Raw genomic sequence first — 72,089 nt, forward strand, 5'->3', positions numbered from 1 at the left:
GATAGTGTTGGTCCTATGGTGGTTTCAGGGTGCCTGTTTTGCATTTCCTGTTTGTGTGTTTAATTCCGTAGAAAGGGAGATGTGTAGTATCTGAAGTATCTGTCTGCACTGAGTGCACACTGTGCAGGCAGTAGTCTGTAGTGATGTCATCTAGAACCTGAAGGGACATCAAGGTTCCAATTGTTACAGTTGGGATCGTCAGGATGGGAGAGCTTACTGAGAGGATGCTTTATACTTAGCTCCTGCCTCCCTTAACCCAGCTTACCCTGAAACTTACAATAAAGCTTATTCCTTTTATATATACAAGTCTCCAGTGTCCTACCTGCTTTCTGATGATGCTCCAGAGCTTTTGAATATTACAAGAGCCAATGATATATTGTGTTTCTAATCCCTGTCAAAGATGACTTGTACTAAGGGAGGGCATGAGTTGCCCACCTGACTATAGAGACCCAATCATAACCCAATCCCTTATAGAAAGTATACTTTGATATTCCTCTTGGTCCAATCACAATCCCTTGTAGGTTTTTGTAGTTTGCCACATAGTACGACATCACGTATGATGAGTTTTTGCTATGAAAGTAATATTTTTTATGAAATGCATGGAGACCATGCTGTGCGACGTACATTGATGTGCTTTGTACTTACTGTTGACAATTGAGAATAAAACAGACAACACTTTGCCAACTTCCTGAGTCAGTCTTCTTATTTGATGTGAGAGTTATTCACCATCCCATCCATCCTACAATGTGTTACCTTAATTGAAAGGACCATGAGGATTCACAAACTTTAATTTAAGATGAATATTTTAAGTTTTTATGAGTTGCTACTTGCACAGAACTATGGATTACAAAAAAGATATATGTTTCAGAATTAAAATATATATTTTGTTGCCTTACTATTACCCCATGGGACTGGAAATTATATTTTGACTGAATAAAATCTGATTTGACACCCAACTTCACAAAATAGTGAGTAAAATACGGCCACTTCAAAATGTTACCTGGAGCCCAGAGCCCTGCTTGCAGCTCTTACTCCAGAAAACGTTACTTTCCTGAGCCTCCCATCCCCTGATTCGTCAATGAGGGCGGATAACTACCTGCTGTGGAAATTCAAGATGGATGGTGTTTCCTGTTGTTAAAGTGGCCGCCGTTACTTTTCCTGTATTGCCCAGATATGGGTAGTGTAATAACCGCTTGTGCTAACTGTACCACATGCTGCCTTTGCTGCTTTTCTGCACGCAGGCTGCTACCTTACCTGCTTTTGCAGCAGTAATCTTGTAATCGAGAACTGCTCCCCAGACTGCCCTGTGTGATAATTGTAATTACTACACGCTGTAAATACCGTCGGAATACTGCTAAACTCGCAACGAAGGCCAGGTTGTTTTAGGCTCTAAAGATGCTGTGGTTCATTTTCTCTTCTAATCCAAAATCTGTCTGTTCTTTGTGCATCTCTGGCAGCAGCCAAGCCCTTGCCAAGAAGATGTGTCACCGCTATTAGCAGCTTGCTTGAGTGACTCAGAGATGCGCAACAGGCCTCAGCGTACAGGCTACATATTGACTTCACATTACATATATTTACAGTTTGAGGCACAGAAAGATAGAGTGATTAGCCCACAATCACACGTTGTTTTTGAAGACAGAGTTAGTCTCTTGTTTCTGTGTGCTCACACAGCTGGTGAGCTTCTTGGCTGGGAGAGTGCAATGGTGTGCCCACTGCTTTGTATACAAGTTTGGGTGGCAGCGTTGCACTCATTTGATTAGCCTTTGATGTCCTTTGACCTGCGTATTGCCTGTGCGCCCCTGCATGGCTATGTGTGTGATTGTGCATATACACCCGTGTGTTGGCTAGTGTGTGAACGGATATTAGTGATAGAATCCTGCCGATGCTTTTTGGTATTTGCCGGTGTGTTGTGTGTTAAATTAACTTGCAGCGTCAGCATTCAGTCAGTGTCCTTTTTTGTTTCATGTGTTTATGTGGATTGCACAGGGCTTCATTCCACCTTGTGGCAGCCTCAAAGCCCCGAACAGATAAGGGGGTTGGGTGCAAAGGAAAGGAATTTGTCTAAGTAGGGACAGAGTAAGTAGTAAGTAGCCACTGAGTTTTGTGGGTGTCCCATTTTCCACAAAGTTTAGAGTTTGTAGTGTGCTGGCATAGGGCGTTCTTTGGTGGACATCAGAATGACCATGAGGCCCAACAATGCCAAAAGAGGAGTTGGAGCCAGTAGTACATTGACTGTGAGGACCAGCCCTAGAGCGTTTGCGGACCTTGATGAACATTTCCAACTGCACCGCTACAAACATCCAGTCACCTTATCACACAGTCGTAGGTGGGGAGGAGCACAGAGCCTGCACCGTAGACCAGCCCACAGCATGGGCTATACTTCATCTTTCTTTATTCCTTTCATCCCATCTTCCCTTTGCCTTTCCTTCCTTCACTTCCATTTTTCACATATCCTATCCAAACATCCATCCATCAATCAAGCCAGCCGTTTATCTATCCAAGTATCCAGTTCTAATCCATCCATTCATCCATGCAATCTCGCTATCTATCCAATCTCCTTATCCATCCATGTAATCGTTTTATCCATACAATCTCCTTATCCATCCAAGCAATCTCCTTATCCATCCAATCTCCTTGTCCATCCATCCATGCAATCTCCCTATCCATCCAATTTCCTTATCCATTCATCCATCCATCCATGTAATTTCTTTATCCATCCAATCTCTGTATCCATCCATCCATCCATGTAATCTCCTTATCCATCCAATCTCCTTACCCATCTATCCATTCATGCAATCTCCTTAGCCATCCAAACATCCCATCCACCATCCATCCATCCATGCATTCTCCTTATCCATCCAATCTCTGTATACATCCGTCCATTCATCCATGCAATCTCCTTAGCCATTCCATCGTTCCATCCATCCATCCATCCATCCATCCATCCATCCATCCATCCATCCATCCATCCATCCATCCACCCATCCATCCGTCTGTCCGTTCGTCCGTCCATCTAATCCATCCATCCATCCATCCATCCATCCATCCATCCATCCATCCATCCATCCATCCATCCATCCATCCATCCATCCATCCATCCATCCATCCATCCATCCATCCATCCATCCATCCATCCATCCATCCATCCATCCATCCATCCATCCATCCATCCATCCATCCAATCTCGTTATCTGTCCGTCTATCCAACCCTCCACCATCTGATACCCACTGTCATGGCCGGGGGTTCAACAAACAACTCAAGTTTTGGAAAGGTAAAGTTCAAAGGGTCACGTAGGAATCTCAAAGAGCCATCCATGTTTTCCCATGGCGTCTTCATTGTGGAAGTCAAATGAAAGTAACTCAATCCCTCTTTACCTCCCCCTTTAGATTCCAGTTCTCGTCTTCTCCTTCTTCTTTCTCTTTTACTCTCCTCCTCCCCACACTCTTGAACTCTTCTCCCAACTTGGTCCTTCCATGTTATCATTTGTGTTTAATCCATCCTGGTTCCTGCTGACTAGCCCGGTCCACCTATTTCCTTACAAGGGATTCCTTCTCTTCTAACCTCCTTTTCAGATGCTCCTTGCCTTTCCCTCTCCACCCATTTCTCTCCTTTCTCTGCTCTTAGTCTTATTCTCCTTTTGTCTCCCTCCTCCTCCATTTGATATATCTCATTGGGTCTTTCACTTTCCTCCTCCTCCTATTGCTTTCTCTCCTTGCAGGTCTTTCCACTCTCATTTGTATCCTTTCATTTACTCTCATCCCCTTTCTCTCTCCACTCCTGCTTATCTACCCCATCCTGTCTTTCCTGCTCTTTTCTGTCCTTCTCACACTATGAAACATCCCTGCTTTCCTCCTGCAAACACCTTCGTTCAGCATAAAGCATTATTGACTTCCTTTACACCAACGGGAGTCATGCACCAAGGCCTGTGAACACCGAACTGCACTCTTCTGCTGAGCCCGTCAAGATGAACAAGGCAAATGGCTCCCAAATTCAAATGTTGATTTGCAGCTGCATGCAGTTGGTCCATGTGTCTCTACCTGGATCAGTGGCCTGAACCCTTAATATGGTTGTCAGCTTTTTTGTTTTTCTGTTCACCTAGCCAATGCTCCACCCTTCTCCATGCCTGCAAGCTATCTTCTCTCTCACCCACGGACCTGCACAGGAAATTTCAAAAATATATTTTGTACTTGCCGTGCATCAAGTCATTTGTGTATGATCAACTGTTCAGTCTACGAGAAGAACCAATGGTTCACATAATATCTTAACCCAAGCATTGAGCGGGGCTTTCGTAATGGAATTTGAAGAATTTAAATCTACCAATAGTGCGAATTGCCTGTCTCATCCACTCTCACCTCTATAGAAAGCTATAATTAGAGGAGAAGTGGCCAACTTCTAGTCATGCATCTTTGAGCCCACTAATCCCTCCAATATATGTTCTGGATCTTTCACAAACAGGCAGCACCACAAGGCTTGATCCCACCCTGGGCCTGGGTGGTAGAGCCAGCAAGGATCAAGGACCTGTATTTGTCAAACAATGCTTTTCCGGAGCTTCGGCTCCCCCAAAAGATTGCAGATTCCTCACTGCAGCAAGGAATGGGCTGATGATGCTGCCCTCGTCCGGCTTCCAGGTGCCTCTGGTAGGCTGTGCCCGGCATAAGATCCAGGATTGATGGGGAGCCAGCAGTCGAGGGCGGCCACCGCTGAGGATGCCGGATGAGGATGCAGTCCTTTCTGGGCCTGTCCGGGACTTCCGGCGGCTCAGCGTGACATTCTGCTCTTCCTCTACCCAGATGTTCCCATCCAACTCGCAGGATTGCCGGCATGCCCCCTATTGTGGCGCCGCGCTACTGCTTCTCATTACACTCAAGATAAGGATGGCTTGATGCCCTCCCGCCGACTCTCACCCCCTTTCTCATCTGCTACTGGTGTTTCCTCACTCTCCGGTAATTCCTTCTCTGGCTCTGTTGCAGCGTTTCTAATCCTGATCCCTCTACTGCCTGTGGTGTGATCTGAAACAGCATTGACATTATCTCTAATGTGTGGCTACTACAGTTCGTCTGACTTTCACTTCCGGGACACTAATTGGCAACCTGCTCCTTTGTGACTTGGCCAAAAAATTAAATAAATAATGTTCTCCTAACTTCTTGCTCCTTCATAATATGCATACCTTCCTGTTGCCTCCTGCATTGTTTACCTTGCATACCTCATGTAGCCCCCTTTCTTGCAGGTGAGGCCTTCCCTTTGCTCCTTTCATATTGTGCTTGGTTGCCCCTGTATCCTGACCTTCTGCAATTTCCTGACTCTTCTACCTCTCTACCTGTGCCGCATTACTTACTTGTGCCTGCAGCTTGCTCTCTAGTCTCTACTTTCTACCCTCTGTTTCTATTTTATTTACCTTCACCCTCCTGTTTTGTTTTTCACTTTCAAACGTGTGCCTGTTTTATCCCCTCCTGCCTTTGATGAGGTTGCTCCAATGCCAGCCAATTACCTGCTTGTCTAATTTGCTATCTGCATGTCTGATGTAGCCCCTCATTCCATGAGTCAAGAGTTTCCATTCTGAACTCACCTACCTGCTTGTCTAAAGTGCATTTCTGGGTTCTTTAATGCAGCCTACCTATTGTTCCTGCACTTACCTTTACTTGTGTTGTTTTTTGTAACTCTCTCCTCTTCCCTCTTGCACTCCCCTTCCTCCCCTCTCCCTCCTCTATGTCCCCGCACGTGCACATTCCAAATCGACTCACGCCCTAGTCAGAATGTTTTCTCTGTTCCTCCCTCCTTCCCCTCCTCCTGCACTTCCCCTCTCCCCCCTCTCCCTGCTCTCATGCTATAGCATTTGCACGTTCTGAATGTTTCTAGACCTTTTAAGAACATTTTTGTTTTTATTTTTTTCCCTTCGTTGTTTCCTTCCATCCTCCCCCGGTCTTGATGCGTCTCGAAACACAGTTTTGCTGTATAGTGCGCATTACAAATAACCAATAACATGTTTTTTTAAATCTAATATAAAAATTGGAGAGTTTCACAAAGGAAATGCCAAAGTGAGGAAAGGAAATAACAAGGGAAAGAATACTGTAAAAATAAGGCAGAAAAGATGGAAAAAGAAAAATAAATATGGAAAAAGTAGAAAGAAAAAGAAAAGGTGAAAAAATTAAAAAGCAAACAAAGCTGGCATTTTGTACATTACGTATGAGTGGTGGGAGCTAGCTGGGGTAGCACCACAGGTATCAGAGCTGCTACCACCCACTCCCACACCCTTATGCTGGCAGAATAGCAGCACCACACACCTACTGTATTTCTGCTGCCCAGCCTTCTTGCCCAGCTGCAAAGATAGAGGAGTCTGGGAATAACATTATACCATTGAAAATCGTGAACATCTATAGTTAACATTAACACAACTACTCCGGGACCACTCTGTGGTCCTTCGTAGCATCTCAAACCCAATCACCAAGAACCCTTGCAGAAGAAGAGGGCCAGGTTTCATAAAATTGTGCTACAACAAAAAGGCTTAAATAAAAATAAATAAATAAAAACATGTTAGCAACCTCTCTTCCCGTTTTGCTAAATGCGGAGGACTGTTTCCTTTACAATTTCTAGAATGTTCAGATGGAAAACCTCACAAGGCCCTTCTATCAATTACATCTAAAATGAAATCGCTTTTAACCAAAAAGAACAAATATAGAACTATCCAGGATATCCCGTTCCTTTTGTCCATGACACTCACAAAGGTTTACTGCCTTCTCTCTTACCCACTACTTTTTTAAAAATATCTATCCTTGATCTGATCTTCACTTATACAACAGACATTCATCACTCTGCCTTAAGTTGTCTCCTTACCTTGCATTGTTGGAGGGAACTTTAGATTTCTTCTTGCAGCCTAAACCCCAGGGCTTCTCATCAATACCCATTTTTCCTATCTGTTTGTTTTTCATTTGATTGAACCATGAGGCCACATTGTGCATTTGGTGTCATTCCTATGGTATTTCCCACAGAGCCCAACTGATTTACTGCTTGAGTATGAATGGTGGCATGTTGGCGTTAATCCACAGTTTTAGAGTCCATGGGAATCCATTGGGTATTTGGTGTATTTACTGTGGATGGCAATTCTTCCTGGAGTAAACCGGCCCCTTTTGTAATTGAAGTAGAGGATTTACCTCTAGCACATTGCTGGTGGTAAGTCCACCACTTCAAGGTCAAACTCAGAGTTCACTGGTTCAGTAAAACTGGTGGTAATTCTGTAAGGTAGGCCCTAATTACAGGCGTACCCCTTAATTATATGGGTACCACTAATCATGCTCACACCAGATTAAAGTTCATCCCTCTAGGTCTAGGGAATTAAGGCAGAGAGTCTATCTTGCAAGGATAATGTAGTATATGGATACATACAAATAGCCGTATATATATTAGTAACTTGTTTATTTGACACAGACTTAGTGAAAGTGAACAGGCCCCACTGACTGCGGGCAGCAACTGACAAATGCAGGTTTGAACCTCGCATTCTACGCGTTAGTCACCACATTCCATTCATCCTTCCATCACGAGGAAAACTCACGCGGAGCCTCGTGATGAAAGAATAATGAATACTACACATCTCCCCTCCTTAGTCTCTTGTTGTTTATGTGACACAGACTGGTGTGTATACTTCTTCCGTGTCTTCTGCATCCTTAGACAAAATCCTTCATGTGGTCTGGTTTGGTATTATTCTTCCTGTTCTTGTCACACGCGAGGAATCTGGTTTAGGTTTTGGCAAGGAAATCTTCGACATCATATTCTTTTTTAACATTGGTTTCCCACACTCACCACTTCTCTCTATATTTCCATTACTGCTCCTACTCAGTTGTTTTTTACATTCTGTTTCATCAGTTCTCACATTCCTACACGACTTCATCACACAGACTCTCTCCATATTCCAGACTCTACCATCTTGTACTCTCACTGCATGTCTAAAGACTTCAATCACACCCACTGGTTTGGACCATTTGCAGGGTCCATCTCTTAGTGCAGGGGGCAGTTTAATTCTCACTAGACTTCCCACTCTAGGAACCTCCTTCCCTTTCTCATTACTTATTTGACTGTCGTGAGCTGCTTTATTCTTTAGTTGAATGTCCCTGATACTCTCTACTGCCTCTCCAAAATCCTCGTCGCCACTTGTAGTATATGGATACATACAAATAGCCGTATTTATATTAGTAACTTGTCTATTTGACACAGACTTAGTGAAGGTGAACAGGCCCCACTGACTGCGGGCAGCAACTGACAAATGCAGGTTTGAACCTCGCATTCTACGTGCTAGTCACCACATTCCATTCATCCTTCCATCACGAGGAAAACTCACGCGGAGCCTCGTGATGAAAGAATAATGAATACTACACATAACAAGTTTATTCTATACAGACATGAGGATAGGAGCAAAGCACTCTGCTTCTTGAACGGGGTCACTCAATCGTCCCATTCTCCTGCAGACTGGTGCGAGACAGGAGCTTATATACTCTTATCTTGGTCACTGGATATGGGCATGGCCCCATCCAAAACGGTCCTTCTTCCCTACAAGGGGTGCTGCAAAGTCTTCCTTTCTTCATCATCAGCACTTTATGGCAGCCATGCTACTTAACATACTCCTAGCATATGCAAGAATACACTGTAGCTCCTGTTTTTCATCATTTTGCTACATTATGAGCATTTATATATATTTTTAAAAAATCCTGTCATGCTCGCCTCATCTCATTCATTCTCCTCATAATTTTATCTTATCCAGTAATTCCCCTTAAACCTTTGTTTTCCATAATTCTTCATGAGCATGTTAAAATCCCTATTTAGCATACATGGGCTTTTGACAGACAGCAGACAGCTGCTGAGTTACTTCATGTGTTCTGCCAGAGCTACTCAGTGACGCAACACTGCATGAGCTCTGTGATCTATTTTTAGCGCAGGCCATATTCCTTTTGGCAGAGAGCCTGCTTATGTTGTGTGTTGAGCTTTTAAAACTAAATAGAATTTAACATTTACAAATGTATTCAGAAAATAGTTATTTACACCTTATATTTAAATAAGAAATGCCTTCTTTTTAGTACCCCTACCCCCCTGGTCTCTTGTAGTGCCTAGAAACAGTCAACAGAAGTATTACCTCATTTTAAAGTGCTTTGGAATGGAGGAAGGCACTAGATCCTTCCCAACAATTCCGTTACTGCTCAAAAAAGAGTTGGTAATGGAATTACCAGCAAACGCTTATCACATATCTAAGCTCGTAATGAGGCTGATTGTTCTTTAAATCAGGCCCATTCTGCATTTTTGCATTCATCGAAAATCTGGGATTAGGGTAAGACCAAAATCATGTATTGATGCTCGTGAACTGCTCAATGATAGCTGAACATATAGAGAACATACAGAGAAGCACTGCCATGGGCCAAGTGGATTCATACTTTCAAGGAGCTCGAGGTCAACTTGGACCTCCTTAAATTTTTTCATGCCATTTGTCATATGCTTGGGAAGGTGGCTTAAGCAGCTAGATTTGAGAGCACTCATGCTCTGCCCCCAAACTCCCGTACCTCCTCCCCTGTGCAACACATGCAGACAGCACATCATTGATGTTCTCTCCCCCTTACCATGAGGTAAATTGTCTGCTATGTAAGTAATGTTACTAAGGTACTTTTCTCCATTGACCCTTGGCTAGCGGAAAGGACTTTTTCGATTTCAGGACATTGTTCTTTCATCTGATTGAGGTACCTCAGCAATGCTCCTTGCATGGTTTGACCCCCCGCCTCCAGTTCATTAGTTGGGTTCTCATCAGGTCACTACATGTAAGCTCCATTTTTTAGTTCCTTTCCTCTATTGAATTTTCATTTCAACACCTTGACTGTACCTTTCAGTTGGAATTTCATTCAAGCTTTATTTAAACAATGTCTTCAGTCGGCTGGTAATAACCCAATAGGCTGTCAAGACTTAACATCCTGTATGGCACTGCGCTGAAGGTATTATTTCCATTAGCGCCCTGGGTTAACATTGGGGTGCTAATATGTTTTTGCTTTTAGAGCATGAAAAGGTTGCGTGGGGGTGGGAAGACTTTTCTTCTCTAAAAAAAAAGCTTCACCCAAGATGGCCACCATTAAAATGGCAAGTGGAACTCTCAGGGAATACACTTTTCTATTTCCATGGCCAACCCTCAGGCTGTTTCATGGATGCAGACTCAGCAAAGGAGCTTCAAAGGAGACAGGAAAGTGTGAACATTGAATTTAGGGTGGGCGATGCTGAGCAGCCATGGTGGGGTGGCAGGAGTGGCAGAGTCGTCAATAGTTTGTGCAGAATGCAGGTCTGTTCTATAGGATTCAATCCAATTTGCTTCACACAAGCCTGGGGTGCTAAAATAATATGACAATATATGTAAATATGCATTTCTATTGTAGAGTGCGCTTACACCCACAAGTGGATTTCTTGATGCTAAGGAAACTCAAGAAAAAAAATCACACAGTGGTTCAGCTCAGAGCGGAAAACGGCCACGTTTTTAATTGTTGACTAAAAGAAAGTAAATGCATGCTTAATTGAAGAGATATAAGGGAGTTCCACGTAGATGGGGCCAAGCAAGACAACGTTCTTCCACCAATGCCATAATGCTTGCACTGAGGACTACTTAGTAACAAAACAAATGGAGAAACGAGAGACCTGAGGAACTAACCGGGATCAACGGAAAGAAGAAATATGGTTATATAGACAAAGATGGACCATGCGATGATCTTCTTCTTGTTTGGTAGCCAAGGAAGTTGGCACAGAAGATGAGAGAAATATGGCTGTGACGTGAGGATGTGGAAATTGCCTTGCAAGGTCATTTTGCAGTATCTGCAAATATGAGGCTAAAAAAGTAGGCAGTCCAAAATATACATTATTGTAATATTCTAGTCGCGATTGAACCCTATCTGTGACCAATGAGGTATTGGCAACAATGCTTTCAATATGGAAAGATTTATTTAAGTATGCAAAGTTGATAGAAGCAGGAAGACGCAATTCACTTTAGCCTTGCGCCTTGTCATGCACACATAATAATACCCACATGGGCCTCTCAGGGCATACACAACATTCTTAGAATCGCAAGTACACAAATGTTTCAGTTAAATGGCTTTTCCCGAGGATGGGTGTGTTATCCTGTTGCCCTTTATGATATTGCTGCAGTGTTGGCAATTGCAGCAGGGTTGTGTTCCTTTATGTTGTGTCCTGGATCTTTTTGGTTGGGCCATGTCTGCTCTTATTAATGTGTTACGTAGAGCTTGATTATTTCTATAGGCAAATCTAGGGGTTTCCGGAAAAAGCCTTTGTAAAGTAGGGTCTATACACATCATGGCCCAGTTGTGTTTGATAATCCTCTTGATCTTGACACTCTGTGTGGAGTGAGTCATGACATACACCAATGGTGGACTTGCTTTTGGTGCTTTTGTGTCAGTAATGTCTCACTTGGTGTCTTTTCAACTTTTGCTGATATCTCTTTGATCAACTCCTTGTCATATTTTCTATCCAGGAATGTGTGCTGCAAGTTCAGATGCCTGTTTCTGGTACTCTTCCATGTTCAATATATTCCTCCTTGTGAAGGAAACGGTTGCTAGTAACAGGCAATTCCTGTCAGTAGGCTTTGTGAAGTTCCTGGTGTTAAGACCATTTCCCTCATAATATATCTCGACATCCAAAAAATATATCTTCGTGTCACTGGACTGAGTTGTGAATTTTATCCGAGCATGCATCTGGTTCATCATTCTGAAAAAAACATATCCAGTTCATCTGCTGGTCCTGTCCAAACACCAAAAACATAATCTATATATCTTTCAAAAATAGAGAGATGCTGCAGCCATCTTGCTGAGTTCAGAACATGTTCAGTTTCCAAGAAAAGCATATACAAATTTGCTTAACCTGGCACCATTGCTGCCCCAGTGCTTGTTCCTGCTAGTTGAAGGTAGAACCTCTCATCAAATTTGAAGAAATTGTTCATTAATACAAATTTTAAGAACATGAAGACAAAGACCTTCTCTCCAATGCACGTGTCTGATTTGAGTAAGACCCATTCCACGGTCTGCTGGCCTGCTTCATGTACAATATTTTTGTACAGGGAAGTGGCATCCGCTGTGAACAATGTGTCTCGTTCCTTCACAAGCTGGATATCCTCAATTTTTATAGAAAATGTGTTGTGTCCTTTATGTAGGTAGGGCTGACCTGTATGAGTGGTTGTATGAATTTGTCATGATATTTCGCCAGTGGTTCCAATAGACTGCTCATGGCTGCAATAATAGGTTGTCCCGGTGGATTCTGCAGACTCTTATAGATCTTTGGTAAGATATTAAACACTGGCATGATCTGATCTGATAGGTTATTTATAACGTGCTTAATACCCAGTGGTTTCTAAGCGTGAACCCAGGGATCGAACCTGTGTTGCTCTGTGTTGTCTTGCTTCCAAGGCAAGCATGTTGCCCCTGAGCTATCCTCCCAAGACTAGCATAGTCAGATGTATAATTTCCAGAAATGTTATTGTGCTTTCAAAAATTACTTTCCTGTTCTCTGCTTGATCTAGGACTTCCTGATAAGAGTCCATTCATTCTCCGTAGGGACAAATGGAATTTCTTGATATGTCTCCACATCCATAAGTTGCCTTGCGACTTCTCTCAGATAGTCGGCTTTGTCCATCAGAACAGGTGCCCCACCTTGAGAGTTAAGCAGGGATGGTCTTTGCTTACCACGACTCCTGTAACCTTGGGCCAGCGGGAGAGCTGCATGCCTGCTACCCATCCGCTGATGTTTTTAACCCTGTACTATTGTGAGGCAACAACATTGATGGTGGCCCTACCCCCACCTGATTCCAGGTCCATCTGCCAGAGAGCAGATCAGAGAAAGAACAGTTCCCGACCAGAGAACATGCCTCAAAATGAGTGATAGGATCCTCTTCAAAACTGTGTCTCTAACCTTCAAATGTCTCAATAACGCAGCCCCATCTTATCTTATGGAAACAATAATCAGAAGAACATCAACCTGACTTTCTAGGGCGGTCAACTCCCACTGCCTTCAAATACCTAGATTCAGGTAAAAAAAAAGCAGGCGGAAATAGCTTTCCAGTAATAGCTGCCTAGTACTGGAATGCACTCCCACTTGAGCTCAGATTAGATCAGTCCCACTATAGCTTCAGACGAAACACCCTTAACTGGTTACGATCCAAAAACCACTATGACTAAACAACTGCACCAGCACAGAACCGGCGACCGCTTGTTCCTTTGTACCAGTTCCTTGTTGCATTTTATTCTGACTCTGTTATTATTGTATGTATGTACTCTTACTTTACCTGTCTTTACTTTGTAACTAAGCTATAAGTATCCCTGTTTTCTGTGCGCCCAGTTATCTAAGTATTTGGTGCACCTTACAAATTAATAAACAAATAAACAAACAAACAGGAGTGTTGTGCAGCTCTAAAACACGAGGTGTGTGGGCACCACTGATGTAAATACATTTTGATCAAATACAAATGGTTTATGGGGTCAGCCAGTAACCTAAAATGCACCTTTTTTGGGAAATAGAAACTGTGAAATAAATCTGATATCTACTACCAGGTCTGGTGACCACCTTCTGTAGTAAAAGCGACTGGGAACATGAAAGATTTAATAACACATTTAAACAATAATTTCCTTATATATTCTTGTTGACAACCTTTAATGAATTGGGAAGTGTCATGTTTTAATGCATTTCGGACCTATTTTATTTTTTTGTTTATTGTCATTGATCAAAAATTTGATATTATATAGAGATAACAAAAATTCATATTTGCTCATAAAACATATAGATAAATAGACTTATACAGCAATTTCAAAATCCATATTGAATCATAAAATACATGCATAAATAAACATATAAACGAATATCAAACTATGTACTGAATCATAAAACACATACATAAATAAGCATACAGTATTTCAAAATACATTTTTAGAATATTATTCGTAATTAAGAGTATGCAAAGGAAACCTGTCTTCTATGCTATTCAAAAATGCCTAACTCATTCAGCATTTGCACTATTGCATATGTTAAAAATGGTTCTGTCCCTGCGGACATACGAATCCATACATCTTCCACATTTATGTAACTAGTTGTAGTAGAAATAAAACAACCAAAATATTTGGTTCTGATTAGTATTAGTGTTGCACATTCTACTAGTAAATGTCAGTGAGTTTCTAGAGCCGTTTGTACACAACATCATGGGCAGTTCTTATTTTCTACCTCCTTATTTTTCCTTTGTGCATGTATGATAAGTTCAGTCCAAACCGCCCAAAATAATTTTTTGTAAGCGGACACGGATGTTGTGATAAATAATTAGGTAATAGAACTAGGGGTTTGTCAATCACTGAGTAGGTAGAGTGCAACCTATATCCTCTCATACATGAAATAGGGGTCATCCAATCATTTTGTTTAAACATTTTCTTTATACTCATCGGATTATTCAAGAGTTCATTATGGTCTTTACCCATAGCTTCTAAGTGCCCATCTACTTGAAACAGTAATTTATTCAAAAAGGGTGAAGCTCTCCCATTCAAATTATCTAGTAAATTCACATACAAATAATTCCCGACAGGCAATAAAATATTTCTGACCAGCAATATTATCCAAAGTAAACACAGGGTTGTAACTCTCACTATGAATTGACCAAACAGCTATGGTCTAAGTTAAGGTTCAATTTTCCCAACCAATGAATGTTCTGCTTCTTAAGAAGTCAGAAAGAAATAGGGAAATACCAAGGAAAACAAGTAGGACAAACACGAAAAATATATTCAGTCATACATATTATTTATTGGTATAAACAGAAATGAAGATTGGTTAAAATGTTTTCATTGTTCATAAAGTCTGCATAAAGTGAACAATGCTATGAGGATTTGCACACAAAATGTTCAGTGACATTTGTAGACACAAGGAACAAAAAATGACTACTTAGATGATTAACATTTACAGACAGGATAATCCAAAGAATGGACATAATAAAAGGAAAAGAAGAAAAACAAATAATTACACATTAGAGCAAACAAAGTACACAATTAAATACGAATGTTTAAAGTATTAAATCAAACTTTCTTATGAGCAAATGCACCTATCCTTTGTGTATACACATGATCAAAATCTGATCATGCTGGGTAAAGCTGCCTACGTGCCAGTTTTTAAACTGTGGATAAATGATGTAAACACAGACCATCAGTTATTACTAATAGGATTCATGAGCTGTGCTTGCGGCACGTTTCGGCTTGGAGCCATTAGTCTTGGCATTGATTGAAGAGCCTTCCTCAGGGCAATTGGATCCTGTATGTGACACAGGGTAGTGCAGAGATTTTCAGCCTTTGGGATTTGTCGGTGGCAGATGCCTCAACAGCCTGGGACTGCAAGGGTAGGGTCCTCGAGTGGACACCCAATGTCAGGTGTGGTTTTATGGTGAAATCAGTCTGAGAATGGAGGTCTTGAAACCCATAAGGTTGTGTGGTTCAAGAGCGCTCATGCGCTACAATGGTCGCAGGGTAGGCGTGCCCTTGTGGTAGGGGCCGTCTGGGAACTTGCATATTAGTGTGTCACCCGTTATAGCAGGATGTTATCGGGCAATGAATGCAGGAGACAGAAGTGCGCGATGCACCAAACGGGGAGCGGTTGTGTCGCGCCCGTGTTAATAGCCGGCTATTTTATGATTTCACCATAAAACCACACCTGAGATTGGGTCTCCACTCGAGGAAGACTCTTCAATCAATGCCAAGACTAATGGCTCCAAGCCGAAACGTGCCGCAAGCACAGCTCATAAATCCTATTAGTAATAACTGATGGTCTGTGTTTACATCATTTATCCACAGTTTAAAAACTGGCACGTAGGCAGCTTTACCCAGCATGATCAGAATTTGATCATGAGTATACACAAAGGATAGGTACCTTTGCTCATAAGAAAGTTTGATTTAATACTTTAAACATTCGTATTTAATTGTGTACTTTGTTTGCTCTAATGTGTAATTATTTGTTTTTCTTCTTTTCCTTTTATTATGTCCATTCTTTGGATTATCCTGTCTGTAAATGTTAACCATCTAAGTGGTCATTTTTTGTTCCTTGTGTCTAAAAATTTCACTGAACATTTTGTGTGCAAATCCTCATAGCATTGTTCACTTTATGCAGACTTTATGAACAATGAAAACATTTTAACCAATCTTCATTTCTGTTTATACCAATAAATAATATGTATGACTGAATATATTTTTCGTGTTTGCCCTACTTGTTTTCCTTGGTATTTCCCTATTTCTTTCTGACTTCTTAAGAAGCAGAACATTCATTGGTTGGGAAAATTGAACCTTAACTTAGACCATAGCTGTTTGGTCAATTCATAGTGAGAGTTACAACCCTGTGTTTACTTTGTGCTTTGCCCCGAACTCTCACTGAACACGCAAGGGCCCCCCCTTTTTTTGTAAAATAGCAATATTATCCGCCAGTTGTGCCAGTATTTCAATGAAAGGAGGCCTAGTTCGAAGCGAAGAGAAGCCCTGGGAAGAGAGGAGGGCATCCCTAAATCCTTCTCCGATAGTCTTCCCTCCAATCTTTCCCAATGGACTGTATGCGATGCCAAATTAATCTCTGTACCATACATTATCTTCTGGACTACATTTCCAACATAAAAGAGAATCAGTGGTTTGATTGTAAATTTACAGTATTTCCTCTCGAGACTCTTCATTTGATAAACCAATTGGTCTATTTTCTTTTCCAAGCTATCAACAAGCAACAGTCCAGTAAAGGACTTATATAAGTTAAAGCCCAAATATTTAACATCTCTTTTATCTCTACAGTGGTTTCTTTAATACACCAAATGAAAGTTCTGATGTTCATTTTCATATTACCGAAGATAATGATGTTACTTTTTTCTGATTTATAATCAGATTGTTGGCTTTTGCATACTTTCTCAATGCTGTTAACATTCTTTGTAGTCCCACCGGTGAGTTATCCACCAGCGCCACGTCATCTGAACATGAACACCAGCCAATGGAAGATCCACCCACCCTTGGACTGATCATTGCCTCCTTTCCTAGATCCTCACCTAGGTCCGCTAAGTAGCGATTATATAAACATGGGGCACATACACAGCCCTGTCGAAGACCTTTTCATATTTGAAATCTTTCTGTAAGAGTTCCCCCAGGGTCCATTCTCACCATCACATACTTCCCCTCATGTATGTACTCCAAGATGGCCAAAGGGTCAAGTGGAATGCCCCAATTTCTTAGCTTCGCCCAAAGCAGATCTCAATTTACGAGATCGAATGTCTTAGAGAAATCAATTAGTGCTAAATACATTTGATTAGGGAGTCCCCTCGCCTCTTTCTTAGTGCCATCTTTTATGACGGACAGAAGAAGCCCATTTAGTGTTGTTGATTGACCTTTCCTGATGCCACACGGATTCCTGGGTAAGATATTTTTTTTTGCAATCCATATTTCTAATTTTTCCAGGATCAATAGGGCAAATATTTTACTATCACTGTCTATAAGGGCAATCAGACCATAGTTATTTGGGTCAGACCAATTGCCCTCCTTGAATATTGGTACAACTATAGATTCCTTCTATGTACCAGGAGTGGCACCAACATGTAATATGTCCCTAAACAAATGAGTCAGGATCAATGGTCCATGTTTGACTTTAGAATCGTATTTGTTAAACTATTAGGTCCAGCTGTATTAGAGCTAGAAGACTTCTTAATTAGTCAAACTTTACTAACCACTGTGAGTGTTTGGACCTCCGTAGTTTTGTTAGATTTTCATACATGTTTGTTGAATGCCGCCACCATTCATCTTCCCTTACCAAATTACTTTTCAATGGATTTTGATCTATTGTGTTTGTATTAATTATAGAGCAGATATTCCAACTATTGTTTTGTCTAAGTACTGCCATCATTCTTTCACTACCATATTGGAGCATTTGCGCTTTCTGGTTTCACATACAAATTTAATTTAATATAGCTAATTCCTTTTTCTTTTTATTATATGTTTCACCTAGTCTGCATGCATGTAAGGATGTGGAAAATACTTTCATATCTCTTGCAACAACTATATTTTACAAAGATCCTTCTTTACATGAATAAGCTACAGGCAATGCTGAACACAGCCTGAATGTCATGATCAGCAAAGATGGACACTGTTCTGTTTATTCATGTGACATTTATAAGAGAGGAAACTCCTAAGGAGACAAGAGAACCACTATGTAGAGGCGAGCCTCTGCATCGTTGATGTCCTGGAGGAGCGTAGCCATGCTGGGCTGCAGAACCATTGGAAGCAAGGAGGGCGAGCCAGTAGCGAGCTGAATGCCTGAAGGTTGGAGTTCTCCCTAACCAAAGAAACGAGGATGGAGAGGGAGCCGAGACGGGGATCCCCATGTCTCATCTGGTGGCACAATCACTAGCAAGCAGTTGTGGGGTGATAGGCCGAGACCAGATGCCAAGTCCAGAACGTATGATGGAACTAGAGTCCCCGCTCTCCACACCCGTCAGACCATAGGTACAGAGCCAAGTAGCAGCAGGGACAGCCAACAAGCTTACGTGATACCGCTACAAAGTATGAACATTGTAAATGATGTTTCTGAAGGATATGCAGGTTACAGGAGCCTGAGAAACCTGAATATACAAATATTCTACACAAAGGGAATTGAGAGAGATACAAACATTGTGAGTGATGGCTATGAAAGCTATCCAGGTTACAGGAGCCTGAGAAACCAAATATACAAGCCCACAGGTGAAGGGTGCAGGCTGTCTGTGGATGCTGCTGGCTGTTGCTGGGTCTCCTGAGCACTCAGTCCGTTTTGCCCATGCCCCGTTTTGCTGTGCCACGAGAGAGAGGAGGAAGAGGAGGGTCCAAAACACCCCTGTGCTCATCCTTGCGGCGGAAGCCCGCAGGGAAGGCCGCAGGCTGTCTGTGGCTGCTGCTGGCTGTTGCTGGGTCTCCTGAGCACTCAACCCATTCTTGCCACTCCCCCTTTTGCTATGCCACAAGAGAGAGGAGCAAGAGCAGGGTACAAACCCCCCCTGTGCCCACCTTTGTGGCGGTATCCCACAGGTGAAGGGCGCAGGCTGTCTGTGGCTGCTGCTGGCTGTTGATGGGTCTACTGTACACTCGACCCGTTTTGGCCACACACCCTTTTGCCGTGCCACGAGAGAGAGGAGGAAGAGGAGAGTACAAAACCTCCCTTGCGGTGGAATTCTGTGACTGTCCGTGAGTGCTGTGGAGGCACTGGACATATCATGGTGGGGCAGAGTCTATTTTAGTCAATGCAGTCCGCACTGGAAGCAAAACAGTCCACCTCTTTGTGTTTGAACCCACGGTTACTAGACCAGCCGGTTGCTACAGCATAGCACACAGCATATGGACAACTGGATTCGGCGCCAAGCTGCCTGTGAGCTAGCCCATGGGAACGTGTATCTTTGTATTAGTTGCTGATTGCGAATGATAAACTTTTAAGTCTCGAGGGCAGGGGAGGGAGACAGACTAAGGTGACTCCTTAAACCGTCGGGCGTGCCCTGCCATCTGAGTCACCCATCACATTTAACACCCTGCTGGATCTACGTGACTGGTTTTACCTCTGATGGTGTGCTGCCTCTCCCCCAACCCCCGAGGTTTCTGAAAACACACGCTGCAGACACATTTGGACTGGATTGGCAAATAATTGAGAAACCACCTTTCCTGTGCAGATTATCGCCTCTATGTCTAGGGGGCTGTGAGAGCCCCGTGAGTGCTCTCTCCCTTTCTGCAGATCGGTGGGTATTATAGATAGTGGAGAGTGGAGTTTATTAATCTCACTAGGTCTCCAGCTAGGAAACCAGCTTTTATCAACCAAGCAAATGAGATTATTGGAACTCTGATTTTCTACCTTTGTTTTCCGCATTCTCTGCCCGTGAATGGGCAAACTTTTTTAAAGTCTTATAAACTTCGGGCAACTACTGCTAGTTAGTGTCCGTTTTTTCATGGATGCGTATGATACATTTTTAAGGACGCTCCTCTCTGCACCAGCACTTGCTCTAGCACTCGCACTTTATTCAGCACTTTTGGTACAACCACTTCTCTAGTTTACATAAGCTATACACTTGCCCTAGCCACTCCATACTTGTCAACAGTATGTCTAAGCGCATAGCCAAAGACTTACCATTGGCTGTGAATAAAACCAAAAAAGGCAAGTCCAGCCAGGTGTCCATTCAGGTAATGGGTAGGATGGACTCAACTGTGGCCATGAACAAAACTACAAAATGTAAAAGTAGGCAGGTCCCTTCGGGGTTGGGCATGACTTTCAGTCAACCAACTCTGAACGATTGCCTGAAACAGATGGCTGGTAAAATAGAAGAACGCATTCAGAGCATGGAAAGGGCAATTGAGGTTGCCATCTCTCACACAAGTGACCGCAAGATCACATTGCTACCACTACCCTCACCAAACAGCAGCCCCCCTAGCTTATCCCTACGCGTCAATCATAATTCTAATGCCAATGAACCAGTGGTGATGGTAGTCCAGCCTGGGCCAGGCACCTTGGACCAGGAGCCTCTGCTTGTTGAACAGACATTGGCGGCACAGGACAGGGGGGGTAGGGCTGCCCTTCCCAGTGTGAAGCTCTATTGATAATTCAATGGATTCAGGCTCCAGTGACTTTAAAATGCTGGAAGAGGTCCTGGACAAAAAGCTGGCCCCTGTCCTTTTGGGAATTGCCTTACTTAAAAACTCCTTGAGCACATTAACCTAATTAGAGGGTTAAAGAGTGAGGTCCAGGAACTTAAGGGAATGATAGATCTAAGACACACTTCCGTTTTTGCTGCACCTGGCTCAGTCATAGGGAATGGAACTCTTTAAAACATCCTGAAAGAGAAAGAGAAGTGTGGAATTAAAAATCCTGAATCCTCGGTAGTTCCTGTCCATATTCATCAGCATGGGGAAGACCCAGCAGGCCCTGCAATGACATTTAATAACGGACAAAGGTTACCTACTGCCCTTCAACCACATCAAATATGGAAACCTATTACTCGGGGCACAAAACACGTGGTTATTGACCTACCTGGTGGGAGTCATAACAGGATGGCCATGTTTGGAAAAAGGTGTAGAAGAAGCAACAAACTCCCTTATAAATAAAACCTCCCAATGGATTCATTCTAGATTACCGTGGATGAAGATCAGCCCGAGGGGCATTCTGATGGCAAGAAGGGTGTCTTGGGTAGGAAAAACTACTAAATGGATGGAGGGGGGTTGTGTGCTAGTCTCACTGATAGCCCCGACCATGCTGAACTACCTTGTCTCCGCACATAATCCTTCTTGGTGCACCACGTTGGTCAGTGCCCACAAAAGTACATCCTCTCCTTAGCTGCCTTTTTTCGGCCCCTTGTCACTCCTCTATCCCAATGACGGGAGTGGGAGGTGCCCAAATTAAGAAGGGGGGTCAGAGCGATGTGTGGCAGGGGTCAGGGAGGGGAACGGGAAGGGGGTAGGGTGACTGTTACTGCAAAATGCTTTGAGCCTTATCAGACATTGAGGAGCTTGATTGACTTGTTCCCCCGGGGTAGGGGACTTTGCTTTTTGAGGACCTTGCAGAACCCCCAAAGGCAAGACCCTGCCTTACAATGGAGCACGTGGTCCCCACTGTGGGTGTTGCTATGGCACTCCTCTGCTGGAATATAGCTGGTGCTGGGACAAAACTATTGAAGACAGAGGTGGTGACATATCTAATGTCTTATGACATCATTTTCCTACAGGAAACATGGGCGACGGACCCTGTGTGTTTGGATGGTTATGTTTCTGTATGTACCCCAGCGACGAAGGGTGTAAGAAGTCATTGCCATCCGGGGATGGCAATCTTGTTCAAGTCTTCCCCAAACTATAACATAATGGAGAGGGAATTGAAAAAACCCACTTTACAGTGTGTGAGACTATCACCTGAGCAGAGCCAGGAGCTGCTTTTAGTTAATTTTTATAACAGCCCGCACGTTTCATATAAGGGTGGTTTAGGGGCACTGAAAGAACTTTTTGAATCAGAACATCTGTCTTTGGTGAATGAAAACACAATTGTGGTTTTGCGAGGGGATTTTCATGCTAAATTTGGGTAGTGGGACTCCTACTGACTTGGTGGATCCAGGTGAAGATTTTGCTTATGGGATATTAAATCCCCAACTCTTTGATGCGAGAATGTGTGCTAGGCGCCTCCAGCTTAATACCTGGTTTGTGGACTGGGCAATCCAATCTTTGAACAGACGAACAGGCTTGGATATACTGGGAGGATCACATTAGCAAGTACCCAAGGCACATCTATAATTATTTATTTCTGTATGCATGTGCAATAATGGCCCCTTATCGTGGATTTTGAAGTCATAGATGAGATTTATAGTGACCACGTACCTTTGAGGTTTGTGCTGAGGGTGGGACATCCTGGGATCTATACAGCTAATCATCCACACTTTGACCTTTGCAAGATTAACCCCCTATGTAATCTAAGGGTAAAATGGGCTAAGATTGACCCGGTGTCCACACAGTCTAAGGCGGTGAATCCGAACCTGGATCTTATTGAACACATTTTATCTCACGATACAGAACCAAGGGCAATTACACTTGCCTCAGAAGAAAATGGAAATTCCTGATAGATCTATTCCAACATGATTTAAAAACCAGTAAAAACAATAGGTATATCTGGTTTGACAAAACATGTAGGCAGGCACAGAAAAACCTGAAAGGGTTCCTGCCCGACAGAACTAGCACTGGGAGAGAGGTAACCAATGCTAGTGCACAGTATACAAATGCCCTGGCCTTTAGAAGAAATAGCCTAGAAGAGCAGTCGTGGGAAGAACTGCTTTTGGCAGTTTCGACCATGGACTCAAAAAGGTTTTGAGAATTTGTAGCGGGTGGCCCAGCTTTCAAAAGGGGTAGGACCGTTAGAGAGAATCATGTGAGCCCTACGGCCTGGTCAGACCATTTTGAGTCATTGTTTTGAGGTGAGGTAGCTAGATATCAGGAGGTGGAGCGGAGTTCTGAACTCCGTTAATCATCAAGGAAGTGCAAACCGCAATTAGTCGACAACTGCACAAACCTTAAGGGGGAACCAGAGTTGTGGGTCCCATTATTGACTAATTCCTTTAACTCCTACCTGTAACTGGGGGAATAACTCCAGTCCTGGTAACATGCAATAATTTACCCAATCTTTAAAAGGGATATCCAGGAAGTCCACTATCATATAGGCCCATTTCTTTACTGGATACAAAATGTTTGGATGTGAGGTTTTGGAGCACCTGGAAGAATGAATCTCTGAGAGGAAGGTCCTTTCAAAAATTTAGTATGGGTTTTGGCCAGGTCTGGGGACGCGAGACCAGGCCCTCAATCTGTAATTGGCGGGAGCATCTGCAATTTTTTTGAGGGGTGAACCATTATACTTGCCATTCATGGACCTGAGCACAGCATTTTATAGAGTGGATAGAGCTATGCTGAGGTGGGTGCTCAGGTCCATTGGGTGCCCGGCTGAGCCCGTAAAGGTATTACAGATTATTCACAAGGATACCAGAGCCTGTGTGAGATTTGGAAAACAGGGTCAATGTATGGGTTACTTCAAGGTAGCCTCAGGAGTGTGTCAAGGTTGTGTGGTAGCCCCTGTGTTGTTTGCTTTATATATTAATGTTATGTTATGTTATGTTACTTTGCATTTATATAGCGCCTTATGTACCATTGGTATAGTCTCAAGGCGCTGGTAGGTTGAACGCCCTCGGGAACCGAAGTTCAAGTCAGTAGAGAGAGTATAAAGGCGTCAAAGATGCGTGTGCGCACCGTATATGTGTGCTGCAGGTGTAGGTGGAGGCAGCTTCTTAGCATTAGGTGTGGTGGTTGAGGGTTGAGGAGTATGTGTTCGTTCTGGCCGGATTATCCAGATCGATTGAGGCTGCGTTAGGCCTGAGGAGAACGCCGGCTGGAGGGTGTAACCAGCAGTGTTTAGTTAGAGTGATGTGTAGTATGAGGAAGATGTTGGTATGAGAACAGCTATACCGAATGGTGTCATAGTATCGCTGTGTTCTAGTTGGGTGATGGTGTAAAAGAAGAGAGTAAGCGTGGTGATGTGATATGATGCGTATGAGATCGGATTATATCTACATACTTCCTAATTCGTCGCTCATGCGTTCGTTCGATCATGCATTCAACTGCACTAAGGAATCACCGGCTCTACTAGCTGGTACTTCGTCTGGTCTGCGCACACATACTTCTGATCTACACACAGGTGCCTGCTCTACATACACACACACACACACGCGTGCATGTCTGTTCCACGTCAGCTCTATACACAAACACATATACGCGCGTCCGCTCTACACACACATACGTCTGTTCTACACATACACGTCCGCTCTATACACACTCACACGTCCGCTCTATACACACAGATGTCCGCTCTATACATACACATGTTTGCTCTACACATACAGATATGTCTGCTCTACACACATATTAATGGCCTATATAAGGCACTGGTTGAGACATCGGCCCATTTTTTAAGGATGGGTGCATTGCCCCTCACTGTATTAGCCTATGCAGACGACACAGTTCTGATTGCTCGTACCCCAAACGCTCTACAATGTTTAATAGACACCTATGCTGCCTTTATGCTTAACCTCAAGCTATCAGTAAATTCGAAAGAATCGGGTGAAGGAGGTAGAAGGGTCAATATGCGAAGAATGTTGGGCAATGGTGAAACCATCCCATGGGTGGAAACATTTGACTATTTGGGTGTCACTTTCAGTGAAAACTGGCAGGGGCCTCACATATAGAGAAGCAGTGCTCCAATATTAAACAGGCCCTGGGGGGGTCTATCTCATTTGAGGAACATGTGTCAAGGCCAGCCTATTAAATTAATCCTGGAAGTTTACAGAGCACAGACCAAGTCTACAACTAACTATGGTGTGGCCCTTTGGGGCATTGAGGAAATCACACCTATCGAAATAGTAGAAAATACCTTTTGTAAAAAGTTACTCGATCTCCCCAGTTTGGCTCTGAATTTTGCCATACACATAACCCGCATATTGGTGATGACTGGCACAAGTCCCTACTTTCACACAGGTTTGCCCTTTGGTCTAACCCAAGAGCTAACCTAACGCATTTGATTATTCAAACTTTGCTCCAGGTATAAAATACCCTATCTGAATTTTATCTGAAAGTGTTTATTACAAATGAATGCCCAAAGCTTGCAGTGCCCGTCCGTCCGTTTAACTCCCACCATATCGGATAAATACAAGCAGATGTTTCTTTCCATTGTTGTGGCCAATAGGGAAACATCTGGGCTCACAGTGCAATCAAATAGAAAACACCTGCTTGTTTTTTCCATAGATGGTATCTAACCCTACCTTCTACACAGCAATAAGACAATAGATCGTTGGGCATTGAGTAGGGCTTGTTTTAATATTTTATGCCTTAGGGCTATTACTAACAACTGGCAGAGTGATCAGCAGTCTAGTTTGTCTGGGGTTTAATGGGCCAGAAGAAGATCTTTTGCATTTTGTTTAATTTTGCCCTCTTTACCACGAAATCAGAAAGAGGACTATCCTCCCACTCTTCAAAAATGCTGGTTTCACTAAAGCCCAACCCGCTTTGATATTTTTGCTGCGGGCAGAAACCATGCCAGTCTCATGGGGCTGCTTAGAATTCCTCAGAAAATCCTGGCACCGAAGGAAAAAGCTGCTTGAGGGCAACGTTTGAAACTAAATTTTCATTTAGTTTTATCATCTTTTAAATGTTATCTATATTGTAATTTTATTTCGTCTGCTGATTATTATTGATGTACTGTTGTAACGCTGTTTTGTATGTCGGTTTATGGATTGTTTTTGTGTGAATAACTTTGATGATGATAAAATATATAAATATCCTAGGCAAAGGGGGTTGAGAGAGATACGAACATTGTGATTGATGGCTATGAAAGCTATCCAGGTTACGAGAGCCTGAGAAACCTGAATGTACAAACACCCTATGAAAGGGGGATTTAGGGCTATCAAGTTTACGGGAGCCTGAGAAACCCGAGTGCATGAATACCCTATTTAAGGTGAAAAGAAAAGACATGAACTCTTTGAATTAGAGTTGAGAACACCATGGAAGCAATACACATCTGATAAAGCAGGGTGGACAGCCGCCCTGCGTGAAATAACTTGGGTGAAAGAAAAACAACCTATCTGAGGACTTCAGGACTTTGAGAGTCCCAACGCCTCGAAGTTGAAAGTGTTATTTTCCAAGCAATCCTGGAGGGATGGAAACGTTTGCACCAAGAGACAGTTTTCTTTATTTAAAGGAGAGCCTGAAACCCGTAAATTGATACAAAGACTTTGAAGTATATCCTATTGTGAAAAAAGTACTTTGAAGACTGAGAATAAGTCAAGCATAACTCGGGCCGGAGGAAGCCCTATCGAGGCTAGTGTGCAAGCCTCGCCTTTTTCCTTTTAGTTTGGTGTTTTCTAAAGTGGTAGGCCCAGTTAGTTGTTTAGGATTCGGACTTAAGACTTTTTACTTTGGACTGGATATGAACCTTTAGCTTTTGTTATGCTAGGCAGGGAAACTCCCTCGTAGCTCTAGGGCGAGTTAGGCGTTTTCCTTTTTATTTAAATATAACTTCGTTAACATGACCCAGTGTAGTCCGATTACTTCTTCTGGTTCACCACAGGTGTTCGTTAAATACAGGTGAATTCCATAGGAATCCATTAGTTTTACACCTGCATAAAAAAATGCAAGCAGGTGTAATTCCAAGTGGCATTTGAAGCAGGAGGAGGATTGTGCAGCCGAAATGCTATGTCTGTTTTGTGCCCTTGGTCCCCCTTGAACTACACTGAAAATCCCAGGGATTTTAAAAGTGAGGCACTCGCAGCTTACTCCTTACCTTTCTGCATTCATTTTGCATTCAACCCCTTGTAGAATGATACCAATGTGTTTTAAATGGCAATCCTGGCATACATTGTTGAGACCGCCACATGGTTTTCATACAAACACAGTCAAGGTGAAAAATGATCCTGTGTGAACTTAACGAAATGACATCTATTGGAGTTTTTCATGTGTTCTCCAGGAGAACCGAATGTGCATTTCATGGCTGTTTTTACCCAATTTTTCTGAAAACTTTGTTGTAAAAGGTACAATTTCTGGCATTATTTGTTTAGTTGTCTTCCCGTGCTAGCTCTGGATTTCATATAGCGCTTCATGTTGCAATTCTCCTGCTTGTAAGTGCTGACGTAATAGCTGTCATTATTATCCAATGTAATGTCCCGCTGTGATGCGACCTTGCAAGGAGATGATTTCCCCCATGGCCGAGGCAAGTGCTTAGCCCGTCTCCTGGCCACACATTAACTTATGGATGGCCACTATCTAGTTGAGGCGCTATCATAGAAATCATTAGCAGGTGCACCCTCATTTTTTGAAATTTGAAAAAAAAATAGGCAGATTGCATTTTGTAATGTGTTTGGGAGTCGATAATTTCCTATGAAAATTAGTAAAACAACATACTCTTTGAACACTTCAGGGGTAATGAAGCCTTGTTTTGCAAAGTTAGGCATATGTACCATGTTGACCTCAGTGATGTCATTTAGGGGTTACCAGAGGTCACACTTGCTACCCCGGAGCTCCCCCTTGCTGCCCCTGTGGTCTCCCTTGCTACCCCTAAAAATACATTCCAAATTGAAGCTCCTGGGCTGCGGCGAATGCTATGTGCTCTTTGTTTCTAGAGTGGTTAGCTTTCTTGTTCAGGCTTCTTTAAAGAAACAGGGAATTCCGCAAGTCTCTCACTTTCAGCAGTGACCCTAAATAAGAAAGAACAGGAATAACAAATAATTTGTCTTTCTGGAATTCTACACAATAATTGCTAGACTCATTAAAGGTTTATTTCAGGCAAACTGCATGGGGTGAGTCACTGATTAAGTCTTTTCTTAAACACCTCAATTTCACAACGCAGACAAAATCCTCCTAAAAGCATTTAGAGTAGAATAAGCATCCATTTCGCACTATGTGTTTAGCTTTTCGCAAGTTGCCGATGTAGCATGTTTTTTTTCTGTCGATACACGTTACAGTGATATCGTAACCATATTTTTCATAGTGTACTTAGAAACAATGCTATGTGATGCCACTTCCTGTTTCGTCAAGGGGTAAACAGTCGTGTCCCATCGCTTCCATGATGTCACTTTGGGGTCTGTGACATCATCAGAGGCCAAAGGTCATGTGGTGTCACTTCCGCTACCCCCGGTATTTTGGTGAAATGATATCCCTAGTTGACCTTATCTCATCAATGCAAACGTATCAAAAATGGTGCAGGGAAATGACTGGGGCCACATAATTAAAATAATGTGACGGCAGTCCAGTGATTCGCGCTGACTTTACGGAGTAGAAGTCGGCATAGGGGTGCTTGGAGGCCGCGGCACGCCAGGGTATTCATTAAATTAAATGCAACTAGCATGCAGGGGGCGGCCACTGTTAGCACATCCATGCCGTTGGGTCCCCTATGTGCAACCCTCAATGTTTGCAAAGCACAGAGCAAAAGCAAAGAGAAAACAACAGGCGAAATCACTCGGTCCTAAACACTGCCTGCCAATTGCCAATGGTGCTTTGCAGACAGCATTAGCTAATGGATTCTTATGGGACCTGGCTGGATTTCCGCAGGTGCCAAACCGATGCAGATCCCACAGGAATCGGTTCATTTCACACCTGCATGTCAATCCTATACAGGTGCAAAAGAAAGTGCACAAGGTCAGCACGGCAGAGATATTATCTCTGCCCCTTGCCTCCTCCACCTTCTCCCTGCTCCATAGTGGGGCTGAGCATTAAATGGAGGTGAAAAAGCACTAGGCCTCACTTTTACGCCTCCATTCAACGCATCACCACATGTGGGGGGGGTATTTTTTTCTCTTTACTCTCAGGACAGGTCCAGAGATTTGGTTTCCTTAGTCGTCAACCCATGTCCCAGCTTCATGTGCATGGGGGGCCATGTTTGCCTTTTGAAAGGACAATCTGGCACCGCCCTTCTGGTGACGCGTCGGATAGTTGCCAACTAAAGTTGCCATGCTATTTTTATACACGTAAAAATCAATGAAACGCTGCATGGTTTTAGCCGCTGAACTCTCGCCACTTTCCCTCGTTAGTATACTCACACAACGCTATTGGCTTTTATTTCAATTTGTTGCTTCACTCACCTTAATTTCCTCTTCCCCCTTTAAAAATGCAATCACTTGACTTCAGTGTAATTGAATGAAACTGAATGGTTTCATTTCATTTAATGAAGTTTGCCAATCTTTTTCTTCTGACCACTTCCATGTGGTATTAGAATGTGAGCTTGTGGGAGCAGGGTGTCCTAATAACACAAATAACGCTTGCAGGCATTATTAAAAAAGTCTAAGACATATATTTTGATCGATCTTGATAGGGTGAAAGGCTGAGTGGGCCCTGCTGGCATTTCAGCCTGGGAACAGAAGCTTGCACATCAAAAGATGCATTAAGTCAACGAGCTATCTTATCATCTAGCAAATATGGGGCTCTGCTGTGCCTGATGTCATCATGCATGCAGGCCTGCTCTGCCCGCTTCCTTCTGGGGATACATACTCTCTTGTGTGACTTCATAATGAATGTGAGGTGTGTTGTCCCTGTTCTCCTCCCTCTGCGATCCCCATGTGTGTGTGATGTCATTATACACGTGACCCTTTCTAGCTGTGCTTAGAATCTCTGAATGTGTGATGTCATAATGGACACATGCTTCCTTTGTCCACTTCGCTCCGCAGTTAGCATGTTTGATTGTGCAATGTCATAATGTTCATGTACGCTCCTTTGTTCACTTCCCTACACTGTTAGCGTGTTAGCATGTTTCATTGCATGATGTCATAATTCACATGCAAGCTCCTATGTCCACTTCCCTCTTCAGTTAGTATATTTGATTGTGTGAAGTTATAGTGCACATGTAAGCTCCTCTGCTCACTTCCCTGTGCATTTAGCATGTTTGTGCAATGTCATAATGCACTTGTAAGCTCATTTGACCACATCCTTTCAGAGTTAGCATGCTAGCTTGTGTGTTGTCATAGTGCACATGTTAGCTTCTCCTTACACTTCCCTCTGCAGTTAGCAAGTCTGATTGTAGAAAGTAGAAGTCAATGTCCCTGGGCTGTTAGCATGTTGATTGTGTGATGCCATAGAGAACACATAAAGCTAGTCTGTCAACTTCTCTCCACAGTTAGCATGTTTGCTTGTGCAAGGCCATTGTACACATGAAGCTCCGCTGCCCACATCCTTTCACAGGTAGCATTTTGGTTTCAATGTTGTCATAATGCACACAGGCCTCCTCTGTCCAGTTCCAGCTGCAGATAGCATGTTTCTGTGATGGCAACATGCACAGCTGTCTCATCTGTCCTTTTCCTTCTGCTGTTATAATGTTTAACTGCGTGCTGACATAATGGACTCGTGCTTCCCTGTGCACTTCCTTCTGCTCTTATTATGTTTGATTGTGTGATGTCCTAATGCGCATGACACTCCTGTGGCATTTCACCTGTGGGATAGAAATGTCTGATTACGTGATGTCATAATGGACACGTGGCTCCCGTGTGCACTTCCTTCTGCTCTTGTTATATTTCATTGCACTTCCTTCTGCTGTTATTATGTTTGATTGTGTGATGTCATAACATGCATGATGTTCCTGTGACATTTCACCAGTGGGATAGGAATGTCTGATTATGTGATGACATAATGGACTTGTGGCTCTCCTATGCACTTTCTTCAGATTTTATTATGTTTGATTGTGTGATGTCATAATGCCCATGATGCTCCTGTGAAATTTCACCTGTGGGATAGGAATGTCTGATTATGTAATGACATAATTGACACATGGCTCCACTGTGTGCTTCCTTCTGCTTTTATTATGTTTGATTGTGTGATGTCATATTGCGCATGACGCTCCTGTGACACTGCACCTGTGGGATAGAAATGTCTGTATCATGTGATGGCATAATGGACTCATGGCTCCCCTGTGCACTTCCTTCTGCTCTTATTATGTTTGATTGTGCGATGTCATGTCGCGCATGGTGCTCCTGTGCCATTTCACCTGTGGGATAGAAATATGTGATGGCATAACGGACACGTGGCTTCCCTGTGAACTTCATTCTGCTCTTATTATGCTTACTTGTGTGATGTCACAATGCACATGACGCTCTTGTGACATTTCACCTGTGCGATAGGATCATGTGATGGCATAACGGACTCGTGGCTCCACTGTGCACTTCTTCCTGTGCACTTCCTTCCGCTCTTATTCTGTTTGATCTGTTTGATTATGTGATGTCATAATGTGCATGACGCTCCTGTGACATTTCACCTGTGGGATAGGAATGTCTGATTATGTGATGCCTTAATGGACTCGTGGCTCCCCTGTGCACTTCCTTCTGCTCTTATTATGTTTAATTGTGTGATGCCACAATGCACACAATGATCCTGTGCCTTTTCACCTGTAGATGAGAGTTTGATTGTGTGATGACATAGTGGACACGTGGTGCCGGGGATAGGAGCCTCAATTTCCTGTATGCCTAATTTTTCCCCAGTGTCCCATGCCCTGGTGTTTAATGTGCAGAGAGCGAAAGCACTACTCGGCACATACCTCAAACAAAAAGACGTTTACACAGAGTTTTCTATATGACATAATGAAATTGTAATTTATCAAACTGAAGGTGGGTGGCTTGAAGGTTTAACAACAAACTTTATTCGGATAAAATGCATTTCTATTAAAGCTATAACATACATCCAATAATGCAATTCAGTAATCAATTTCATGTATTCTTTACGCCTATAACACGCAAAATCCAGGTACTTAACAAAGGATAAAATCACATCTTGCCTATTCGATGATTTAAAATAGGCGTGAAGGTTTTGATTAATCTTAAACTGTGGCATTGCTTTGGCCACCCCTCCATATCACAGTTTTTCTGTTTGCCATGCTATTACAGAACGGGAAAAACCATATGCAAATGAGTCTTGATTCTACCCCAAAAGGGGCAGTCCAACCTCAACTGCCAGGCCACATCACTTCTGCATGAGACCATGAGCCGCCTCAGAACTGTTTTTGGCTGCAATGTGTGTTCTTAGAGAGTTGTAGCTTTGGTGTCCGATTTCAGCAGTTTTGTGATCCATGCCTGGACATAGCATCCCACTCATGGTAACATTTTCAAAACTGAAGGTTGGTGGCGGGAAGGTTTTGAATTAATCATAACAACTGGCTTAACAAATGAAAAGCGAAGACAGGCTACAACCCTATATTATTGTCAACTCTAAGGCAAGTAGGCAAGCCAGTATTTATGTGGCAAACTGCTGTAGATTGCAACTGAGAGGAACACAAAATAAGAAAACGTGTTCTGTCTTCTGCATGCCACATCCCTTTATCTGCCATTACAATCTTGGGCTCCCATTGTATGGTGTTAAACGATCCACGGGCTCCTAGACTAACCAGCTCATACATCAGCATTATAGTTGGTCATGGGCAAGTAATTGACGAGGGACTTGAGGATAGAATGGTTTCCCCTACCAGCATGAAACCCAGCTTGAAAAGGAGCCTGGTGAGGATTGGCCTAAATGCAATTTTGAACTTGCAATGATAAACCCTGCTCAAGCACTTCAGATGGGAAGGGACACTTTGAGATAGGAAGTACAGTATTGGCCCCAGTGGAATGCAATGAAAGCTTCTTCAGCAAGGGAGTAATAATAGCACTCGTCCTCTCGCAGGGGACTGTGCCTGACTGTAAGAGGGACTTGATTAATGGCACCTGGTGGGGATGCATTGTTCCAGCTCATTATTGCAATACATTGGGTGGTCAAGAATCCCGGGGGATGGGGAGAGCCTGGGGTTGAACAGCGGCTTCAATCATGTCATTGACACATGTGTGATTGTTAGTAGGGAGTCAATATATGGAAGCAGTACAGCACATGGAGGCAAAAGCAGGCTTTCCCTATCAGACCCCGAGAGGGCTGAATGAGGCCATCTGATCCAGGAAAACGCTGCTAAGAATAGTTTCACTCTCTTTCTGAAATTATATGCAAGGTCGCAAAGGAGAGCTGTCGAAGGAGTCACCGAGGAGGATGCAGAACAGAGTTACCCGTTACTCATCCCTCGTGCAATGGGTATTCCATCTAAAATACACACATAGGATTCACTAGGGAAGGGGATATTATAGAACGGACTGCAGCCTTCTAGTTCGTTTTGCACAGTCAGCAGCCTCTTTATACCTTTCTCCTTGTCATTAGCGACAAGTCAATGTCACCTGGGATTCAATATCCCCTTTCATGGTAGGCACAGTGGGCACACTCCCCCAGAGTGATATGCTCGGTATAATAGGCATCTGCATTCAAGATTACCAGAGTGAGTGCTGCACATCACAGTACAAATGTATTTTAACACATTATTCCCAATCAAGAGGTGTTACTTTCATCAAATCAGGAGTAAACCACATTGTAAGCACACTGTTTTTGGTGAGCATTTGACTGATGCAGAGGTCAATAATGTCTAGATAGAGTATCTTTGAGCTGCCTTTTATTTGAAATGTAGTGCTTATATTAGAATCCCGGGACTGCCTCTTGGTGTCCTCCAGTGTGTTTAGGATGCAGTGCTAATGTTAGACTGCGGGTAACTGCAGAGGTAGGGAGCGAATTAGCAGGTGCTTGTGTGCGCCCCTTGGTCTCCTCAGGTGTGTGGAATCCAGTGCTAATGCTAGACTACGGGTAACTGCATCGGTAGGGAGCGAATTAGCAGATGCTTGTGTGCGCCCCTTGGTCTCCTCAGGTGTGTGGAATCCAGTGCTAATGCTAGACTACGGGTAACTGCATCGGTAGGGAGCGAATTAGCAGATGCTTGTGTGCGCCCCTTGGTCTCCTCAGGTGTGTGGAATCCAGTGCTAATGCTAGACTACGGGTAACTGCATCGGTAGGGAGCGAATTAGCAGATGCTTGTGTGCGCCCCTTGGTCTCCTCAGGTGTGTGGAATCCAGTGCTAATGCTAGACTACGGGTAACTGCATCGGTAGGGAGAGAATTAGCAGATGCTTGTGTGCGCCCCTTGGTCTCCTCAGGTGTGTGGAATCCAGTGCTAATGCTAGACTACGGGTAACTGCATCGGTAGGGAGCGAATTAGCAGATGCTTGTGTGCGCCCCTTGGTCTCCTCAGGTGTATGAAATCCAGTGCTAATGCTAGACTACGGCTAACTGCATCGGTAGGGAGCGAATTAGCAGATGCTAGTGAGTGCCCCTTGGTCTCCGCAGGTGTGTGGGATCCAGTGCTAATGTTAGACTGCGGGTAACTGCATCGGTAGGGAGCGAATTAGCAAATGCTTGTGTGCGCCCCTTGGTCTTCTCGGGCGTGTGGAATCCAGTGCTAATGTTAGACTCCGGGTAACTGCATTGGTAGGGAGCGAATTAGCAGATGCTAGTGAGTGCCCCTTGGTCTCCGCAGGTGTGCGGGATCCAGTGCTAATGTTAGACTACGGATAACTGCATCGGTAGGGAGAGCGAATTAGAAAATGCTCGTGAGTGCCCCTTGGTGTCCTCCAGTGTGTGTGGGATCCAGTGCTAATTTTAGACTACGGGTAATTGCAGAGGTAGGGAGCGAATTAGCAGATGCTTGTGTGCGCCCCTTGATCTCCTCAGGTGTGTAGAATCCCGTGCTAAGGTCAGACTACGGGTAACTGTGGAGGTAGGGAGCGAATGAGCAGATGCTAGTGAACGCCCCATGTTCTCCTCAGGTGTGTGGGGATCCAGTGCTAATGTTAGACTACGTGCAACTGCAGAGGTAGGGAGTGAATTAGCAGATGCTAGTCAGCACCCCTTGTTCTCCTCGGGTGTTTGTCGGATCCAATGCTAATGTTAGACTACCGGTAACTGCAGGGGTAGGGAGCGAATTAGCAGATGCTAGTGAGCGTCCTTTGGTGTCCTGTGGTGTGTGTGGGATCCAGTGCTAATGTTAAACTAAGGGTAACTGCAGAGGTAGGGAGCGAATAAGCAGATGATAGTGAGCACCCCCTGGTCTCCTCCGGTCTGTGTGGGGTCCAGTGCTAATGTTAGACTATGGATAACTGCAGAGGTAGGTAGCAAATTCGCAGATGCTAGTGAGCACCCCTTGGTGTCCTCTGGTGTGTGTGGGATCTAGTGCTAATGTTAGACTACGGGCAACTGCAGAGGTAGAGAGCGAATTAGCAGATGCTAGTGAGCACCCTTTGGTGTCCTCTGGTTTGTGTGTGGGATCCAGTGCTAATATTAGACTACGGGCAACTGCAGAGGTAGGGAGTGAATTAGCAGATGCTAGTGAGCACCCCTTGTTCTCCTCGGGTGTGTGTGAGATCCAATGCTAATGTTAGACTACCGGTAACTGCAGAGGTAGGGAGCGAATTAGCAGATGCTAGTGAGCGCCCTTTGATGTCCTCTGGTGTGTGTGGGATCCAGTGCTAATGTTAGACTACGGGGAACTGCAGAGGTAGGGAGTGATTTAGCAGATGCTAGTGAGCGCCTCTTGGTCTCCTCCGGTGTGTGTGGGGTCCAGTGCTAATGTTAGACTATGGGTAACTGCAGAGGTAGGGAGCGAATTAGCAGATGCTCATGAGTGGCCCATGGTGTCCTCCGGTGTGTGTGGGATCCAGTGCTAATGTTAGACTGCGGGTAACTGCATTGGTAGGGAGCGAATTAGCAGATGCTAGTGAGTGCCCCTTGGTCTCCGCAGGTGTGCGGGATCCAATGCTAATGTTAGACTACGGATAACTGCATCGGTAGGGAGAGCGAATTAGAAAATGCTCGTGAGTGCCCCTTGGTGTCCTCCAGTGTGTGTGGGATCCAGTGCTAATTTTAGACTACGGGTAATTGCAGAGGTAGGGAGCGAATTAGCAGATGCTTGTGTGCGCCCCTTGATCTCCTCAGGTGTGTAGAATCCCGTGCTAAGGTCAGACTACGGGTAACTGTGGAGGTAGGGAGCGAATGAGCAGATGCTAGTGAACGCCCCATGTTCTCCTCAGGTGTGTGGGGATCCAGTGCTAATGTTAGACTACGTGCAACTGCAGAGGTAGGGAGTGAATTAGCAGATGCTAGTCAGCACCCCTTGTTCTCCTCGGGTGTTTGTCGGATCCAATGCTAATGTTAGACTACCGGTAACTGCAGAGGTAGGGAGCGAATTAGCAGATGCTAGTGAGCGTCCTTTGGTGTCCTATGGTGTGTGTGGGATCCAGTGCTAATGTTAAACTAAGGGTAACTGCAGAGGTAGGGAGCGAATAAGCAGATGCTAGTGAGCACCCCCTGGTCTCCTCCGGTCTGTGTGGGGTCCAGTGCTAATGTTAGACTATGGATAACTGCAGAGGTAGGTGGCAAATTCGCAGATGCTAGTGAGCACCCCTTGGTGTCCTCTGGTGTGTGTGGGATCTAGTGCTAATGTTAGACTACGGGCAACTGCAGAGGTAGAGAGCGAATTAGCAGATGCTAGTGAGCACCCTTTGGTGTCCTCTGGTTTGTGTGTGGGATCCAGTGCTAATATTAGACTACGGGCAACTGCAGAGGTAGGGAGTGAATTAGCAGATGCTAGTGAGCACCCCTTGTTCTCCTCGGGTGTGTGTGAGATCCAATGCTAATGTTAGACTACCGGTAACTGCAGAGGTAGGGAGCGAATTAGCAGATGCTAGTGAGCGCCCTTTGATGTCCTCTGGTGTGTGTGGGATCCAGTGCTAATGTTAGACTACGGGGAACTGCAGAGGTAGGGAGTGATTTAGCAGATGCTAGTGAGCGCCTCTTGGTCTCCTCCGGTGTGTGTGGGGTCCAGTGCTAATGTTAGACTATGGGTAACTGCAGAGGTAGGTAGCAAATTCGCATATGCTAGTGAGCACCCCTTGGTGTCCTCTGGTGTGTGTGGGATCCAGTGCTAATGTTAGACTACGGGCAACTGCAGAGGTAGAGAGCGAATTGGCAGATGCTGGTGAGCACCCTTTGGTGTCCTCTGGTTTGTGTGTGGGATCCAGTGCTAATGTTAGACGACGGTAACTGCAGAGGTAGGGAGCGAATTAGCAGATGCTAGTGAGCGTCCTTTGGTGTCCTGTGGTGTGTGTGGGATCCAGTGCTAATGTTAAACTAAGGGTAACTGCAGAGGTAGGGAGCGAATAAGCAGATGCTAGTGAGCGCCCCCTGGTCTCCTCCAGTCTGCGTGGGGTCCAGTGCTAATGTTAGACTATGGATAACTGCAGAGGTAGGTAGCAAATTCGCAGATGCTAGTGAGCACCCCTTGGTGTCCTCTGGTGTGTGTGGGATCCAGTGCTAATGTTAGACTACGGGCAACTGCAGAGGTAGAGAGCGAATTAGCAGATGCTAGTGAGCACCCTTTGGTGTCCTCTGGTTTGTGTGTGGGATCCAGTGCTAATGTTAGACTACAGGTAACTGCAGAGGTAGGGAGCAAATTAGCAGATGCTAGTGAGCGCCCCTTGGTGTCCTCCGGTGTGTGTGGGATGCAGTGCTAATGTTAGACTACGGGTAACTGCAGAGGTAGGTAGCAAATTCGCAGATGCTAGTGAGCGGCCTTTGTTGTCTTCTGGTGTGTGTGGGATCCAGTGCTAATGTTAGACTACGGGTAACTGCAGAGGTAGGGAGCGAATTAGCAGATGCTAGTGAGTGCCCCTTGGTCTCCTCCGGTGTGTGTGGGGTCCAGTGCTAATGTTAGACTACGGGTAACTGCAGAGGTAGGGAGCAAATTAGCAGATGCTAGTGAGAGCCCCTTGGTGTCCTCAGGGGAATGGGGGATCCAGTGATAATGTTAGACTACGGGTACCTGTAGAGGTAGGGGAAGAATTAGCAGATGCTAGTGAGAGCCCCTTGGTGTCCTCCAGTGTGTGTGGGATGCAGTGCTAATATTAGACTACGGGCAACTGCAGAGGTAGGGAGTGAATTAGCAGATGCTAGTGAGCACCCCTTGTTCTCCTCGGGTGTGTGTGAGATCCAATGCTAATGTTAGACTACCGGTAACTGCAGAGGTAGGGAGCGAATTAGCAGATGCTAGTGAGCGCCCTTTGATGTCCTCTGGTGTGTGTGGGGTCCAGTGCTAATGTTAGACTACGGGGAACTGCAGAGGTAGGGAGTGATTTAGCAGATGCTAGTGAGCGCCTCTTGGTCTCCTCCGGTGTGTGTGGGGTCCAGTGCTAATGTTAGACTATGGGTAACTGCAGAGGTAGGTAGCAAATTCGCAGATGCTAGTGAGCACCCCTTGGTGTCCTCTGGTGTGTGTGGGATCCAGTGCTAATGTTAGACTACGGGCAACTGCAGAGGTAGAGAGCGAATTGGCAGATGCTGGTGAGCACCCTTTGGTGTCCTCTGGTTTGTGTGTGGGATCCAGTGCTAATGTTAGACGACGGTAACTGCAGAGGTAGGGAGCGAATTAGCAGATGCTAGTGACCGCCCCTTGGTGCACTCTGGTGTGTGTGGGATGCAGTGCTAATGTAAGACTATGGGTAACTGCAGAGGTAGGTAGCAAATTCGCAGATGCTAGTGAGCGCCCTTTGGTGTTTTCTGGTGTATGTGGGATCCAGTGCTAATCTTAGACTACGGGTAACTGCAAAGGTAGGGAGCGAATTAGCAGATGCTAGTGAGCGCCCCTTGGTCTCCTCCGGTGTGTGTGGGGTCCAGTGCTAATGTTAGACTATGGATAACTGCAGAGGTAGTGAGTGAATAAGCAGATGCTGGTGAGCACCCCTTGGTCTCCACCGGTGTGTGTGGGATCCAGTGCAAATGTTAGACTACAGGTAACTGCAGAGGTAGGGAGCAAATTAGCAGATGCTTGTGTGTGCCCCTTGGTCTCCTCAGGTGTGTGGAATCCAGTGCTAATTTTAGACTACGGGTAACTGCAGAGGTAGGGAGCGAATTAGCAGATGCTAGTGAGAGCCCCTTGGTGTCCTTAGGAGTGTGTGGGATCCAGTGATAATGTTAGACTACGGGTACCTGTAGAGGTAGGGGACGAATTAGCAGATGCTATTGAGAGCCCCTTGGTGTCCTCCGGTGTGTGTGGGATGCAGTGCTAATATTAGACTACGGGCAACTGCAGAGGTAGCAAGCAAATTAGCAGATGCTAGTGAGCACCCCTTGGTGTCCCCTGGTGTGTGTAGGATCCGGTGCTAATGTTAGACTACGGGTAACTGCAGAGGTATATAGCGAATTAGCAGATGCTAGTGAGTGCCTCTTGGTCTTCTCCGGTGTTTGTGGGATCCAGTGCTAATGTTAGACTACGGGAAACTGAAGAGGTAGGGAGCAACTTAGAAGATGCTAGTGAGAGCCCCTTGTTCTCCTCCGGTTTGTTTGGGATCCAATGCTAATATTAGACTACGTGTAACTGCAGAGGTAGGGAGCAGATTAGCAGATGCTAGTGAGCACCCCTTGTTCTCCTCAGGTGTGTGTGGGATCCAATGCTAATGTTAGACTACGGGTAATTGTAGAGGTAGAGAGCGAATTAGCAGATGCTAGTGGGCACCCCTAGGTGTCCTCCGGTGTGTGTAGGATCCAATGCTAATGTTAGACTACTGGTAACTTCAGACGTAGGGAGCGTATTAGCAGATGCTAGTGAGTGCCCCTTGGTGCACTCCTGTGTGTGTGGGATGCAGTGCTAATGTTAGACCACGGGTAACTGCAGAGGTAGGGAGCGAATTAGCAGATGCTAGTGAGCGCCCCTTGTTCTCCTCAGGTGTGTGTGGGATCCAATGCAAATTTTAGACTACAGGTAACTGCAGAGGTAGTGAGCAAATTAGCACAGATGCTAGTGGGCACCCCTTGGGGTCCTTCGGTGTGTGTGGAATCCAACGCTAATGTTAGTCTACGAGTAACTGTAAAAGTAGGAAACGAACTAGCAGATGCTAGTGAGCACCCCTTGGTGTCCTCTAGTGGGAACCAGTCCTAATGTTAGAATACAGGTAACTGCGGAGGTAGGGAGCAAATTAGCAGATGCTAGTGAGTGCCCCCTGGAGTCCTCCGGTGTATGTGGGATGCATTGCTAAAGTTAGACTACGGGTTACTGCAGAGGTAGGGAGCGAATTAGCAGATGGTAGTGAGCACCCCTTGGTGTCCTATGGTGTGTGTGGCATACAGTGTTAATGTTAGACTTCGGGGAACTGCATAAGTAGGGAGCGAATTAGCAAATGCTAGTGAGAGCCCCTTGGTCTACTCCGGTGTGTGTGGGATCCAGTGCTAATGTTAGACTAGACTTAACTGCAGAGGTAGGGAGCGATTTAGCAGATGCTAGAGAGCGCTCCTTGATCTCCTCTGGTGTGTGATCGTATCCAGTGCTAAGATTAGACTACGGGTAACTGCAGATGTAGGGAGCCAATTACCAGATGCTAGTGAGCGCCCCTTGGTGTCCTCTGGTGTGTGTGGGATCCAGTGCTAATGTTAGACTACGGGTAACTGCAGAGGTAGGGAGTGAATTATCAGATGCTGGTGAGTGCCTCTTGGCATCCTCCGGTGAGTGAGATCCAGTGGTACTGTTAGACTATTAGACTATGTGTAACTGCTGAGGAATGAAGTGAATTATCGGATGCTTGTGAGTGACCCCTGGAGTATGTGGAATCCAGTGGTAATGTTAGACTATGGGCAACTCCTGAGGTAGGGAGTGTATTAGCAGATGCTAGTGAAAACCCCTTAGTGTCCTCTGGTGTGTGAGATCCAGTGGCAATGCTAGACTACGAGAAACTGCTGAGGTAGGGAGTGAATTAGCAGATGCTAATGAGCATCCTGTGTGATCCTAAGGTGTTTGTGGGATCCAGTGGTAAAGTTAGACTATGAATAACTTCTAAGGTAGAGGTTGAATTAATGGGTGTGAGTGAGTTCCCTTTTTTTGTCCTCTGGTGTGTTTGGGATTCAGTGGTACTGTTAATGAGCTTAGGTCTCTTTAGTAATGTGCATTCAATGGATGGGTTCGCAGAATACCTCTGAGTCCAAATAACTGAACCGAATCTGGAAGATGGCAAAGTTCTGTTTTCTTAACAATTATCTAAAACAGAGTTCCAACGTACATGACATTACGTTCATTTTTCTCAGTGATCTTTTCATAAACATACATTTTATACAAAAAATACGTCAGAGGTGTCCTCCTACTATGTGGCAAATAATAAAAAATCTACTAGGGATTGTTATTGGCTTAAGGGGAACATCTAAATATACATTACATAGGAACTGGAATTGTGATTGGCTGCCCACTGTCAGGTGGACAATATATGCCTACCTCTAAAACATGTAATCTTCAAAATCCTTAAGTACACAGTTTTCAATTTGTCTTCAAACTATAAGGTCCTTCGTTATATGGACCTCTACAATTGGTTGGTACACTTGTGCCATGTCTAGCACATAAACCCAGATGCAGGTGGAAGGAGGTGGGCCTGACTCTACCTCCCCACCCAATTAGCCCAACTTCTCTCATCGCTCATGCCTCTACCATGAAGACTGTCTTTGAACTTGGCCTTGCAAAGTATCCTTGTCTCTGGCAGTACATGGGAGTGCAGGCACTCACTATTGCTGTTCTAGGACTCCAAGATCAACTCTATGTTCATCCTTGGCTCACGTGACAGGAGACCACAATTTGGTCCATTTTGCAGGATTTTAAATGTCTTAAATTGATACAACTTGGCACTCTTTGTGTTTTTTCACTGCACCTTAACAAGGGATGATTCATCCTTCACACATTCACTTCTTTCAAGAATAGATAGCTGACCTTGAGTGCTTCACTTTTGATACCAGGCCAGAGAGCCTCGCCATGCAGCTCCACGATTTCAGCTTATCCTTTCTGCAATTCAATTCTCGTCTTTTCTCTTCAAGAGTCCTGGCTTACTAAATTCATGACACCAATGTTCAACTCCTGTACAATTATATTCACTACGTATAGCCAGTTTCTATGATGACTTAATCTACTTAGGTTTCAGCATCTGTACACTTATTGAACGGTTAATTCTCTGCAGCACTCAATGCACGTGTAATCTTCTTTTTCGTACTTAAAGGTTCACTTGACTCTTTACTTCATCATTAGTTTCTTGTGAGATCCATACATCCTCTTCAGCCAACATCCCGGGATATCACACATGTCTCGTGTGACGTCACTATCTTCTGTTTTGCTCTTTTTCATATTCCTTCAGGTAGTTCCTCCCTCAGATTGTTGTCTCTTCGGGGATACATTCGATAGGGTTGTCTCAATGGGTATCTTCTTTCGAAAATACGCTGCAGTATTGGTACAACTGCAAGTGTCAAACTCAGCACAATCTCAGACTTCCAACATATAGGAGCGAGGGGGTGTGATTTCCTGCAGAGGCATATAACTGCTCCTCTACATCCCCCCCTCTGGTCAAGTCCTCGACCACCTCTTCAATTGTTTCCACATCCTGGTATTTTCTCTTGAAGAAGTGTTTCTTTGGCCTCCATATCTTCATCACCCCCCTCAGGATGCCGACTGATTCGAGATGTTCATCTACATTCCAGGTCATGTAGTTGCAATGTCCGTTCAGATAACAATAGATCCATCATCCCACGTACTTCTAATGATTCCTTGAATACAGGAATTTCATTGCTCCCACAATACTGGCCTCCATATATCTTCTGACAACTTCATCAGTCAGCTCTTTGGGTCCTAGTCAGGATTCAACATTGATCATGATCTTCATTCCTACCACCTTCTTTGCTGTTTTCTTGCATTTGGCAATCGCTATCCTGATTACACATAATCCAAACAACACTATCACTTATACAACTCTACAGATATTAAATATATTTGCCAACCACTGCGGAATCCACGAGAACAGGGAGGCAAACCAACTGTCATTGTCATCTGTCTTATCTTCCATCTTATTATGCAGGTCTGTCAACAACGTTATGGACTCTGTCAAGGTCCCATTTTCTTCATCATTAGAAGGAATGGACATGCAACATGATGGCCCAATTTTGGCGCAAACTCCTCTTTCCATCGCTGTGATCATATTCAGGACATATCTGTTCTGGTGGGTCATTAGTCGTATGGCCCTCAGATCTTGCTTGATAGCGTTAAATCCCTTTATGGCAGAATTGATTGTCTACAGAAGCTCCCATCTGGTGATCTGTAGCCACTTAGCGTTTACTACTGTTTGGATCCCAGGCATACATATTGTGGCAGTCTTACTGAACAACCTGTGTTCATCAGGAATGGAGTCATATGCCGTTATTGATTTAGCTGAAAAATAATTCTCTCTTCTTGTCTGATGAAGAAGTTCAAGTGATTTTCTTTTTCTCAATTGGGCATCCACTTTTGGAAATTCACCAATGTTCAGGTCACTTTGTGGAATCACCAATTCCAGAACATGGAGGAGCACCAAAGAGCATACTCTGCCCCAATTATTGGGCAACCTTAGATAAACTCTTGATCAACAAGTCCAGTATCAGTCCTTGAGGATGACTGTCCCTTCTCCCATCCTTGGAACGTCAGTTGTAGTTTTGCATTCTTTGTTGTATCCCACATGATTCTTTCCGGGTCTTCGGAAACACAGTGTCACATTAGCCAATAGCCACATTATTACAACTACTGGGCCTGATTCATCTTCTACCCATGTCAGTAGCTTGGTGTGTTTAGCCCATGACTTTAAACACCCATCATCCACCATCTGCACTTCTTGTAACATATTCTGTTTTAAGAAGGTGAGCTGCACAGGAACATCATTCCTTCTTCCATTTTCTTCTTGGATTTTACTCGTCCATAAATACAAAATTAAGTGTATTCCCAACATCCAGGTGATCCAGCTATTTCTGTCACATCAGGGCAGTTCATTTTCTTGATCTCTTCAATAATCACCTCACCCTGTCCTGCAGTAGGATACACAAGCATCTTGCTCTTCCATCCAGGTTCCTTTTCCATTTGTAAGGTCTTGCTATAGTTATCATAGTATGGAAACAACCATTTCGATCTCCATCACAAAGTTGCCCAGCTTCCTTGGAATTATCCTCGAGCTGTACATGTTTCAAGATGACTGAGGCGCCTTGCATCATGCTCTGGAATCTCTCTGCAATGAAAGTGCATACTGTATTCATAGCATAGGGGATGAAAGAGCAGTCGTAGCAACCCTCCTTAGATGCTTTATCTCACACTTTTCTCATGTGTTGGTACCACATGTTATTCCCCAAATGTGCTGTGTTATCTAGATAGGTATGTATCCCTTTTCTAACCTCCTCTGCATCTCTCTTGTGTCTCCCAAAGGTTGCGTAATAATCACAGAGTAAATCAAAAGCAGTTTTCATTGTAGGGAGAACCACAGGGACTTCTCCTTCAGTGGAAGTGCTAACATGATAGAGACTTTGAAAGATGAGGAACACAAAGACAAAGAGAACAATCAAGCAAGTGTATATTATGCATAAGAACATAGGCATCCATCTCTCATGCCATCCTACTACTCGTTGTAGTTGTTCATCCTCTAGAACCATGCCACTTTCTTCTTTAATAATATTTAATACAATCATCACATTTCTTTGTGTTTATAACTGTAAATTCTATTCAATTATAGCAATAAGTAGTCTTCTTATAACTGGGCCATTTTTTGGATCCTGCAAGAAAGTATGAATATTAATGTCTCTTCTAATAAGAGCAGGGTAAGATCAAAGTATGAACACAAAGACAGCTAGCACAAGCCGATGAACATCATTATCAGCAGGTACCATATTTTAATCAATTAAAACAAATACTCTCCATGAAACAAGTCTATATATTGATGCTGTTTCCAAGTTCTGATAAAAAATGAACATTTAGGCATAACTCTGATGCTTCAATATGTATTTCTACAAGTTCTTTTCAAAATTCCTGCAATTCTCCACAAGTGATTCTCTGATAAAATAGCTATAAGAGTGTTAATTGAATTCCAGTCCAATGTAAAATCTGTGTTAATCACTCGTTGTTTTGTTGTCCTTCTTCTTTGTCATCGATCGAGTCTGCAAATGCTGAAATTCTTCTTCTTGTCTTGCTTCTTGATCGGTAACAGTGGGAGGGCAGGTCTTTCCTTTATAGATCTTCACATCACCCAGATGCAGCTAAGCTCTTCTCCATGTATTTTAACAGCAGAAGGGGACACTTCTTCATCACAGAAAGGGCCTTGGAAATGTGGCTCATGCAACTTTGAATTTCTAATTAGGACTAGGTCCCCAACATATAGCTAAGGTGGTGGTAATAGTTTTCTCGGATTTGTTGTCAAATGATCTTCTGTGTTCTTAGACTGACCCCCCCTTGCGCTTGACTTGATCTGAAATGAAAGAATTGCTAGAGGTCATACATGTCAAATAATCGTGCATCTCATCACCTAAAGTTTTGGCTAGACTCTGGGTATCACTCCTACTCCTAGACAGAGGTGTAAATGGCGTTCTCATGCAAGGCCTGTAACTAGCTCATGCGGGGTGAGGTGGTGGTCGGATCCTGGCTGATTCCGAAGGGCATATAAAGGAAACGTGGCTCATGCAACTTTAAATTTCTAATTAGGTCTAGGTCCCCAACATCTAGCTAAGGTGGTGGTAATAGTTTGCTCGGATTGTTTTTCAAATGGTCTTCTTCTGTGTTCTTAGACTGACCCCCCTTGCGCTTGACTTGATCTGAAATGAAAGAATTGCAAGAGGTCATACATGTCAAATAATCGTGCATCTCATCACCTAAAGTTTTCGCTACACTCTGGGTATCACTCCTACTCCTAGACAGAGGTGTAAAGGGCGTTCTCATGCAATGCCCTGTAACTAGCTCATGCGGGGTGAGGTGGTGGTCTGATCCTGGCTGATTCTGAAGGGCATATGAAGCAAGGATCAGGCAATACAGCCATCCCTTTTTCAAAGTCAATTTTATCTTGGCAATCCTTTCTTTGAGGAGGCTGTTGAGTCTCTCACCTATCCTGTTCACTTATGGTTGATAAGCAGAAGAAAATGTGTGCTTTATACTTAATAGAAGCCCTATTTGTTCAAATAGTTCATTGACAAAATGTGGCCCATTATCGGATCTCAGCACCTCCCACACACACCACCTTGCACCCGATGCAGTTCAGCGCAAATAGTGCAAGGTGTTCCAACAAATTAGGAATTATCCAATCTTCTGCAATTGTAGCAGCAATACTCTCTCTAGTTACATGCACAGGGTAATGCAGCTGTTCAAGAGCGACTTTAATAATGTTACTGGCATCACTGGCTTTCCAGTGCTGTCTTATCGCCATAATGCTTCTGTGGGGGATAAAGAACACCCCCTTCATCTCCATAGTTCTTGCTGTTCCTGTGGTGCACTTCCTTGAAACTCTATTAGTTGGGTTATCGACAATTTATTAAACCCCTCTTGCACTAATATGGTCGTAACTACTTTTTCTTTAATACTCTCAGTATCAAAACTAAACATTTCTGGAGAATATGCAACCCTTTTGGCTTCCTGGTCTGCTGCTTCGTTCACGCAAGAGATCAAATCTGTTTGCTTACTATTTAATGACCGCTATGGCCACTGGGAGTTGTAGTGCCTTAATAAGCCTATCCAATAAGGATGCATGCTGCACTGGAGTGCCGTCTGCATGGAGGCAGCTCCTCCTTTTCCAACGTGCCAACCCTGCATATACAGTTTACAGTTGATGTCACATAGGCGGATCACTGTACAGCGTAACTTCCTGTCCTTATTGTTTTTCAAGCGCAATTATAAGCCCTACTAATTCGGCTGCTTGTGCTGAAAAGTGAGACGGTAGTCTTGCACTCGCTTCTACTTCAAATTCTCCATTTAACCTGTGTCTTATTACTGCAGTGCATGAATGCCTTTCACTAGTCTGATCAATTTTCAAAGAACCATCAATAAAGAGAATCTCCCCTCCCGCTAAAGCATTCTCTTTCACATAAGGTATATTATCATAAAATTCAACATAAATTAGCACAGTCGTGCGCATGATCACCTTCTTCTACTGGCTCAGCTATAAATGTGTCAGGCTTGATGCTTCATGCAAAATCAATTGACCTATATATAACACCTCTTCCTGACAGTATTGTAGCTTCTCCTTGTCTACTTTACATCCCTTGTCTGCTAAAATAGTCATCAACTGAACAGAATCCTGTCAGCACTCATCTTCTGTGGCACTAAAAATCAAGATGTCACATACGTATTGTAACACTGCACTTTTAAGATCAATATTGCCTAAATCCATGTCTAGGACTCTGTTAAAGATCGATGGGGACTCACCGTACCCTTGAGGCAAACAAGTATGTTTTAGTCTTCTTTGGCGAAACGTAAATGAAGTCAAGTCTTGTGAATCCTTTTGCAATGGGATTGAGAAATCGCATTTTTCAAATCGATCTCCATAAAATATCGATCTTCCACCGGGTTACTGCACAATATCGTCACCGGATGAGGAACTAGAGGAAGCTCTGCATCTACAATCTGGTTAATTGGTCTCATATGTTGCATAAATCTCCACAACCCTCCTTCAGATGTTTTGATCAGATACTCTGTGGTATTAGACAATGATTCTGATGGTACCAAAATTCCCTGATTCATCAGTGCTGAAATAGTCTGAAATATACCCTCATCAGCTTCTCGAGACATGGGGTATTGTTTAGCTTGAGGTAAAATCACTCATGTCTTAAGCTTTATTTTAACCTCACCTATCCCCTTCAATAAACCTACGCCATAAGGGCCTGTGGTCCATAAGGCACTTGGCACCTTTTCCAAATCTTCCTGAAAAAATGCAGGTCTTTGCTGCATTATCGCCATTCGCTGTGGAACTTCCCTTTTCTCTATTCATATCCAGTATGTAATGCTCATGAAGAACACCACTTCATCATCTGTTATGTCTTCCCTAAACATCTCGTCATCAGTTATGTCAGTCAATCTATACCCTTCCTCAAGAGCTATCACTGTTCTCCATGGTCTACCCTCATCGTCTATCCCTTTAAGCATTGTAATTTATTTTTGTACTGTGGTTGCTTCCAACTCTATAGGAATTGTCTGTCCACCTTCCTCATCCATGGGTATTTGTGGTCTAAACGGAAACTCATCCGGTATTCTCACAAGCTTTCCCACTAAGCCAGGTAGTGTCAAGACTTGATAGTCGCGAGGAACAAGAATACCTCCGTCCCTAAGCAACCAACAGCAAGAAAATAGTCACTTGCTGGTCGAGGATTAGGGCCACAGGTGGAGAAACAGGATACCCACGTGGTCCAGATGACTGCTGCAAGCGAAAAAGGGTAGGTAAGGTCAAGATCACACAGGGCAAAACAATGCAGAATCTCAAGAAGCAGAAGTGTCACCTGCCAGGAACCACTAGATGGAAACGCAGGGATGGTGAGGTAATACCTGTTCCCTCAGTGGGCTGAGATAAGGGAAGCCAGGGGAGGAGAGGGGAATTGCTACACTGGAACACCTCAGTAGGATGCTCCTGGAGATTAGAAACTGGAGCACAAGGATGTCAAAAGCAGATCCGGGTATAACTTTGCCAAAGGAGGTAACTGAAGCTTATCCAAGAAGCAGTCTGTGGTCAGTATTTCCAAGAAACAAAAAGTCCAAGCAAAGTATCAAAAGGGAATAGCAAAGGAGTCCTTAATATGAAATCCGAGGTCAAAACAGTAGATCAAGGCAACAAGAACAAAGAGTGAGCTCCCAAACGGCGTAAGCGAACAGCTGAGAAGCACCGTGTGGCAACCGGGAGCTCATTATATACTGGGAGACATATCACGTGGTTTCTGGGGACGCGTTACGCATCACGTGATCATCACGTTGGTTGGTGGAGGCTTGAGTGTTGCTGGATCCAATGTACAATGGAGACACTGTGGTCAAAAGGGGCGTGGCTGTTGTCACAGCGACCCGTGATGCTGTGCTGTGATGAACAGATGAGCCCGTCTGTTGTTTTGAAGTAGGGGTGGCGGGACCCATATCTCGTTGCCCGGTGACGTTCCGGGTATCGTGCAGGTTTGGTGCCCGTCGAAGTTGTCTGACAGAGGCGGCCCAATTCTGCAGTGTGGACCTACGCCAGGGGAGACACCATTTGTGATATAAGCAATGGCCCCTCACCTGACATATTCTCTGATGGCTTCCCCAACTCCTCCCACCAGCAGGAGATCTAATCTTGTAAGAGGGAATAGGGGATGGTTGTACGCGAGAACTAGTACCCCGTCTGCGACATGGTCGGGAAGGGACATATGGAAGGGTCAACAAACGTGTGGGCATGAGAGGTAGCCATGTCAATAAAATGCTTACTCCATGAAGAACATTTCTGGAACTATCAGAATGCCTTGCAGAGCCACTTGCCCTGTGAATGCCAATATAAACTCGCCCACGTTTAAATAGTGTATTCCTGGAGTGGAGCACACTATTCCTTGATCAGTAAATGAAATCGTCATATTAAGTTTCGTCATTAAATCTCTTCCCAGAATAATAACCGGTGTCTGTCGTGAATATAGCAGGGGAACCGACATGTCACATTCTCCTATAGAGACTGGCAATTTATCAGTAAAAGGAACTCGACTTGTAGCTCCAGAGAACCATTGACCATTCATGGCAATACCTGACATTGGATATTTTCCCTCTCGTATACACAAACAAGTTGCCCAAGTGTCTACAAGAAAAGAAAAGGATTTGCCTCCTATTGTCACATCAACCCATGGTTCCTCTTGGGGGTCTGGTGTCACTGATAGTACTGAACACATCAAGTCACCCTGTGAGCTGTCCTATTGTGAATACAGGCTCATCCCCGTTAAAGGATTTCCTCCTACCACAGTGACAGCTCCTATTCAGGGCATCAATAATTGTCCTGTGTTTGCATATTATTGTGTCTGCATAGGAGCTTGTTGTGACTGCCCTTGTGGCGGATTCATTTGTACTTGTTCCTGCTCTTGTAACTGTTGTACTCGCAGAGCTTGTGCCTGATAAAATGTGTGATCTTGGGCAAAACCTTCACTGGTCTGTGTGCTGTGTGGAGGAGGATAAGCTGTCCCCCCTCTTGAGAACTGTCCATGTTATACATTCCCTTAGCTCCCACATACGGCCACAATGTGTCCTGTCATTCCACAATTCCAACATACTGGAGGAGCTCTCTTATTAGTCCCTCCTTAGTTATATCCTCCCTGCACATTCTGGTTCTCATTCTGCGTACCTTGAAACCCACGGTGATTATTTTGAATCTGCCTCCTCTTGTTCTGTAACCCATACCTCTGCCTCGTGGTATTAACCCATATCCACCTACATCCATTGGGCGTAGATTGTACCCATTGCCTGCCATGTACCCATTGTTTCCTGTAGTTCGAGTCCTTCTTCCCTTGTCAGTACCGGCCATTCTTTGGCAAATGTTGACAATTGTTTCAGAACTTACTTGGCTTCTCCGAATTTCCTATTCTTATACTTCTTCTTATTCTTCTCTTACAATAACTGACAATGGTGCACTATCGCCGCTTGTATCTCAGCCCATGGCTTCACATCCTTCCCTACTTGTTTTTTCATCTACCTTTGTACTGGCTGAGGCAATCCCTGACACAGAGTGTGGTAAAATAATGCCACTGTCTTTTCCCACGGCTCGTAAGTTTCATGCTGCCATTTCTCCTTAATATTTTGAATGTAAGCAATAGGGTCTTCATCTTCCTTCATTTTACGTGTCATAATTGCATCCATATCTGATGTGTCAGGATACTGTAGCCTGAGCGCCCTCCAAACATCCACTCTACAATTATTGAACAGCGCTCCACCATGCGCTGTGTTTTGTGCAGTCACACTTGAATTTCCCGCTCTGCCAGGAGACCTTTTATGTCCCGTATGGCCAGCGTATTTCCTCCTGTGATTATTTCTAATTCATATATCCCTTTCCCAGCGCCTGAACTGAAACTAGGGAGCTTGCACCTTAAGTTATCTTTGTCAATCTGTGGCCATGGCACATATTGCAGTCTTGATCCCCCTTTTTCTAACAAGGGAAACTGTGTAAACCCAGTCCCATAGTTGGATAACACTATTAGCCTATCCATGACAGGGATAATCGTCCCTGTCTGTCTCCTTGGGGGTAACGACCATAACCTACTATCATATGGTGAAGACTCTCCATTCTCACTATGTGATCATCCTCGGAGATTCTCATGATACGCTATAGAATCAGGTGTTCTATCTTAAGGTTGTTCCAGGTCTGACCATCTTACTTTCTTATCTATTTGCAGGCTTCCTTCAGGGGCGCACACGCCCCCTCCTTCTGCCCCAACACCGGACTCTCTCTCCTCATCTGACATGTCTAGTCCCCAACTAGTGTGACTATCATCCCCTTCACCCTTTTTCAGATTCAGTCTACTTAAAGACAATGCCTGATGTTCGCTACTGAACAGGTTTCACTCCTCATTTTGTGATTTAAATACCGGGGATCGATCACTATTCCCTGGAGTTCCATACTCTTTACCTCGCCTTAACTGTTGACAGACCTTATCAATCCTTTCTCTAATACTTTCTGCATCAAATCTTTCTTCTTCCAACGCTACTCTAGATACTACTGGCGTTACTTCCTTTATTGGAAGAATCTCTTCCACTGTGTCCCGATCGTATTTCTGAGCTCTGTCTCATTTGTTCTTTACAGATGAGACTGGCATCGAGACCTTGTTGTCTCCTTTTCTGTTCTATTTCTTTGTCCACTTCTCTTCGGTTTCTCACGTCTCTTCTAATTCTTTCTTCCTCATGCCTTCGTTCTGCTCCTCTCCTTACTCCTTCCCTTCTTTCCTCTTCTTCCCTTAATCTTTGTAATCTTTTGTCCCTTAATCTTTGTTCTTCCTCCTCTCTCTTTCTTTCCTGTCTATCCCTTTCTTCTATCGTTCTTTGTCTATTGTCGTACTTTCTTTGTTCTTCTGTCTGTTCTTGTTTTTGCTCTTGTTCCTCTGGATATATACACTCTTGTTGCTCCCTGCTTTTCCTTTTCTGCTCATCTTCTTTCAATCTCTTCTCTCATTTTTTGATCCGGAAACAATGTGTCGTCACTTTCCGTTGGAACCAACATATCAGAGACAAGTGAAGATGCCGAATTTGGGACAGCAGTTTCCGGATTCAAAACATTTGAAGAGTGTGGAGACGAAATGGCTGTTTACCCAAGCCTCACGGGCTCAGAAAGATTCTCCGACACATTCTCAGCGCTATTTAATGCTTTGGGATCGTTGGTTGCAGCATTAGCGAGGGGTTCTGTTTCTTCTGTAACGTGTGGCACTGGGTGAGGAAGTTTCTTAACATGGGACACGTGGATCCAGTTCTTTCTTTCAGAGACCCGCACTGCTGTTTGGGTGACCAACAGGACCTGGAACGGGCCACGCCAGCGAGGCGCAAAGCAGGAAGAGCGCTCAAATGCCTTGATGAGCACCCAACTTCCAGGCCGTATACTGTGGCCCGGGCCCTCGTATCGCACAAGTAAAGCTTCTCGTACCTGGTGATGAATCAAATACAGGTTTTTAGTCAACTGGCTGCAATAATCTGAAAATAATACATTTCAGCGTTTCTCAATGAATTACATTTAGGAAGGTTCCAGATGTTGGCAGGTCTCCCCATTAACACCTCAAATGGAGAGAGCCCAGTCTCAGTTTGAGGGGTTGTACGCATGGATAATAACACGATCCCGTTGTGTCTTTCTACTAGTCCGGCGCTCTGAGCATGTCTGGCCGAATGGAACCGTTTGTCGATCTGTAATGCTGCACATATCTGCACAGCAGCGACAAAATGTGGACCATTGTCCGACCAGATGATTCTTGGTAGCCCGAACCGCGGGAAGTACTCCTTTAACATGGTTTTCGCAGTAGTCATGGCTGTAGTATATTTAATGGGGAAAGCCTCAACCCATTTTCTAAAAGCACAGATGACCACCAGCACATATTTATTATTTTCATATTGTTCCATTTTAATAAAGTCAAAGTGGATAACTTCAAAGGGTAAAGAGGGTGGCCCAAAACTTCCCCCTGGATTTGCTGTCCACTTTCCCACATTGTGTTGTAGGCAAATCATGTAATCCTGGACATAGCGCTGGGCAATTTTTGAAATGTTGTCATTTGCCCAAACTTTTTCTAACATCTTTGTGATTTTCTGGGCACATATATGCGTAGTACCATGGGCCATGATGACCATCATCATTATATAAGTGTCAGGGAGTAGCCATTTCCCTTCAGCTATGTCCACCCAACACCTGTCTTCATCAAGTTTCCCCAAGCCTTCAGCCCACCTCTTGGATTCTTCTAACGTGGCATCAGCTTGGATATCCCGTACAGTCCCAACACCCTCATCCATTGCATAAGCATTTACAGTCTCCCTTGGAACATACATCTCCGTAAAGGGATCGGTAGCAGTTTGTCTAGCTATCTGATCAGCGAAAGCATTCCCTTTCCCTTTGTCATCTGTAATCTTTCGATGTGCTGCACGTTTCATAACTGCTAACTGAGTAGGGAGCGTAAGCGCTGAGAGTAGTTGTACTATTAGGGAGCCATGTTGGATTTTAGTGCCATGTGAAGTTAGGAACCCTCTCTCTGACCAAAGTCTCCCAAAGTTGTGAACCACCCCAAAGGCATGACTATCAGTATATATGTTTACTGCAAGCCCTTCGGAAAGTTCACAAGCTCGGGTCAATGCTATAATCTCTGCGGCCTGTGCAGAGTTATGTGTGATTCTCTTGATTTCCACGACCGTGCTTAATCTGGTGATTGCATAAGCAGCTGTGGATGTACCATACGGAAGTTTGAAGTAGGAGCCATCACAAAACAGCTCTCCTTGCGGATTATCCAAATGTGACTCTTCATCGCCGCAAGTAGTATCTTGCGGGAAAGGTAGGAGTTCAGCCGGATTAAGAACACAACACCTCTTAATTTGAATGTGAGGAGCAAACAAGATCAATTCATATCTTGTCAACCGTGCAGAAGTGAGGTGTTGCGTTTGGGTTCGGTTCAGTAGAACATATGCAGAGTGAGGCACCATCAGGGTTAGATCATGGCCTACGACCATTTCCTCACTCTGTTTTACAGACACAGCAGCAGCAGCGACAGCTCGCAAACATCTTGGCAAAGCACATGATACAGGATCAAGGGCGGAAAAAAAGTAACCGCACGCCTATTCTTCCCTCCATGTTCCTGCATTATTACAGCCAAAGCACATCCATCACATTCAAGCACAAACAACACAAAGGCCTTTTCATAGTTTGGTGTACCCAAAACTGGTACAGAGCATAATGCAGCCTTAAGCAAGTCAAACGATTGCTGGTGTTCCGTGTTCCACGGCAATGGTGAAGAAATGCCCTTCTTTGTCAAAGCCAACATCGGTTTGATCACTAGTGAAAAATTTGGGATCCACAATTTACAGTAAGAAGCCATACCTATCAAGGCTCTAACTTCCTACTGTGTATTTGGGACAAAAATGCCAGAAATGTGTTTTATTCTTTCAGGTGTCAATCTTCTTCCCTCCTTTGACAGGAGATAGCCTAAATATGTGACCTCCTGGCAACAATATTGAAACCTTTTAGGCAAAGCTTTGTGACCATGCTTAGCTAGATGGATAAGCAATAACACAGTTCCCTCCTTACAGGCACTCTCAGAGTCAGCAGCTAAAAGCAAGTCATCAACATACTGAAGCAATGTACAAGTAGAAGGCAATTCAAGAGTATCAAGTTGTTCTTTCAAAGCCCTACTATAGTTAGTAGGACTCTCTGTGTACCCTTGAGATGCACGAGTAAATGTGAACGAGCGTCCCCCTAAGGTGAATTTGAAAAAGTATCTACTATCCTTGTGTATAGGAATATTAAAGAAAGTATTCTTTAGATCCACAACACTAAAGTAAGTAGCTGTAGCTAGAATCGTGGTTAAGATTGTCGTCACATCAGGCACAATTGGAAATTGTGGAGCGACGACTTTATTAATGGCACGTAAATCAATTATAAAATGGAATGGAATTGCATTATCGCCTTTCTTGTACACAATTAAAATCGGACTAGTACACAAACTTCCTGAAATGTCTTCAATCACCCTGCGATGCACAAAAGCGGAAACAATGCATTTCAAAGCTCGCTCACCCTCAACTGAAATCTTATACTGGGGAATGCGTGGCAGCTCAATTCCATGTTTCAAAACTATCTTAACAGGTTCAATCTGTAAAACACCGACATCATTGTCGTCAACAGCCCATAAACTCTTTGGTACATTAATTAATTCTGGCGACAAAGGTCTAGTCAGGAATTGCGAGACAGAAAATTGCTGTGGTGAAATCGTCAAGCGCACTCCATCAGAAGAACAATAAATCACAGCATTCAATTCTTTTAACAGATTCAACCCCAGCAAGTTCTCTCCACAATTCGAAGTCAACAGAAATGGACAGTGGTCCGTAAAGGGACCCAAAGAAATGGGTACCGGCGAAGAAACTGGACAAATAACTGGTGTGCCAGAAAACCCTACAGAAACATTGGTTTGCCCCGACAGTGGAATGTTTGGAACCTGCGAATGATCAATGGAACACTTCTGTGCTCCAGTGTCTATCAAAAACTGATGTTTCCTATTTCCCACCACCATTTCAACGTAGGGACCTTTCTGATTGACGGGAGTAGGTGTAGGTTCCAAACCCTGCTTCCGGCAATCATAACGAAACAGAATGTCATCAAAAGGAAGCTCTTCAGATAAATATGCAGCGGATGGACTATCAAATATGTTCCTGGTATCCACACTCGGTGTCTGATTATCCAGTGAGAAAGGTTGCTGAGGATCCTGTGTAAACTGACCTCTACCAGGGCCCCCTACACCCAGGTGACCTCTGGATCGCCTACCCATATTCCCAAATGTGTTATCCGACCTTTGTCAAAGGACGGGGCATTGTGCACGCCAATGACCCTCTTGACGACAATAGGCGCACTGGTTAAAGTTCTCAGGACCCAAGGGCACATTCCCTTGCGGGATATACTGACCTCTCATCTGAGAACTACCCCCTCTGCTGCCTCTAACAATTTGCTGTAATAGCACTTTAGTCTTCAAATTACCTTTTCGTTTTTCAACTCTTTCTTTTTCATTATTGACACAGTTCTCGTAGTACTGAGCCATGTGCAGTACTTCTGATTGGGACTTCGCCTGCCAAGCGCTCTCAGAAGACATGATTTGTGACTGGATGTCAGGCAGCAATCCACGCACAAATTTGTCCACAAATAACCTTTTCCCAGACTCTGTGCCTATGTCTTGTCCGCTGAAATCCGAGAATACCTGTTCGAACTGATTAAAGAACTCGGTAGCACCCACAGACTTCCCTTGTACACAGGCCGTAAGTTTGTCCCAAATAATTCTTTTCTCTGGAATTATAGTTTTCAATTTTGTAAAGATTCTATCAGGCAAAGTTAGTATCACCTGAGGCGGTCTTTCACCAGCTAGCCTTTGACCATCAAGTCTAGTTATATTCACACATGTATCTCCCAACCCTGGTACGCTGTCTATAGTTCTAACTTGTTTCCATATATCTACGGGCAGGAGTACAGGAAATAACAGATCAATATCTCCTAAGGTGAACACTGAGGACTGCAAGACGGACTCTATTTCTTTATAGAATCCTGTCGGATTTTTCCTAATATCAGGAATAGATTGCCAAATAGTATTCACTTCCTGTCTTGAGAACGGGATGTAAATGAACTGTGATACATAATGTGCAGGAATGTCCACAGTGACTATACCCCGTGCAGCATCGGCCGCAATCTCAACCTTTGGGACAAATGTCGGAGGAACCTCTCTCATAGGCAACTGAGAAGTAGGTGACTCCGAACGCTTACTAAGCAACAGAGCTAAGTCGAGCGCTAAAGCAGTCAAAGAAGTGTCAAGTGAAAAAGCTCTCTTATAAATACTCAATAACTCTGTGGGACAACTAATCTTTCTCTTTACACAATCAGCCTGTAGGTACTACATCATTACCTGTACCACTTTCCTCTGCATTTCTGGCGTATACTGACTATATGTGTCATATACTTCAAATGGAGTTATCGACATATCTGAAATCCATCGTAGCGCGTCCTTCATACAAATTCATGCTTCCTCAGATATCGATTTACGACAAGGAAGGAACCGTTTCTGCACATACATACTTTCCCCCTCGTCACCCACATTCTGCAACTTTTCTAACTCCTTTCTATACCCAAATAACCTCTCGAGACGCTCATTTACTTTCTCCACAGTGTCTCTAGAAAACGCTAAAGTAATTAGATCCCTTAACCCTTGCAGGAGATCTGTATTATTTAATTTTCCCCACATCACACCGGCTCCGGACCACTTGGAAGAGAGGGAGCAGGCAAATTCAATGGAGGCACTATAACAGGTGCGATAAGAAGAGGTGGAGGAGCTGAAGGAAGGGGAACATTAGGAGGAGCAGGAACGACGGGAACAACAGCAGGTAGAGCAGGAATAGCAGGAGGAAGAGGCAAAGCAGCAGTAACAGGAACATACGGAGGTGGCGCAGAGGCACCAGGCCTTCGTTTATTTAACAATTTGTCTATGAATTCATCGGAAGCATGGAGGTCTTTGGAAGGATAGATTTTCTGAATTCCAAGTGAGAAAGCCCTATCCATATTCCTAGTCGATTCAGAATGTTTATCTTGGTCATACAATAATGCCTTTTTGGCATTCGTCTTATGACGGCGCGCATGTTTTTCTCTACTTTTGAGTTGCTGAAACGCTTCTTTTTTCCAATTCTGCAAAACATCAAATGCTGCAGGTTTAGCCTTTTTCTTGAATAGAATTGACTCTAAATACTCAATACGAGAGATTTCAAAACTACCATTGATTGGCCACAGAAGTTTGGAGGCATGTCTGGTTTGTCTGTGCCAAATGACATTAAATACTATACTTCCAATGCCATGCTTACAGTACATAGTAAATGGCAGCGACCCCTCCTGTGGTGCGGAACGGCTAAATTCCAAAGATTGTCTATCGCTGCGGAACAATGCCCTGAAGCAGGTAGACAATTTCCCAGGCATATCAAAGTATTGGTGTTACCTGGTCAATAATTGTGTCTGCAGATACAATGCACCAAATTCAAATTATCAGGGTTGAATTCAGAGTCGGGTCACGACTCACCTGAACAAGCCTAAGGAGGTCCGATCGGATTTCAAAGAATCTTACCTAACTAATCTTACCTCGTGTATGGTGATTTCGGCAAATCTGCCCGCCTCGATAAGTGGACCCTCGTCAAGATGCCGTCTCGGACCACAAGCTAATCGTCCAGGGATCGGGTCGTGCAGCGCTGCTGAGGTATCACGTCTCGTTCAGTGGGGCCCACTTTTGTCACACCATCCTATCCCGGTCCGATAGCCTGCGTCAACCTTCAACAATCCGGCATCAATCTTGAGGGCCCCTATTCGGGCGCCAACTGTGAAAACAGAATCAAAATATCGAGGCTGAGTACCCCAAAAGGAAATACACCAAACATGGGTTACAAAGGAACATACAAAGTACTTTATTTTATACTGAATCCAGTTACGAAGAACAGAGCAAAATCAGATAGCTATCGGCCCTCAGTGCAACACAACGAACTCCAGCATGCTTCAGTGAGTTCAGTGAGAGATGCTGTACATTACAATGCATTGGTCTTTTATACTCTTCGTGAGCACGATGTCCAGCCCTACTTTGGGTTAATATTCCGCTAATACATCACCGATCTAGGGTTCATGCCGAGTTTCGCACATCCACATGTAACTGGTTTGCTTTTAATACATATATCAACGAGCCTATACGGCAACTGTGTATTCTGGAATTTCCCATGCAGGTCTTCTCAAACATTAATACAATGCAGTAAAACAAGTGTTCTACGTTCAGTATTTGAATACATTGTTTTTAACATATGCTCGCGGATTAGTTTCATTGCACGAGTAATCCTTTACAGACAGGCCAACAAAGGACAAGGTCTCAGTTCACGACCTCAACAAGTGGCCTGCAGGCAAGTTACATATTAGCTACATACAGAGGTCAAGACAGCCATGTTGTATTTTGGAATGACATTGTCCACCATTTTAACTCACAGGGTGACTCTTACAAAGCGAACCTAAAATGGCGGATTGACCTAAAATTGCGGCTTACACTGATTTTAAGGTCAGGACCTTGCAACACGGATTTCTTCGCAAGCGACTTATAAGCAGCTTGGCATAGGCCAATATACATATATTTATTGCGATAGGAGGCACAATATAATTTCTCATTTGACACCCCTTGTGGCCACGGCATAAACATTTTATCTGCCGTGCCTTTCACCCATTCCGCACTATACTGTTTGAGCTTGGGCATATGCTTTCGTAGTGTTTTGCATAGGTGCATGAGAGGAGTATCCCCCATAATGACAAGTCTCAATTGACTGTTAATACTTACCAGACTGTTAAATAAACTTTATACCTTCGCTTAAATCATCACTTTTCAACGTCGTAAAAGCAACAAATATGAGCATGCACCATCAATCGCTGCTCAAGCCTCTAATTTCAGTAGCCTATCTATTCCCTAGTGTAGACGAGCAGCTGCATGCCTCTGCAGGAAATCTCACCCCCCACCTCCTGTATGTTGGAAGCCTGAGATTGTGCCATGCTTGACTCAAGCAGTTGTGACCATAACACAGCGAATATTCAAAAGAAGATATCCACTGAGAAAGCCCTATCAAATGTATCCCCAAAGAGACGATAAACTGAGGGAGGAACTCTGTGAAGGAATATGAAAAGGAGCAAAAATAGGAGCTAGTGACGTCACAAGAGACGAACGTGACGCATTGAGAAGACTGATTGAAGAGAATGTATGGACCTTACAGAAACTGATGACGAAGTTAAGAATCGAGTAAACTTTCATATCCGAGAAGAACATTGCATGTGTGTGATGCACTGCAGAAAATGCAAACCGTTCAATAACTGTACAGATGCAGCAACGGAAGTAGATTAAGTAATCTTAGAAGCTGGCTATATGTAGTGAATAGACTGCAGGCAGAGCCGCCATTGTCTAGAAGCTGGACATTGGTATCATGAATTTAGTAAGCCGGCCCCATGGAGAGGAAAGGTTGAGAACTGTGTCACAGCAAGATTTATCTGAGATCGTGTATACGAATGGCAAGGCTGTCTGGCCTGGTGTCAAGGCTGAGGCAGCCAAGGCCCGTTATCTATTCTCAAAGGCAGTGAACGTGAGAAGCTGAATCATCCCTTGTTAAGGTGTAAAGAAAGAACACCATGTGTGGCAAGTTTTATTAATTTAAGACATTTAAATGCTGAAAAATTGTCCAAATCGTGGTCTCTCTAGTCGCCTGAGACAAGGATGGAAATAGAGTTGAGCATGGAGTTCCAGACCTACAATAGTGCGTGATCGCACTCCCTTAAATTCCCAGAGACAACAATATGCTGCAAGGCCAAGTTCAAAGACAATCTTCATGGCAGAGGCATGGGTGATGAGAGACGTTGGGCTAATTGGGTGGGGAGGTAAAGTCAAGTCCACCTCCTGGCACCTGGGTCTGCGCTTACGTGCTGCTAAGTGAACCGAATGTTCCAGACATGGCATGAGCATGCTAACCAATTATAGAGGGCCGTATAATGAAGGGCCTTATAGTTTGAGAGCCATTGATATCCCGTGTACTTAATGAAGATTACATGTTTTAGAGGTAGGCATACATTGTCGACCTGACAGTAGAAATTTGATCACAGTCCCACTCCTTATAGAAAGTATACTTAGATGTTCCTCTTGAACGTATCACAATCCCTCATAGGATTTTCTTATTTGCTATGTAGTATGACATCACCTATGACAGATTTTTTGTATATAATGGGCTTTTATGAAGAATCCACTGAGAGCTCGAGCGAGCGTCTGTTGATGTACGTTGTAACTACCCGTTTTAGATAATTGATATTAAAACAACAATCTTTGCTTTCTTCCTGAGTTGGTTTGATTATTTGGTATCAGAGTTATTTTGCATCCCCAACCATTGCATGCACGATACCCAAAGGGCTCTACGCTCATTAATTGATGTATCTATTCTCTTAATTGGTGCCAATCACTTTGCTATGCTCAATCACTGTTGCTCAACTTTTTCATTTTTTTTCAACCTCTATCGCTCTTTGATATTTGTACTCATCAAACAACATTCAGATTAGTCAAACATTACACATTTATAAACACTGCAATCACCTTATCGCTCGCCTTTATTTTTTTTTCAAGGTTTGAAACATCACCTAATCCTGATTACGCGTTATTTATTTCACTCTACTCCCATTTGAGATTGAAATGTCTCCTTCTAACCCTCCTGAGGCAGTGCTTCTAGGTGCTACCTCTTCTTCGCAATATTTCCCATTACTCAAAAATTATTACAATACTGTCCCCTTATTTGCCATTCCCCTTAGTCTACTCACCATTCGTTAATCGACTCAAGGCCTTTGGTTTCGAATCCTCCTTCAATCTGACCACTTGGCCTTCCATCCGCAGAGCGCCTGTGGAAACCGGGCACGGATTTCATCGAAGGTGGACCTGCCCACTGTCACAGATCTTCTTGAAAGTTTATTTCTATTGGCCGTTCTCCACAGGCAACACAGCTAATGGCAGGAGGATGCCTGATCATCCGGAATACTGGAGACAAACTGGTTTGGATCTTTTAACCATCCGCACCGCTACCACGTGAGCTCAAGGCCTTTTAGTAACGTGGATACAATGGATGGGTTCGCAGAATAACTCTGAGTCCAAATAACCGAACAAACTCAGGAAGATGGCAACATTCTGTTTTATTAACAATTATCTATAACAGGGAGTTACAACGAATATCAACAGACGTTTGCTCAATTTTCTCTCAGCGATCGTCACATAAAACATATATTTTATATGAAAAATATGTCAGAGGTGACGTCCTACTACGTGGCAAATAATGAAAAACCTACTAGGGATTGTAATTGGCTTATGGAGAACATCTAAATATACATTACATAGGAACTGGGATTGTGATTGGCAGCCCACTGTCAGGTCAGTATGTGCCTATCTCTAAAAGATGTCATCTTCAAAATCCTTATGTACACAGTTTTCAATTGGTCTTCAAACTGTAAGGTCCTTCATTATAAGGACCTCTACAATTGGTTGTCATACTTGTGCCATGCCTGATACATCCAGGTTCACTTAGCAGCACCTTAACAAGGGATGATTCATCCTTCGCACATGTACTCCTTTCAAGAATAGATAGCAGACCATGGCTGCTTCAGTTTTGATACCAGGCCAGATAGCATTGCCATGCAGTTCCACAATTTCAGCTTATTCTTGCTGAGACACAATTCTCTCCTTTTCCCTTCATGGATCCTGGCTTACTAAATTCATGACACCAATGCTGAGCTACTTTACAATGGCGCCTCTCCCTGCTTCTATGATGAGTTAATCTTGCGTTTCAGCATCTGTACACTTATTGAATGGTTAATTCTCTGCAGCACATCATGCATGTGTAATCTTTTTTTCATACTTTAGAGTTCCCTTGACTCTTTACTTTGTTATTAGTTTCTTGTAAGATCCATGCATCTTCTTCAGCCAACATCCTGGGATGTCACACGTGTCTCGTATGACATCATTATCTTCTTTTCTGCTATTTTTCATATTCATTCAGGGAGTTCCTCCCTCAGATTGTCATCTCTTCGGGGATACATTGGATAGGGTTGTCTTAATGAGTATCTTCTTTCAAATATATGCTGCGGTATTGGCACAACTGCTGGTGTCAAACACGGCACAATCTCAGACTTCCAACATACCGGAGGTAGGGGGATGGGTTTCCTGCAGAGGCATGTAACTGCTCCTCTACATTAGAATATGAATAACTTCTAAGGTAGAGAGTGAATTAACGGATGCCAGCAAGTTCCCTATAGAGTCTTCCAGTGCATGCCTGATCCAGCTGTGATGTTAGCCTATCAATAACTGGTGCAGTGGGTAGTGAATAAGCGGATGCTAGTGAATTCCCATTGGTGTCTTCAGTTGTGTGTTGGATCCAGTAATTATGTTAGACTATGGGTAACTGCAGACATAGGGAGCGAATTAGCAGATGCTAGTGGGCCCCCCATGTGTCCTCATAGGTGTGTGGGATCCAATGCTAATGTTAGACTACGTGTAACTGCAGAGGTAGGTAGCGAATTAGCAGATGTTAGTGGGTGCCCCTTGGTCTCCTCAGGTGTGTGGGATACAGTGGTAATGTTAGACTGTTAGACTGCGGGTAACTCCTGAGACAGGGAGTGGATTATCAGATGCTAGAGAGTGCCTCTTGGCGTTCTCCGGTGTGTGAGATCCAGTGGTACTGTTAGACTATTAGACTATGGGCCTCATTACACGGAAGGCGGTAAGGGTTTACAGGGAACCGGTATTTTACCGGTACTGGTAAACCCTTACCGCCTTACTACGAGGTCCCTTTGCGGGTTGGAGAATTTAACGGCTGCTTTTTGCAGGCGTTAAAAACCAACCCGCAAAGGGACCAGGGAGCTAATTACGGTACCGCAATTTGCGGTGCCATAATTAGCACCTTCCCCATTCCCATTATGCCCTACGGGGCAAAAATGGGAATGGGGAAGGGCAATTGGTCGAAGGGGGAATTACTGCCCCACCAACCTTGGAATAGGGCGGTAATTCCCCTTTCCACCAAGGCGGTGCCGGTATTTTACCGGCATGGACCAAGGTGCTAATAGCAACTTGGTCTACCGCCGTACGTGTAATGAGGCCCTATGTGTAACTGCTGAGGAATTAAGTGAATTAGCAGATGCTTATGAGTGACCCCAGGTGAGTGTTGGATACAGTGGTAATGTTAGACTATGGGTAACTCCTGAGGTAAGGAGTGAGTTAGCAGATGCTAGTGAATGCCCCGTGGCATCCTCTGGTGTGTGAGATCCAGTGGCACTGTGAGACTAGGAGAAACTGCTGAGGTAGGGAGTGAATTAGCGGATTCTAGTTAGTTTCCCTTGTCCTTTGCTGTGTTTTCGATCCAGTGGTAACGTCAGACTATGGTAACTACTGAGGTAGGGAGTGAATTAGCAGGTGGTAGGTAGCACCCTGTGGTTTCTTAAGGTGTGTGTGGTATCCAGTGGCAATGTTAGACTTGAATAACTTCTAAGCTAGAGAGTGAATTAATGGATGCTAGTGAGGAGTACCCCAGAGAGTCTTCTAGTGCATGTGGGATCCAGCAGTGATGTTAGACTATCAATAACTGATGTGGTGGGGAGTGAAAAAGTTGATGCTAGTGAATTCCCCTGGGTGTCCTCAGGTGTGTGTTGGATCCATTAGTTATGTTCGACTACTGGTAACTGCCATGGTAGAGAGTGAATTAACGGATGCTAGAGTGTTACCTAGAGAGTCCTCAAGTGTGTGTGGGATCCAGTGGTGATGTTAGACCATGGGTCATTTCTGTGGTGGGGAGTGAATTAACGGTTGTGGGCAAGTGTCCCAGGAAGTCCTCCAGTGTCTGTGGGATCCAGTGGTAATGTTAGACTACGGGTAACTGCTGCGGTGGGGAATGAATTATTGGTTGCTGGTAGGTGACCCAGGGAATCCTCCTGTCTGCAATATTAAGTGAGCATCTTGACTCCTGTGATTGCCTCTTGGTCTGCACTGGTGTGCATGACTGAGTGGATGCCTTAGAGCTTCCATTTGGCCCTATTTTACAGCATAAGACGCCCCGGGGATGGTAAGTTAATACGAATCCATTGATGTCCTCCATACGCAAGCTTTCTTTGAAATGTTTCACTTGGGATAAAGTTCTTCTAGTGAGTGAGACAGGAAATGTTAGTGAGCCAGTTAGGAAATGCTAGTGAGTGCTTCTCAGTGTTTCTGCGTGTTCAATGGTGTGTCCAGTGTGTTAGTTTCACTTGCACTTTGGCATTTAGGGTGCCCTGTTAGTGATGGAGTCAGGTATTTTAGTAAGTTATCCATGACACCAATGATGTTTAAGTTTCAGAGGTCTCGGAGCCTCCAAATATCTTCCATTGCATCTCATGGCTGTTACATTAAAGAGCTCTTCTGAGCATCCCTTGGAAATCATTGGTGTGCCAGTCATCAGATGCCCAGCCTGCAATTGTTGAATGCCCTGCAGTATGAGTAATGTTGAAGCTCAGAGAGGATCCAGCCCAAGAGCACTCACTTGCATTAACCCGCATGAGGCCCCAGTGCCCAAGGTGGAAAGCCTCAGCTGACACCTCACGCCACCTCTGAGAGATCGGTTGCCTCACCTGCTTCTGATGCAGCAGGGATGTTACACCTGGGTTTGGGTTAAATAAGGCTGCAATCTTCATTCTTTGGTAAAGGGGGTCAAATGAAAGGGGAATAGCCATGTGCATAGGTCACCTCATCGCACCTGTGACCAAGGTGAGAGCCGCCTCTGGCAGTTGCCAAAGGTGGTGTCCCAGGGAAATTCCCCTTATGGCTGCGCCAACCCTGAGCTTATCGAGCTGCTTGCCCCAGAAGCGGGCAATGGCAAGACCTACCAGTCAATGCCATAATACTACAATCCAGGCGACCACATCATACCTGACACCTCCATACCACGAAGCCCACTTCAAACTGTGGCCGGAAAGCTGGTGTCACCAGGTTTTCCTTCTGGTACTGCTGCCTTCTCTCCCAGAATGAGACAACTAGTGTGGGTACTGCTGAGCAAGTACTTGTTCTATGGAGGAAGGAAAACGGACCGTGACGGATAATGGGCAAGAACAGGACCCAAGATAAACCACTACAGACCACGCTGCCTCATGAAGACCTTTTCCGATACCCTCCTGATGACACAGGAAGTCAGAGTGACAACATCATTGCTGCTGGCTGCACCCACAGCCCAATGAGGGTGAAAAATGTCTGTGGGTGCTTGTGGTCTCGTGCAGAAGGGATGTGACCTTGCAATTCGGGCTGGACTTCCCTTTTGGGGGTGGGACCAAGGCTGATTTGCATATGGCCTTTCCCCTTTTGTAATGGCTTGCCAGGCGAATAAGGAAGGTCTGGAGGGTTGCTAGAGCTGTGCCAAAGGTTAAAATGTATTCAAAACCTTCCAACCATCACCTCTTTTGTTTTGCTATTGCTGCCCCGAGTGGATGGGTATGCCCAGATGTGGGTCCCGTGCCTGCTGGGCCTAGAGACCCATGCTACTCCTCAATGATGAAACCCCATGAGTCCGAAACATGTCTGGGATACTTTGGTCTTGTGCAGAAAGGATGTGACCTTGCAGTTCAGGCTGTGCTGCCCCTTTTGTGGTGGGATCAAGCCTGATTTGCATATGGTCTTTTTCCTTTTTTAAAGGCTTGGCAGGCAAAGAATGATGGTCTGGAAGGTTGCCCAGAGCAATGCCAGAGGTTATGACATCCCTCTGGAATGGCCACCCTGCCCCTCTCAAACTTGAGCCGGACCACCGGAAGTTTTGGAAATAGCTCGTCGGATGCTTACACCGTTGGAACGCATCCGACGAGCAGGAGCTCACCTCATGAGGCCCGACACCGCAGGAGTAGCGGGCCTGACAAGGAAACCTTCCGGGATCAGATACCTGGTAAGCGCTGCCACATTGCGCTATCTTTCTTGCTGGTCACCCAGCTCTGAATCTGCTTCATTACGGCATTAATGCACACAAGTGCTCCGAGCTGCCCCATTAAGGCCCCTGGCAACTTGCACATGCATGTGCCTTGTACTCTCCTGTAACAATCAATGCCCGTCAGTTAACTGCGTCACTCTCATGCTCATTGCCTTACTCTGCACCCACTTTGCCACCCTCGTGCCTTATGCATGACCTCGGATTCTGCGCTCTGATGCAAACGAACTCAATATGAGAGTTCAGCACATGTGTGCCCCCATTGTGTATTCGCACTCAAATGCTTTGATGTACTCCAGCCAACATGCGACCCCAATGCATACGAGTTGTGTTGTGCCCCATGATCGCTTCCCGACCACATTTGAACTGTGGTGTGCCTTATGGTCGCCTCCTGACCACATTTGAACTGTGTTGTGCCTTATGGTCGCCTCCAGACCACATTTGAACTGTGTTGTGCCTTATGGTCGCCTCCTGACCACATTTAAACTGTGTTGTGCCTTATGGTCGCCTCCTAACCACATTTAAACTGTGTTGTGCCTTATGGTCGCCTCCTGACCACATTTGAACTGTGTTGTGCCTTATGGTCGCCTCCAGACCACATTTGAACTGTGTTGTGCCTTATGGTCGCCTCCTGACCACATTTAAACTGTGTTGTGCCTTATGGTCGCCTCCAGACCACATTTGAACTGTGTTGTGCCTTATGGTCGCCTCCAGACCACATTTGAACTGTGTTGTGCCATATGGTCGCCTCCTGACCACATTTGAACTGTGTTGTGCCTTATGGTCGCCTCCTGACCACATTTGAACTGTGTTATGCCTTATGGTCGCCTCCAGACCACATTTAAACTGTGTTGTGCCTTATGGTCGCCTCCAGACCACATTTGAACTGTGTTGTGCCTTATGGTCGCCTCCAGACCACATTTGAACTGTGTTGTGCCTTATGGTCGCCTCCTGACCACATTTGAACTGTGTTGTGCCTTATGGTCACCTCCAGACCGTATCTGATTTGCTGTGTGCCTACCTTATGTCACCAATGCCACATACTCGCCAATCTCCTGCACGCCTCCTCAGCCATAGCATGCTATCCTGCCTCATCGCAATCATGTTCCCCTTTTGTGTCATGCAAAGTAACATACTTTGCAATGGCAATAGCTACATATCCCACAAAAATGGTCTAGCCAGACTGGTCTGCCCAAGACATTACCCTATCATATGCCCCACACCATTCTTGCCTACCACTCTCACAATCCGCCTCTCCGACCCATTACCACGCATACTTTTCTGATGTCCCGGCTACTAAGCACTTAGATACCTCCAAGCGGAACCCTACCATTATAAGTACATCAAGCCCCACCTTTGGCTCCAGTACCCCCACAACTGCTGACCTTACTGTCTCTCGAACCACCACCCTCACTCCCATTGATCGGAACAAGAGACTTGGTGCTAGAACCCACCACAAGACTAGCACACCCCTAGCTAAACGACCCAATAAGACCATCAATCACACTGCAATACCTAGCAATTCCACCCTCTATATTCCTAAAGGAGCTCTTCTAAATGTTAGATCACTAGTCGCCCATTCCATAGAAGTAGCCAACATTATTCTAACTAACAACTTGGACTTCCTTGCTGTTACCGAAACCTGGTTGCATGATGCTGCAGGACCATCTCTCACCCTAGCTATACCAGACAACTATACCATCCTCAGAGCAGATAGACCCAACGCACGAGGAGGAGGTGTAGCTATCATTTTCAAGTCCTCGCTTAATATTAGACTAGCCTCGTCTCCTCCACTTAAATCATGTGAACATCTCACATTCAAATTACAAACATCCCCTAAGAGCACTATTACGATGCATTTAATTTACAGACCCCCGGGCCCACCAGGCTCATTTGAGGAAGACATCACCTCACTAGTTGCCGAAAGCTCCAAACTTTCAGCACAAATGATTATACTTGGAGACTTCAATCTTGGGTTTAATGACCCCTTCGACACCCCAGCCACTGCCCTGGCCATAGCATTAGAGGAGCATGGCCTCCAACAATTCTGCTCCAAACCTACCCACTCGAAGGGTAGAATCCTCGATTGGGTAACCGCCCTTAATTGCAACATTACCATGAAGGATCCCATACAGCTCGTATGGACTGATCATCATTTCCTCCCATTTGACATTAACACTAGTAACCTAGTGCATAACAAGCCTGTTACTGCTCCAGCCTGCCTAACTAGGAATAAGAGTAACATCACAGCGGAAGCCTTAATACCCTTGGTGACCCCTATTCTGAACGCACTACCAGCCACAACTGACCTGAACCAACTGGTCAACGTCTATAACGATTCCATGGCCAAAGCAGTTGACACTATTGCCCCACTAAAAATGCGCAAAGGGAAACCAAAAGCACACCTGAATACATGGTACACCCCAGAACTTAAACTCCTCCGGCAACAAAAAAGTAAACTGGAAGCACTATGGAAATCAGTGCCCTCAGCAATTAACAGAACTAATCTCACTAATATATCCACTCTCTACAAATATGAGATTATACGCGCAAAGAAAGAATCGCTCAACTCCAGGATCTCGCAGGCAAGTTCCAGCTCAAAGGAGCTCTTTAACATTCTAAAGGAATTAGAAAACCCCATTCCTCCCACGGATACTTGCACTAAAGATAAACCTTGGTGCACAGGGATCCAGAATGCCCTTGTTAACAAAATTTCAGGGCTCCAGTTTAAAATTGACAATAAACAACAACAACTCACTCATGATCCGACTTCCAGTCCCACCCCTCCCCCTCCTACAGCCACCAGCCCAGGGTTTACCTTCAAAAAGGTATCCATACTTGAAGTACAAAAAATTATAGCGTCATTGAAACCCTCGAACTGCAAGGGGGACAGCTCTCCCGCACAGATTATAAAAGATGCTGCCAGGGATCTCTCCCCTTTCATTACAAAATTAATAAACTTGTCATTCTCTGTTAACTCGGTCCCTAGCAATCTGAAACAATCCTGGGTCCTACCACTACTAAAAAAAACTACCCTCGACCCAAATATACCCACGAATTACAGACCCATTACCACTGTCCCATTCTTACTAAAAATTCTTGATAGAGTGGCCTATCTACAAATCCAGGATTACCTCGAGACAAACCATTTACTAGGAATTCGCCAATCCGGCTTTCGTCCACAACACGGGACAGAAACGGCCCTTGTTGATCTCAAGTGCCAAATAGACGACCTCAAAGATAAAGGTAAAGCTGGCATCCTTCTTCTTCTTGACGTATCCGCTGCCTTTGACTTGGTTGATCACAAAATCCTGTGCAACCATCTGTCATCGGCAGTACACTTCTCCCATTCCGCAATTTCATGGATCCAATCCTTCCTGGACAAAAGGACCATGCGGGTTTTCTCACCCCTAGCAGCGGCCGACCCTATCCCTATCACTTGTGGTGTCCCACAAGGATCTTGTGTCTCACCGACTTTGTATAATATTTTTACAAAGCCCCTATTCGACAAGCTGGACCATCTGGGTGTCACCTACACCAACTACGCAGATGACACCCAGATACTCCTCACCTTATCCGGCAACTACAATTCGGACGCCAATTGGATCAATGAAGTCTTCTCCATCATTCAGGCATGGATGGCCACACATGGCCTCTGCCTGAATGATGACAAGACTGAACTGCTCCTTGTCGGCTCACCCAACGCCATTCGGAAACTTAGTCCCAGCTACACTAGCTTTACCATTGACGGTAACACCATCCCTATCGCCAAGAGTGTAAAAACCCTTGGTTTCTACCTCGACACGAATACCAATCTAGCCAAACAAATTAATATGACTGCCTCAGCCACGGCCTACACGGGCAAACTAATTAGGGCCTGTAGACCGCTGATCTCCCCTAACAACTGCCTCACCTTAGCCAGAGCACTTATACAATCTAAACTAGATTACTGCAATAGTCTCTATGTAGGTGCCAACAAAACGGTAATTAATAAACTGCAAGTTCTACAAAATAATGCACTCCGTGCCGCCCTGAATATTCCCAGAAGAGAACATATTTCGGCTACCAGAATTGCATGCAAATGGCTCTCCATCCAACAAAAAATAGATCTAAAAACCATCTGCCTCACCTATAAAGCACTCAACTGCCTTGCCCCGCCCTATCTCACCAACAAATTTACATTAAGACAGAATACTAGAACCACTAGATCCTCTAATACACTACAATTGACTGTGCCCAAATACTCCCTCAAAAGAGCTGGTGGTTCCAGCTTCCCAGTTCTGGCTTCACAACTCTGGAATACCATTCCACTGGATATCAAATCCACACCTACCTTCCAGCCTTTCAGAACTAAGGTCATCACCTGGTTACTCAACAATTAACCTACCATGTTTGAATGCATACCTACTGCAAGAATGTATTTTGCACCATGTCAGCATACTATTGTCTATGCACTAATTGCTATCCTGTCAAGTATACCCTTGCTTCATCACTGCTGTACAAATTGTGACCTACTTTGCCTGTAACTCGAAGCTTAAGCGCCCATATACCCTTGGGTCAGGTGCGCTATACAAATTAATAAACAAACAAACAAACAAGCTCAAGACCTTCCTTTTCTCCTCCGCTTTCTCTCTCTCCCTCCCCTCCTGATCTACCTTGTAAGATCAAGCAAGGAATATCGAGGATTGGTACCACCAAAAATAGGATCCACCAGTCACAAAGTCAAAAAGAATATAGATTTATTCTGCACAGATTAAAATATCAAAGCAGATAGCTATCTGGCTCCCAACACCTTGCAGTGTGTACCAGAAAACACTGTGAGGGGAGCGAGTCCTGGTCATCACAAAACATGCAGTATTTATACACAGTCCTGGGCATAGCTCAGCCCATCTCCAAACTAATAGGTTACAAATTTGGGTTTGTGTCCAGTTCACATAACAAATATACAATATTGGTTTGTACTTTTGGCATGTTGTCCCATCCTTGAAGATTCAATGGTGTTGTTGGTTCTCCAGCTTAGGTTGATCCTAGTTTCAAGAAACAAATTCAATAGCTAATGGCTAAGGTACATAGTTCTAGTTTGTATACCATTCAGTTCTTATGTTTGAATATGGCTGAGGCTATTTGATGCAGACAACACTTTAAATTGAAGTTCACTTTAGCTCCAAGGTTCCTTAAACATACTGACAAATGTTGTTGTAGTCAGCTGTGTGGATCTTTAGCTTTTTAGAGTAAATCCTGTTTCAAGAAATGTGCAAAGGATTCCTTCAAAAACGCACAGGATTAGTTTACATGCATTTTATATCATTGTTTGAGGGAGGATGAGTTTTGTAGACATAGATAACACTTTGAATGAGAGTTCATTCTGACTACAATGTCTGTTTGCACAGGACAAATAGTCTGCTCTGCCAGCCCTAGTGTTGACATAGGCTCAAAGGTCTGCTTCTGCTCTGGCAGCTGAAAACATGCTTAATAATTACTGAACAGAGAGCAAGAGTCAGAATCAAGATGGAGGATATTTTCCAAAATGGCATTTGCAGTCAATACTAATTAACTGCAGGTTTTAATACAAATGCGAAATGGCTTAGGACAATATTCATAATCAGATGATATTTATGCGAATATGGTTTAACAAACAC

Source organism: Ambystoma mexicanum, chromosome 10, assembly GCF_040938575.1.
Source record: "Ambystoma mexicanum isolate Mex_15411 chromosome 10, UKY_AmexF1_1, whole genome shotgun sequence".
NCBI lineage: Eukaryota > Metazoa > Chordata > Amphibia > Caudata > Ambystomatidae > Ambystoma > Ambystoma mexicanum.